General features: G+C 36.9%; 1 non-coding gene across 1 annotated transcript; it reads left to right on the top strand.

Annotated features, from left to right (window-relative positions):
• Nucleotides 1–50,565: 50,565 nt before the first annotated feature.
• On the top strand, nucleotides 50,566–50,753 carry LOC115418721 (U2 spliceosomal RNA). Its single transcript, XR_003935346.1, has one exon. It is a non-coding gene; the product is annotated as a U2 spliceosomal RNA (small nuclear RNA).
• The last annotated feature ends 21,336 nt before the right edge of the window (nucleotides 50,754–72,089 follow it).

Genomic DNA, 72,089 nt, shown 5'->3' with positions numbered 1-72,089 from the left:
AGGAATGTCACAGAAACATGAAACAAATGCCAAAATGTTGGTCTGATTGAGCCCCACAAATCATACACTGACACTCATGAGCTAACTCCAACAGGAAGTTGGCAATCTGCCTTTGAAAGTTACTCTACGTTTCTGCAATTACTGCTTATTCATTTCACACTTTAAAAAAAAAAATTATACCTCATTAAATTCCCACAAGTCTGCAGAATCCAAAAGTGAAAGAATTTTTCAGATACGACCTACGGTTATGGAATTATGGCGATTTTTTAAAGACTAAGTTTAGTTTCACTTTTCACAATGGCAAAATCCCTATAAAACTCTTGCAGGTGCATTTTTAACATGTCTCTCTGTAGTGCAGTGGTTCATGTAGCTGACTGTGGAGCAGAAGGACCCTAGTTCAAGTCCCAGGCAATCCAAAATTTTTTTTTTTTTTTTTTTTTTTTAAAACAGGTTTTATTGCATTGTATTGTGGATATTGGAAATTTTGCACACATTCAAAAGTACACGGAGTACATTTTTTCAAAATAAAACCCCAATTAAGAATAATACAAAATGTCTATTGCATAACTTCTTTTTATTTTTATGACCAAACGCTCAACTGTTTGTACAATGTTTCTTCATTCAAAAGTACTCTTTCTCACAGACACACATGCTCACACAATAGGGTTTTTCCAAAATAAATGCCTTAAATGTGATAAATCATCACTTTTATACTCACTTATTCATACAACTTCAATTCATTTTTCAAACTGATTCTTTCTCTCACATACAAAACAAATGCACATACACACAGTAGGGTTTCCAAAATAAAAGTCTCATTTTAAAGGTGATGGTGGCTTCAGCAGAGGGTCGCTGGTGTTCTGTACAGATGTAAGGAGGATAGACACTAAAGGATGGGAACTGGTATGGGGACGGAGAGGTGTGAGTGGAGCTGAGGTGTGGAGGGTCACGGGAGGCGGATCGCAGGGGAGGCGGATCACGCGGGGGGGCGGATCGCGTGGGAGGCGGATCGCCCGGTGCGAGGTCCCGCCCAATGCTGCTTGCAGCTTTAATTATTATTAGGGACCGAGCCGAAAGGTAAGGCCCTCTCACGCAGTGAGAGGCCTTGCCTGCAAGCAAGGCCCTATTGTTTTTCGTTCGTTTTTATATTATTAGGGACCGAGCCGAAAGGTAAGGCCCTCTCACGCAGTGAGAGGCCTTGCCTGCAAGCAAGGCCCTATTGTTTTTCGTTCGTTTTTATATTATTATTATTATTATTCACACACCACTTTGACCTGGATTTTGACCCCCTGAACATGCACGAAAACTCACCAAATTTGGCACACATGTCAGGCCTGGCGAAAAATTTGATAAAATGAAAAAATTAACCCCATAGGTGCCAAAATGGGCTCTCTAGCGCCACCTATGTGAAAAAAACGGCAACTGCCCTAGTGGCCAGTAGGAATGTCGTACAGACATGAAACCAGTGCCAAAATTTTTGTTGGATCATGCTCTACAAATCATCCACTGACACTCATGACCTATCTGCAACAGGAACTTCGCAATATGCCTTTCAAAATAAATTTCTAAAACTAACTCCGATGACACCGTTGTGGTATTGACTTCTAAATAGCGCCAAAAGATAGAGTGAACCCTCCTTAATACAACGATTTCACACCTTTTCCATAACTGTCTTAGTTTCTTTTTTACAAGCCCGCAAACTTGCGATGTTTGGAACTCATTTTTCACTTTGGAGTTTTTCCCCACATGTGACATATCTACGCGTTCCCGGGACTCAGCACAACTCTCACATCCAAAAATTTTTGAGATAGGATGTACGGTTATTGATTTATGAAAATTTGTTTCTTTTCATACTTTTTCCTCTTTAGACTGCCATTTGACCCTCTTAACATGCTCCAAAACTCACCAAATTTGCCAAGTATGTCATGACTGGTGAACACTTTCATACAATATCAAAATTAACCCCTTGTGTGCCAAAATGGACTCTGTAGCACCACCTATGTACTAAAAAACACACAAAATCTGCCCTAGCAGCCAGTAGGAATGTTGTAGAAACATGAAACAAATGGCAAAATGTTGGTCTGATTGAGCCGACAAATCATACACTGACACTCATGAGCTAACTCCAACAGGAAGTTGGCAATCTGCCTTTGAAAGTTACTCTACGTTTCTGCAATTACTGCTTATTCATTTCAGACTTTTGAATAAAAAGTTATACCTCAATAAATTCCCACAAGTCTGCAGAATCCAAAAGTGAAAGAATTTTTCAGATACGACCTACGGTTATGGAATAATGGCGATTTTTTGAAGACTATGTTTACTTTCACTTTTAACAATGACAAAGTCCCTATAAAACTCTTTCTGGTGCAGATGTATGTGTCTGTCCTTAGTGCAGTGGTTCATGTAGCTGCCAATGGAACAAGAGGACCTGGGTTCAAGTCCCAGACAATCCAAATTTTTTTTTTTTTTTCTCCATTTTAAAACAGGTTTTACTGCATTGTATTTTGGATATTGGAAATTTTGCACACATTCAAAAGTACACGGAGTACATTTTTTCTAAATAAAACCCTAATTACCAATAATACAAAATTTCTATTACATAACTTCTTTTCATTTTTATGACCAAACACTCAACTGTTTGTGCAATGTTTCTTCATTCAAAAATACTCTTTCTCACAGACACACATGCTCACACAATAGGGTTTTTTCAAAATAAAAGCCTTAAATGTGAGAAATCATCACTTTAATGCTCAATTATTTATACAATTTCAATTCATTTTTCAAACTGATTCTTTCTCTCACATACAAAACAAATGCACATACACACAGTAGGGTTTCCAAAATAAAAGTGTCATTTTAAAGGTGATGGTGGTTTCAGCAGAGGGTCGCTGGTGTTCTGTACAGATGTAAGGAGGACGGACACTAAAGGGTGGGAACTGGTATGGGGACGGAGAGGTGTGAGTGGAGCTGAGGTGTGGACGTTCCCGGGACGCGGATCGCGGGGGAGGCGGAACGCCCGGTGCGAGGTCCCGCCCAATGCTGCTTGCAGCTTTAATTATTATTATTATTCACACACCACTTTGACCTGGATTTTGACCCCCTGAACATGCACGAAAACTCACCAAATTTGGCACACATGTCAGGCCTGGCGAAAAATTTGATAAAATGAAAAAATTAACCCCATAGGTGCCAAAATGGGCTCTCTAGCGCCACCTATGTGAAAAAAACGGCAACTGCCCTAGTGGCCAGTAGGAATGTCGTACAGACATGAAACCAGTGCCAAAATTTTTGTTGGATCATGCTCTACAAATCATCCAATGACACTCATGACCTATCTGCAACAGGAACTTCGCAATATGCCTTTCAAAATAAAATTTCTAAAACTAACTCCGATGACACCGTTTGTGGTATTGACTTCTAAATAGCGCCAAAAGATAGAGTGAACCCTCCTTAATACAACGATTTCACACCTTTTCCATAACTGTCTTAGTTTCTTTTTTACAAGCCTGCAAAGTTGCGATGTTTGGAACTCATTTTTCACTTTGGAGTTTTTCCCCACATGTGACATATCTACGCGTTCACGGGACTAAGCACAACTCTCACATCCAAAAATTTTTGAGATAGGATGTACGGTTATTGATTTATAACAATTTGTTTCTTTTCATACTTTTTCCACTTTAGACTGCCATTTGACCCCCTTAACATGCTCCAAAACTCACCAAATTTGCCATGTATGTCATGGCTGGTGAACACTTTCATACAATATCAAAATTAACCCCTTGCATGCTAAAATGGACTCTGTAGCGCCACCTATGTACTAAAAAACACACAAAATCGGCCCTAGCGGCCAGTAGGAATGTCACAGAAACATGAAACAAATGCCAAAATGTTGGTCTGATTGAGCCGACAAATCCTACACTGACACTCATGAGCTAACTCCAACAGGAAGTTGGCAATCTGCCTTTGAAAGTTACTCTACGTTTCTGCAATTAGTAATCAGTCATTCCAGACTTTTGAATAAAAAGTTATACCTCACTCAATTCCCACAAGTCTGCAGAATCCAAAAGTGAAAGAATTTTTAAGATACGACCTACGGTTATGGAATTATGGCGATTTTTTTGAAGACTATGTTTACTTTCACTTTTAACAATGACAAAGTCCCTATAAAATTCTTCTTGGTGGGCAGCTGTGTATGGCTGTCCTTAGTGAAGTGGTTCATGTAGCTACCTATGGAGCAAGAGGACCTGGGTTCAAGTCCCAGACAATCCAAACTTTTTTTTTTTTTTTTTTTTCTCCATCTTAAAACAGGTTTTACTGCATTGTATTTTGGATACTGGAAATTTTGCACACATTCAAAAGTACACGGAGTACATTTTTTCAAAATAAAACCCCAAATACCAATAATACAAAATTTCTATTACATAACTTCTTTTCATTTTATGATCAAACGCTCAACTGTTTGTACAATGTTTCTTCATTCAAAAGTACTCTTTCTCACAGACACACATGCTCACACAATAGGGTTTTTCCAAAATAAAAGCCTTAAATGTGAGACATCATCACTTTTATGCTCAATTATTCATACAATTTCAATTCATTTTTCAAACTGATTCTTTCTCTCACATACAAAACAAATGCACATACACACAGTAGGTTTTCCAAAATAAAAGTGTCATTTTAAAGGTGATGGTGGTTTCAGCAGAGGGTCGCTGGTGTTCTGTACAGATGTAAGGAGGACGGACACTAAAGGGTGGGAACTGGTATGGGGACGGAGAGGTGTGAGTGGAGCTGAGGTGTGGACGGTCACGGGAGGCGGATCGCGGGGGAGGCGGAACGCCCGGTGCGAGGTCCCGCCCAATGCTGCTTGCAGCTTTAATTATTATTATTATTCACACACCACTTTGACCTGGATTTTGACCCCCTGAACATGCACGAAAACTCACCAAATTTGGCACACATGTCAGGCCTGGCGAAAAATTTGATAAAATGAAAAAATTAACCCCATAGGTGCCAAAATGGGCTCTCTAGCGCCACCTATGTGAAAAAAACGGCAACTGCCCTAGTGGCCAGTAGGAATGTCGTACAGACATGAAACCAGTGCCAAAATTTTTGTTGGATCATGCTCTACAAATCATCCACTGACACTCATGACCTATCTGCAACAGGAACTTCACAATATGCCTTTCAAAATAAAATTTCTAAAACTAACTCTGATGACACCGTTTGTGGTATTGACTTCTAAATAGCGCCAAAAGATAGAGTGATCCCTCCTTAATACAACGATTTCACACCTTTTCCATAACTGTCTTAGTTTCTTTTTTACAAGCCAGCAAAGTTGCGATGTTTGAAACTCATTTTTCATTTTGCAGTTTTTCCCCACATGTGACATATCTACACATTCACAGGACTCACCACAATGCTCACATGCAAAACATTTTGAGATAGGATGTATGGTTATTGATTTATAACAATTTGTTTATTTTCATAATTTTTCGGCTTTAGACTGCCATTTGACCCCCTTAACATGCTCCAAAACTCACCAAATTTGCCATGTATGTCATGGCTGGTGAACACTTTCATACAATATCAAAATTAACCCCTTGGGTGCCAAAATGAACTCTGTAGCGCCACCTATGTACTAAAAAACTCTCAAAATCTGCCCTAGCGGCCAGTAGGAATGTTGTAGAAACATGAAACAAATGCCAAAATGTTGGTCTGATTGAGCCCGACAAATCATACACTGACACTCATGAGCTAACTCCAACAGGAAGTTGGCAATCTGCCTTTGAAAGTTACTATACGTTTCTGCAATTACTGCTTAGTCATTTCAGACCTTTGAATAAAAAGTTATACCTCATTAAATTCCCACAAGTCTGCAGAATCCAAAAGTGAAAGAATTTTTCAGATCCGACCTACGGTTATGGAATAATGGCGATTTTTTTGAAGACTATGTTTACTTTCACTTTTAACAATGACAAAGTCCCTATAAAACTCTTCCTGGTGCACAGCTGTATGTGTCTGTCCTTAGTGCAGTGGTTCATGTAGCTGTCTATGAAACAAGAGGACCCAGGTTCAAATCCCAGACAATCCAAATTTTTTTTTTTTTTTTTTTTTTCTTCTTTCTCCATTTTAAAACAGGTTTTACTGGATTGTATTTTGGATATTGGAAATTTTGCACACATTCAAAAGTACACTGAGTACATTTTTTCTAAATAAAACCCTAATTACCAATAATACAAAATTTCTATTACATAACTTCTTTTCATTTTTATGACCAAACGCTCAACTGTTTGTACAATGTTTCTTCATTCAAAAGTACTCTTTCTCACAGACACACATGCTCACACAATAGGGTTTTTCCAAAATAAAAGCCTTAAATGTGAGAAATCATCACTTTAATGCTCAATTATTTATACAATTTCAATTCATTTTTCAAACTGATTCTTTCTCCCACATACAAAACAAATGCACATGCACACAGTAGGGTTTCCAAAATAAAAGTGTCATTTTAAAGGTGATGGTGGTTTCAGCAGAGGGTCGCTGGTGTTCTGTACAGATGTAAGGAGGACAGACACTAAAGGGTGGGAACTGGTATGGGGACGGAGAGGTGTGAGTGGAGCTGAGGTGTGGACATTCCCGGGACGCAGATCGCGGGGGAGGCGGAACGCCCGGTGCGAGGTCCCGCCCAATGCTGCTTGCAGCTTTAATTCTGTCTGGTTTTGATGAAGAAAAACAAAAAATAGAAAAAAGATATAAATAAGTAAAATTGATTCCAACAATTATCATGAAAATACTTGTGTATTCATGGAACTGAGCCACTTCTCCCTTAGGATCCATTAGAAACAGAACAGACTCTGGTGTCCTTTCAAATACCCAAAGGCATAGTTACATCTACAGATTGGAATTTTTGCATCTTTAGGCAAAAAACACTGGCTGTAAGTGATAGTACATATCAAAATACTGTTGTTGTGTTGTTAACATTAATGTAGTTTTTGGTTTTTCAGATGCTGTGGTCTATCCATCGAAATAGCGGCGACTTTAGCATTTGCTACGATATTTCTGGAGATGTGTTGTCCCTGTACTTGCTCCCTATAGCAGCTACCATGACCCTTAGCCCATAAAGACCCAAACATCTACTGATTTAAACTGTTGAATACCTGTTGATCCACTAATCCTATCAATCCATGTAAATAATTGGTGTAAATGCAGTTGGTCATCTCTTCACGGTCATCAGATATGACCCATTTGGACAATCAGAGGCTGCATAGTTACTGTGGAAACACCGTCATCTTCTACAACATTGATTCACCAGTAAAACTCATAGAGTTGGATCAATGACAGTGGATGGAGACACATGGTTTATGTTCAGTTAATTCTGTATTTTACTGTAAAAGTCACTTTTTCTTTAGTTTTCTCTGCTTTTGACAGAATAACCCTCACCTTAAATCTGAGCTTTTATGAACATCTACATGATCAGTGAATTAAATATAGGAAAATACCTTGTTTTCCCTTAAAAATGCAAAATACTGACCATAATATTATAATAAACAGTGATAAATCACTTAAAGGCTAAGTATAAAGAAAAATTATTTACAAAAGTAGCACTGGGTCTTTATGGGTTAAACTATCATAAAAGCTGAGGAATTAGTACTCAACAGCCTTATCTCAGCAAATCATTTTTAGATGTACATTATATGAATCTATGTAACAGCGCAAGGAGATTTAAAATACACATCACAAGTCCCACTATCTTCTTGAGTTTGATCATAGTGAGATTTGGAAATGATGGTGACAAGAGCGGTCATGTTAGAAAAGTTAAACTTCTATAGTTTCATCTTGAACAGTTAAAAAAAATAATAATAAAAAAATACAATGCACTCAAGGCATTTTTGCACGAAGGACGTTGAGCGCTGTCAACATTGGATTTCATAGGATTTTATGGAAAGTAGAGTCTGCCAAAAACAAAAACTGTAGCCCGAGGACACACACCCTAACGCAACTACAGTATAGTTAAGGTCAAGAAAAATCAATGCTATGGAAAATCAACTGCATTTAAAGTCAGACAACTAAAATATTTGGTTACAAGCTGAGAGAAGACCTCTAAATAATAAATATAATTGAATAAAAAACATAACCTTGGCCTTGTTTGTTTTTCTAGGAGGACTGAGATGTGTTCATTGTATTATTACCTCCGCCAAGGAGGTTATGTTTTTGCCAGGGTTTGTTTGTTTGTCTGTTTGTTTGTTTGTCTGTCCGTTAGTGTGCAACATAACTCAAAAAGTTATGGACAGATTTGGATGAAATTTTCAGGGTTTGTTGGAAATGGGATAAGGAAGAAATGATTAAATTTTGGTGGTGATCGGGGGTGGGGGGGCCGACGGGGGGGCCACTGATCAGCCTTGGCGGAGGTCTGCGCTCTCCGAGTGCTTCTAGTTATAATAGTGGTGATTTAAAGTAGTAAAATACTTACAACAGCATAAGGTAGTTAAAACCATTTTTACTTATGAACCTCACGCATGCACATATGTATAAATAAATATCAGAGGTCAAAGAAAATGCTATCAGAACCATGGGTTTCTTTCTGATAACTAACACAAGCACCAGCAGAAACTAAAGGAGCACTGGAAAAAATCAAAATCTTACCATGTGAATTTTTCTCATTTCGAGTCAAAATATCTCATCGCACTTAAAATAAGACATAATCTCCTAAAGAGTAACTTTTCAGTGAAATATAAGAACTTATTTTGAGACAACAGATCTTGAAAATTGTATTTCAAAAAATCTTACAAAGATAATTTTCACTTGTTCCATTGGCAGATTTTTTTTTTTTTTTTGCTTGATTCAAGATGTTTTTTGCTTAATTCAAGCAAAAAAAAAAATGCCAATAGAACAAGTAAAAATTGTCTTGGTAAGACTACTTGAAATAAAATTTTCAAGATCTATAGTCTAAAAATAAGTTCTTATATTTCACTGAAAAGTTACTCTTTAGGTGATTATGTCTTATTTTAAGTGTGATGAGATATTTTGACTAGAAATGAGAAAAATACACTTAATAAGATTTTGATTTTTTCCAGTGAGCTTCCTGTTTCACTGTTCTGTTCAAATGGAAGCTTTTGGTACAAAAACCAAATGTTTGCAATCATATTTCTAACACAATGGACTAACTAATGTTATGATTATTCAGGACTGGTTTATAACCTATCTAGGTGCTGTCCTACTTTATCTGCTCTGTGGTTGCTGAAGAACGAATGAGGACAACGATCGATGTTGATACCTGCTGAACCGCTGCATTACTGGGAGGAGGGGTCATCTATGTGCCGGTGGAGTCAAAAAATCTAATTTAAGAAGCTTTGCTACCTTTGTAGAGATTTTATTGAAGTCAAGTTGATAAGGTATCTAATTACAACACACCGTAATCACTAGATGGTTGATATAGCCTATTTAATTTGTTAATTACCACTCATGTTATTGTGAGTGTGTTACTTACATTTGTAGTACATTGAGTCAGAATTAGAATAAAAATAATACTTTATCCTAATCTTAATATGCAATGTTGCAGATACTCCTAGAACAGCAGAAATTAGTAGAAAAAAGTACAAATATATCCTCTTGAAACCCAGAAAAAAAAAATACCGGACACTGTGAAGGACATTCCGTAAAAAAATGAATAAATAAATATGTATCTGGATAGAGCTGCACAATGTATCGTTTGAGCATCGACATTGCGATGTACGTGTGCGCAATAGTCACACCACAAGGTCCTGCAATGTAGGAGGCAAATGAACGCAACATGTTCCCATCTAATTTCAAGGGTATGTGACACACACTGCACGCAGCAATCCACCAATCATAATCATTCTTAATCAGTTTGGAGTGAGTCGCTGGTAACAATATTGAAAAATGAGCAACGAACAAGAGAAAATCCCCGTAAATGAAGACTTGGTGCCAAAAAAAAAGCAATGTCAGTTATTTGGAATTATTTTGGCTACAGGAAGGATGATATTGAAACGCATGTTCCGTGTTGATAGTGCCTTGCACCTGTGCTACAACAAGACGTACACAACTCATTTGTTTGACCATTTACGTCGGCACCACACAGCTATTATATCCTCCTGAGTATATTTTTCATATCGCGATATATATTGCAGGGTTTTAAAAAAATCGCAATGTCATGTTTTTTAACCCTTTCATGCATGAATAATGCGAACTTTAATAAAGATATTTTTTTCCAGAGTGTTTTTATTCCTCTAAAGGCATGAAAAAAAAAAGAAAAAAAATTATGAACCTATTTTTCATGGAGTTACAAAAATGTCCACTCAGCTAAAGAAGCAAAGAAACATGTATTTACTAATATGCTGTGTAAAAACTATTAAATAAAAACATGTTTAATGCTGCTAATCTGATGTTTTCTCACATTTTAACATACCAGCATGGAGATAATGTGCAAAAAAACCCAAAAAATGAAAAACCCTTTTTGTTAAAAAAAAAAAAAAAAAAAAAAAAAAAAAAAACAGTTAATTGCAGTCCAATAGCAAATAGCATTTTGTTTTACATTTAAACATGTTAGTGCAGATCAGGTTTATCTAGAACAGCAAATTTACAGTAATGGTATGAATTACAGTGTATGGGATGATGCATAAGTGTATCCACTGTATTGGCTGATATGGAACTAAACCAACAAAATCCATAAATATACAAGAGAACAACACCTTTGAACAGCTGTCCACTGTAGTTACCACTATGCATGAAAGGGTTAAAATATCATGTAGCCCTATATCTGGAAAAAAACAAAACAAAAACTGTTGTACTAGGCTGTTTCCAATCAGTTTCACAGTTATTTAATGTAAAAAAGCCAAAACTTTTACTCCCCTGGGTCTCAGGACGATATGTATAAAAGAAAAGAATAAGGTAAAGACAAGAAAGAAAATATGTCAAAAATACACAAGTATACATAAAAAGAAAAATTAAACAGGCTTAAAAATGTATAGTTTTGACTGTGCAAGTGCTAAATTTACAGACCTCATATTCCGCAGTATATGGGATTATTGCAGACTGAGATGAGTAAAATGTAGTCCAGGTCAGACTATCGACTCAATAATTGCCTGATATTCTAAGGTACAGGTGATACAATCCCTATGCCACAGGCAGGAATGGTCCCCTGTGATGCCCCATGATGCATTTTGGTAGAAGTTTTCACTCCAGTGCTGGACCACCACGTCATGGAGTGGGTGGGAGACATTATCCAAGACGGCCCAGGCCTTTGGACAGTTAAGTCCAGTTCTAAACAAACAACATCTCCAGGCTTTTGTATTAACTTATGGAGTCTGTTTATCTGTCGATGGCCTTCAACCTGCAACACAACAGTACTTGAAGGTGACATAGGCCCCCACAGACTCACAGAACACCTTCATTATCCTCCTATACACACTGAAGGACTTTGCCTCCTCAATAGAGGCAGCTTTGGCCCTTCTATAACCCTTTATCCAGCAAGTGACCATTTTTGGTCATTTCCACAAACATCAAAATATGGGGCCAATTCCGTGCCTCAGTGAGGTCAAGAAGCATGTTGGTTTTTATAACATTCTATAGTGATTCAGAGAGATTTTATAGACAGTTTGAAGCTGTAAATAGTGAATATGAGTGATTTTTATCTGTTTAGGACCTTATAACAGTTGTTTTATTGTATGTATGTACTTTTTACCAAGTGCTGCTCGGTTGTTTTATTTCAAGAGGGAGATGACTATGTCCAATAACATACAAAAGTTGAAATTTTAGTATTCTAATGAGTGCCCTATAAAGGGTTAAGATGATTCAGTGTTCCTATCCCAGTCCAGTGTATCATGTAGGAACACTTTCAGATATTTATATTCATCTGCAGTGATAAAATCTCTAGTGGTAACAGTTTTGTCACTTTAAACTTGAAATCAGTTCCTTTTCCTGTCGCTCTGAAAATTTTATTGAAATGTAGTACTGATGCTTCACACGGGGTTCTTAAAAGTCTTGAATTTACAAATCTTATGTCAAATTTTATGTCAGCACAAATTTGACCAGGAACCAAAGGTCCCTAATTGCTTAGTTGCGAACAGGAATCCTTCCCTTGGCCGTAGAAACTGGGAGATTCACCCAAACCCCAGAAGAAAACAGACTTTGTGGACTGTGTGATTTGGGAGAAGTGGAAAATGAATCACATTTTCTTTTGTATTGTCCTCTGTATGATGAACTGAGAGCCCCTTTGTTTGATGATATGTTTATCCGAAATCCTGATTTGTTCTGGAGCACTGATGATGACAAGATGAAATGGTTGTTTAGTTTTAATGTATATAAATTAGCATTATTTGTTTGTAAAGCCTGGAAAAAGCAGCAAATGTGTTTGTTTAAATAGGTCAGTATTTTGTTTTGTTCATATCTATTGTGCCTATTGTCTGGTGTTTGATTTTTGGTGTGTATTTTTAGTGTCTTATAAGCCCATGCAAGGGCTGGGCATATTTTTTATGCAAGACACAATAATAAAAACATTCATTCATTCATTCATTCATTCATTCTGTATTTAATACCTTAAAAAAGCCTTTAAAAGGTATTTCATTTGATATGTTGGGTCTTAAGTTATGTCGTCATAAACATGTTCTCTGTATTGTTTTTAAACGTGTCTGGGAAATGTCCAGCCTGCAAAGAAAGTAACAGCTGACTCAGTTCCATCCATTCTAACCCTGCAATTTATGTTGAAATTAAGAACCAGTTGTTGCTAATTTTGCAGACAATTCAGCCCAAAACACGTGCAGCTGTTAGGCACGTGTACATCGCCAGAGAAAGCTGAGTTTGGGAACTTTAAGGGACGCAAGCGAAAATAAGCAGGAGAAGTGCAAATGTAAGAATAGAATAGAATAGAATAGAATAGAATAGAATAGAATAGAACTTTATTGTCACTGTCACAGGAACAATGAAAATCAGTTTTGCAAACTCAGTTGTATTTAGGAGCAAAAAGAACTGTACTTAAAATATCACACACAATGCTAAGGAAATTTAGGCATGTGCAAAGGCTTCAGAATAAAATATTAAATACACATGCTACTAAAGTAATGCCTGTTTGGAGAAAAGATCATTCTCCACCTGGTTGACCTAACTGGAGGGGAACTTGTTTGAAGTTTGCTGCAAGAAATCAATTCAACTCAGAATGATGGGAATCAAGGTGTTGGAGTAAATAAATGTATTTTCCTAAATTCTAGGAGTCTCAATTTTTTTACCAGTATGGCTGTGAAATGGGCATTAAATTCAGTTGTAAGTCGTTTCAAAAAGTCTTAAATTTAACTTGTAGGAACCCTGTTGGCACTTGTGACACTTCACCCATTTACTCATTTTTCTCTTCTCTTTTCTTGCAGTCTTTCAGAAAAGCATGACTCTATCTACAGTACTGTATTTTCTCATCAGTAATATCAACATACATATTACAGTTTTTATAGCCTATATGAAAATGAGCATGACTGCTATGACTGTCTCAGTCAAAGAGAGTGAAAGAACAAGAGAGGGAACTAAACACCGTGACAGAGATGGGTTCACAGCAAATGGCAGCATGTTTAATTTAGCAAGTTCTTCTTTGAACACAGGCCTATGTTTGAGGTGAACCCCAATCACACTGGCGCTAGGCCTGTACTGTGTGCATGTACGTCGACGAAAGCATGAAAGGATAACAAAATGGGCACAACATCCAGGAGATTGTCACTAACTGTTGGAGGAAAAAAAAAATACGGTTGGCATATTTGATATGAACAATAATGAAATGGCACGACTTTGCTTGTAAAAATCCAGTGAGTGTTGACTGTAATCCCCAAGGTGATTTTCAGAGTTAGCACCACGTGGTAAATGTTATTCTACATTCCATGCTAATTAATTCTGATTGTTCTTGTAGGTTGAGCCGGCGTTATGTAATATTTTGTATCCAGTCGAGTGGTGTCATTTAAGACTGTGGTCTGCAGAACCATTAAATCTCTTTGGGGAATATCCCTTTGATGTGTTAACCTTTCAAGGAGAGCCACTTTAGCTCAGAAATTGGCTCCACATCCTCAGTAAGCCCTTCACCACCTGTAAGTCAAACCCTCTGCGGAATAAATGTGGAAAAAAAAACCAGAAAGTGTGATGGGGCTCGGTGGAGGAGTGAAGGGGCTTGGGTGATGAAAATAGGAATGCTAATGTGTAATGTCTAATTGCTAGTTGCTTAAATTGGCTGACATGAGCACCCATCTGCTGAAGGTGTGCAATGTTGCAAAGTGCTGCTAATTAAAATACTAGAAAGATAATTCGGGGAATTGAAAATTATTTAATGCTCATTTATGTAATTCCACTGCATTAGCAATAACAGGAGGAGAGCATGTTGTGTGCTATTATTGGCTGCTATTGTGCATGTAGGAGAGAAGGTAACAGGAAGTCGGTGGAGGAAAATGCACAATATTTATGAAGCTCTGTCAGGTTAATGTCATGCAACATTTATTGATGCAGTAATGTTTAATTTAGCATACGCTACTGTAATAAGCCATTAGGTGTTGTGCTGTGATTCAGAGTTTGATGGTGCTGTAATGACAATCAGATGCCCTTGAATATCTCACTAACATTGTGTCCGCTGCATTTAGAGGCAGAAAATAAAAATAAATCACACTCAAAACGTGTTTATGCCGGCTAAAGACACGGCGCAGTTGTGCTATCGATAACACAAGGATCTGTCTTTTGAGAGGTGGCTGTAAAATATTCAAAATTTCAGACAGGAGCATGATTGGATTAGCTTTGATAATGGATGTCATAAAAGCAGGCAGTGCCATTTTAATAAATCTGTCACATTGCCAAAGGGTAGAAATTATAGAAGCATATCGTACGACGGCGACAAAATCTTTTCTGGCCAACACAACCTAAAAATACACACAAAGAAATCGCCGTTCCAAACTCTACAGCTGGATTTGTGAAGAGCGGAGACCGAATCAGGCAAGTTTACAACCTATCACAGCCTTTACAGAAACAAAATAAGCAATGTCAGATGAAGGAGGGCTGCTGACCTTGGAGATAAACCAGCAGACTCTCCACTGCTCCCTGTGATTGTGTGACACCGTGGAAATGACCAAGTGTCCTTTTGTCCTTTGTGATTAATGCCTGTAATTTGCTTGTAGCCTACCTGATGTATTGTGTGTTTCTGTTGTCTCCAGAGCATTTCTTTTGACATCAGAATGGGAGGGAGTGATTTACTTTGGGATTAAAGAACAGATTATCATATCAGATGCAGAGATGGATCAGCGAAGTAACTCGAAGAAAACAGAACTGGATCAGCTGGATATCATAGCGTGCTATGCATATGGATGCCCCCTTTGTTGTCGGCAGTGCGGGGCACGCAACAATGCTTTCAGTATGTGTGGCAAAGTTGACCTAAAGCTATTTTTAGAAGGACTTTAAAGTTTGTTTCGATCATTATTTCCAACTCCTGTCATCTCCGTGACTCAATCACTGTATAAGAAGAGGATTTCAGAAGCGTGGGGTCACTTTGTTATCATTGATTTCCTCACCAATGACATGACAATAAATGGGCAGTGACAAAGACACCAAGATCACATCTCTGTGCAGTGAAACCACCAGTATTTTTTATGGTAGTTTTTAATTTTTCTCGTCTGTGATTCATCCACAAAAGGCTATTGTTTTTGTTTCCGAGAAGCACAGTGTCTTTTGATGTCGTCTCCCAGTAATGAAAATCCAGAATTTATCTTTATAATGGATCATTATACATCTGCCACAGTGTAATAGCAGCAGGATAACAAATAATGTTCCTTGATTTAACTCTCTGGTATACTCCATTACATTTTAGTCTGGCAAATTAGCACAGAGGAGAAATCAGGAATTGCAAAACAGGCGAGCTGTGAGATTGAGAACATGCGCACTGTAAAATTGCCCCATTATACAAAGTTGCATCAGAGGACCCTTATAAACAACCCCTGCCATGGGATTTATTAGCGCTGAGCAAAACCTTAGAGGGTTGTAGCAGGCACAATGTCCAATGTTCCACTCTTCCAAAAAGCCATTAGAGCAGTACTCTAAGCAGATATAAGAACGCGCAGAGCCCATGCAGGGAAGGAAAAAAAAAAAAAAAAAAAAAAGCAGATGGGAGAAGCTGACACATAAATGATTGCAAAGGGAATTGAATAAAAGAAAATTATGCTCTGAACTTTCAAAATGAACTTTAAAAATGTCACATATGTTACACAAGGGTTCACTTCCAATTTTGCTTAATAAATTACAGTGTTGGATTGGGTGGTTTTCAGTGCTGTTTTTATTTATTTATTTTTTTTAATATAGAATTTTTCTGACAAAACACCGACTCTTTAATCTATACTGATATCCCCAAACAAATGGTACCAAATAAATACTATGTCCTCTATTACTCCCAAATAATAAAGCCTGACTCTAAAACAATTCTATAAACCCTGAAACAAGTCCCTTGGATATTGCCACAGAGAATACAACAAACTACTCTTCTTTCTGATATTCACATCCTCACAAATATCTACCAGTTTGTAGTTTTTTTACAGGTCACTACAAAAATAATACTTGGTCTTTAAGGGTAAAGTGTGGTCCTTTCTAACTTTTACTGAGACAGTAACTTTTGGCAAACCCATACCTTTTGGAAATATAGGGAATAAAATGTACATCTGCTCAGTTCAACAGGTCAGAAGAGAATTAAGTACAACAGCCTGATTTTCTAGTTAGGTCCAGAACCTCATGTGGGCTAATGTAAGGCAGGGTTAGTCGGGTCAGTATATAATTGAGGGATTTTTGAAGTCCATAGGATATATCTTGCATACTTGCAAACTAATGTTTTTTATGTTCATTATGATCATGTCTTTAAAAATTCCATAATTATTTAATTACGGAAACAACCACATATTTATACATGATTAATACAGGGTGGGGAAGCAAAATTTACAATATTTTGAGGCAGGGATTGAAAGACAGTGTATGACCAATTAGTTTATTGAAAGTCATGAGAATTTATTTGCCACAAGAAAATGTACATAATAGAAAATGTTTTTATTCTATGTGTCCTCCTTCTTTCTCAATAACTGCCTTCACACGCTTCCTGAAACTTGCGCAAGTGTTCCTCAAATATTCGGGTGACAACTTCTCCCATTCTTCTTTAATAGTATCTTCCAGACTTTCTCCTAATAGTTTTGCTCATAGTCATTCTCTTCTTTCCATTATAAACAGTCTTTATGGACACTCCAACTATTTTTGAAATCTCCTTTGGTGTGACGAGTGCATTCAGCAAATCACACACTCTTTGACGTTTGCTTTCCTGATTACTCATATGGGCAAAAGTTTCTGAAAAGGTATGGATAATAGTGTTAGGTATGATTATGACATCAATATATGTTTGGTTTCAAAACAATTGACGTAGTGCCTGCTGAGAAAAAAAACAACTAAATGTTCATTGTAAATTTTGCTTCCCCACCCTGTAAATATTTAATAAATGACTAGACATACTAAAATGTCAATTAAATAACAGTTCGAATTTAATAACAACCACCTTCTAATGTGATAAACGATGATAAAATGAGCTTATTCAAAAATTGTTTTGATTGTATTCTTTTAATTAAGTTGAGATAATTGTTGAGATGTGTGCTCCTGGAGGATTCTGTTGGGTTTCTGTAAACTGGCTTGAGAGTCTGGTTTCGACCAGCTCGATATGTAAAGTGTCATGAGATAACTTTTGTTACAATTTGGTGCTATATAAATAAAATTTGATTGATAATCATGAGATATTTCTTTTTTGTCAATATATCAAATTTTATATGGAAAGAAACAAATTGTATCTGTGTCCCAGAAATCGCTTTCAACTAAGTTACCCATTACAAAAGCATGTCTCAAGGAAGTGTGTTAATTCAAATCACATGACCTACTCCACATGATGTCATTTCCTCCTGAAGAAAAGACTGGCAAGACTCCAACATATGTTCTTTCTCCTCTTTTTTAGTTATTTAATATAAAGTTCTGTGTGTGAGTCAAGTGTGTATTTATCACACTCTTATGTCAACAGTGTTACTACAATATCTATAAATAATTTTCATTTTCAATTTTACTCAATTGTATGTATGATATTTAGTAGAATCTTTATGTAAAAATACCATGTGGTGTTATGGTTATTTTGATTTTAGGCCTGAAAACTGCAAAAAATTTAACTATACCTGCCAACTATGGTACCCTGTAAAGGGGAACACAAAAAGTCCCTCAGTTATATATTGACCCAGTCAATGACTGTGCAGCTGAGGTTCTTCAAAGTTCAGGGTACTCTGCAGGAGTAGAACTATTTCAGTCACTCAGGGATAGGATTGGCATTCTTTCCCCATCTGCTATCTGTGTGTTATCATCTTGAAAGTCCCCTTCACTACATGAAATAACATTCTCCAAGTAGAAACTACATAGTGAAAATGGTAAGTTTCAACAAAGGCACATCTTTTTATGCACGGTTTTCTTTTGTTAGGATTTACTGTAGTCATTTTAACACCACAGCTCTCTTCTTCATTTGCACATTTGACAACAACGACTCCTTTATGAACACTATTTTGCTGTGCCACCTAAGATGAGTGTGATTCGCTTAAAGAACTAGAGAAATCAGAGAGCTTTTTTTCCCTATAGAGGGTATGCACATATGTCACTTCCCCCCTGGGCCACGCCCCTCTAAGTCAGACTGAGTGGCAAAAACCAACCTGCTCAACATGACAGAGTATAGCAGTAAACACACTGAGGCCGGGAAAATGTGAAATATGAAATTTAAATTAAGGACAATTGGACTGGACATGGATCTGTACGAACTACCAAAGAACAAGTGGTCCATGAACATTGCTATGTGGACAGAAATGGAGTATCCTGACATCCAGGGTGTAGGGGATCAGTGCTATTTTTACCTGAAACAAATATACATGGTTTCAACATCACTGACAACCAGGGTCCAAAACTAGGGCCCAGAACCAGCTGATCCAAAGTGCATTTACAGTCGACCATGGACTGACCCCAATGAATTTTTTGACAAATTTCACCCTGATAATGTAACAATCCAGTGGATTTATGTGACCACTAGAGGGTGTAGTGGTCACTCTGCAGGTCTCCCATGGTGAGGGAAACTAACTCCACAGGGCCTTTGACTAAAGCGCAGGTGTCAAACATGCGGGCTGGGGGCCAAATCTGGCCCGCCAAAGGGTCCAGTCCGGCCCTTGGGATGAATTTGTGAAATGCAAAATTTACACTCAGATATTAACAATCCTTTTAGTTCAGGTTTCACATTCAGACCAATTCAATCTCAAGTGGGTGGGACCAGTAAAATATGATCATAATAACATATAAATAATGACAACTCCACATTTTTCTCTTTGTAAATGTAAATATTTTCATGTATTTACACTAAAACAATGTATAATTTAGCAAGAAAATGTGAATAACCTGAACAAATATGAACAACCTGAAATGTCTTAAGAGAAGTAAGTGCATTTTTAACAATATTCTGTCTGTTATTAAATGTTTTTTGTATTTGTAGATCCACTGTGATCTGTAAGTTATAATGTACATGTGTAAATGATAAACTGAGGCAGAATATTGTTAAAATTGCACTTATTTTTTTCAGTTTGTTCATGTTATTCACATTGTTTGAAAGGATAGTTTGTAGATGCAAACCTTTTGATAATGTAAATTGCCTTTTTTTGCTTTAAAACACAGAGAAAAGTTTGGAGTTGACATTATTTATATATTATTATGTTATATCGTTACATAGGGTATATTATTTTACTGGTTCGGCCCACTGCAGATCAAATTTACCTGAATGTGACCCCTGAACTAAAATGAGTTTGACACCCCTGGACTAAAGTGTCAGAAAATGATGAAATGGGTTGAGAAGCTCAAAGAAGGAACTTGCTCTTATCACTTTATTGTTTTCACCTCTGGATACAGCTCTAAATGAAAGAATGAAGTCTGATGCTTAAATCACAGCATTTCTTCTCTACGGATGAGTTTGATTATGAGACTTATGAAGGTATAAATGTATTACATTTGTTGCCATTTGATAATCCACATTTCAGAGTAAACTATTACAGTTCTGACCCTGTTTGTTTGATTCCAAACAGATCTTTAATGCAGCTACTGACAACACAAACTATGCCAAAACAAAGGTGATTTGTGGTTTTAGTGTGACTGTCTAGAGCTAAGCTAACAGAGCTATAATGTAAACTATCAGCTGATGCAGCACATGGAGATTATAAAACACAATGTTATTTTAAGTGACTATCAAAATAACAATAGTAGGAGTTTTTGAAGGAGAAAACTTGATGATACCATAATACAGATGTGTGCAAACAATGAGCTTAATACTTGCCAAATTTTCCGGACTATAAGCTGCTACTTTTTCTCACGCTTTGAACCCTGCGGCTTATACAACGATGCGGCTCAAGTATAGATTTTTACGGGCTAACGGCCTCCAGGGGGCGCTCTAGCAGGAAACGCAAAAGCGAGACAGACAGGTGGAAGAGGTGATGTGAAGAGGAGAAGTTTTAAGCTTAACTTTTAACAATCATTTTGTGTGTCATGCACAAACCCTCATCATGGAAAACACATGAAGAAATGCATATGTTGTAGCTTTTAAGTTAAAAGCAATCGATCTGTCTGTCCAAGAAGGAAATAGAGCTGCTGCATGAAAGTGCCATTGAGAGCGACAACAAAAGAGAGACTGAGAAGGTGTGTGACGGAGTCTTTCTGAGGCTGTTCAACTCTGACACTGAAGAAGACGACTTCAGTGGTTTCAGTGCGCAGAAGGAAGATGAAGATAGCGATCAGTGACTTTTCTGGGTTTTTTAACCAGCCGTGTTCCTGCCGTTTTACTGCCGTGGTACAGGCACTGTTTGGAAAAAAGCAGTTCAGGTATGGAAATAAATATTTAAATAATCTTCCTGTTTACCATCTTTCTGTGTAAATATCTCATGTTACAACATGGACACCTGCAGCTTATAGTAAGGTGCGGCCTATATACAGGGTGGGGAAGCAAAATTTGTAATATTTTGAGGCAGGGATTGAAAGACAATGTATGACCAATTAGTTTATTGAAAGTCATGAGAATTTATTTGCCACAAGAAAATGTACATAATAGAAAATGTTTTTATTCTATGTGTCCTCCTTCTTTCTCAATAACTGCCTTCACACGCTTCCTGAAACTTGCGCAAGTGTTCCTCAAATATTCAGGTGACAACTTCTCCCATTCTTCTTTAATAGTATCTTCCAGACTTTCTCGTAATAGTTTTGCTCATAGTCATTCTCTTCTTTCCATTATAAACAGTCTTTATGGACACTCCAACTATTTTTGAAATCACCTTTGGTGTGACGAGTGCATTCAGCAAATCACACACTCTTTGACGTTTGCTTTCCTGATTACTCATATGGACAAAAGTTTCTGAAAAGGTATAGATAATAGTGTTAGGTATGATTATGACATCAGTATATGTTTGGTTTCAAAACAACTGACGTAGTGCCTGCTGAGAAAAAACAACTAAATATTCATTGTAAATTTTGCTTCCCCACCCTGTATGTACACATATTTTTTTTTTCTTTTAAAATTTGGTGGGTGCAGCTTATATTCAGCAGCGCTCTATAGTCCGGAAAATACAGTAATTTGGTGAGTGATCCAGTCTGTGGATACTGTGGTTTTGATAGTCCTCAGTGGGTTCAGGTGTGTGACTTCCCCCTGATGTTGAGCGTTTGGAATATCAGTCCTTCATAGAACCTATTTAAGACCATCAAAATGATAAAGAAATCTGTTCTGAGTTACTGAAGAAACACAGCGGTGTGGAGGCAATCCCACTTCCTCTGAAATATAAATGGCTCCTTCTAAGGCAACAAAAACACAATGGTTGTTATTTTCAGGTGATTATATGCTATTAAAACTTATTTATAAATGTTACACACTAAACTTTGACTCCAATTTGTAAAAAAAATATCAGTTGTTTTGTCACCAAGATAAAAAGCAAGTAAACACATAAATGTGTCCTTCTCAAACATGAAACTTTTGCTAATGTATGTCTCTTTTCAGTTTTAAGGTTACTGTTGACTGGACCAGATCTCTAGACTGTCTAAGCCTACATCACCGGCTGTAGGGGTAAATAATTAACTTCAAAAGCATGAATTTCAAAAGTAAGTAAGTCATGAATTTTAACAGTGCTTTCTCTGTATAAATAGAATACATTTCAAAGAATGTTCCCTTTTTCATAACTCCTCCGAATTTTTTACTTGGGCTTTTTTTTTTTTTTTTTAAGTTGTGATTTTTTTTATTTTTTTTTTTTTGTCTGTTTTCATGGTTCTCTTGCTGAACTGGTTTTGGCAAAATAAATTTTACTTTCAAAGAAATAAAATCAATTGAATGCAGATGTAACTGAATATAAGGCAAGGTTTTCTAGTGTGTGAAAGATTTGTATTTATATTTATATATTAGAAGACGTACTTTGCTCCACTTAACCCTTTATAGGGCCTTCATTGAAATACTCTGAAATTCTAAATTTAAATTTTTTCTGTGTTATTGGACAACAGTCTCTCTCTTGCCATAAAACATCCAAACAGCACTTGCTAAAAAGTAAACACATGCAATAAAACAACTGTTATGTCATAAACTGACAAAAATCACTTGTATTCACTATTTACAGCTTCAAAAATTCTATGAAGTCTCTCTGAATCACCGTATAGTGTTATAAAAACTAACATGCTTCTGGACCTCACTGAGGCACGGGACTGGCCCCATATTTAACCCTTTCATGTATACTGGTCACTACAGTGGACACCCATTCTACAGCTCTTCTCTAGTATATTCATGGATTTTGTTGTTTTGTTTTTTTGCACATATCTTTATTAAAGTTTTAACACATTACATATGTTTTCTGACATGAATTGGTAACCCCTTGAGCGTAAGAGTTATAGTTTTCACGCAATTTATCAGTAAATACATGTTTCTTTGCTTCAAAAATTAAACACATGGTGTCCAGCTGAGTGGATGTTTTTGCAACTTCATGAAAAATAGGCTCATAAGAATTTTTTAAAAAATTATTATTACTATTTTTTTTTAAATGTATTTCTTTACTTTTTAAAATTTTATTTATTTTTCATAAGAAAATTTTCAATCGCATTGCTTTTTTCATGCCTAAAGAGGAATAAAAACACAAACACAAATCTTGATTAAGGTTCTCATAATTGGTGCATGAAAGGGTTAAAGGAGTGATATTTTGCTTTTTTAAATGGAATTATGCGTTTTAAAACATTTCCCTGTGGTCTACATAAACTGTAAATGCTATGCTTGGGTCTGAATTCTTCATTAATTCAACTCCACAGGTCCATCTTCAACCCTATTTCTGAGTAATGACACCTGAAAGGTCGTTTTGAGCGCTGGCCCTTTAAATGTAAATGAGTCATTTCATGCCCCGCCCCCTCCAGGATGTTGACTGTGCTGCTCTGTCCCATTCAGCCACTTGTGTTCGTTAATACAACCAACAACTGAACATTTTAGGTAATCCCCTCAAAGTTTGGACATATTTTCAGTATGGACTACAACTGCTGCTGCTGACAAACAGTTCTGTCGTACTCAGAGAAATGTTCGTCGGAAGTCTTGACCTTATATGTGCAAATGTCGTGATATAACTAGTTATAGACCAATTAAGCAGGAGTTAAAAATTTTTTTGCCAACATTAATATAAAGATCGTTTTGCAGCCCCTGAAGAGTTCAAATTCAAACTTTTTGAACTATTAGGGTCCAAATACAAAAATAAATGTACCAAAGACTGATAAAAGTGGGTTTACAGGGTCATTAAAAAGCATTAAAAGTCATTAAATAGATTTTGTGAAAATTAAGACCTTAAATGCCCTTAAAAAGCACTAAATTTGATCTCCGGAGGCATTAGAAAATTAAATGCACTTGATGGAAAAAAGCATTGTCATTAACTCTTTATTCTGATTATATAAACATTTAATAATTTTGATTGGAAATATAGTGTGATGATTGACAGGCGGAACCCTTTAATTGGCTATTGTTTATGGCCGATACGCAAAGTCACAACACCGGATGCTTGGAATGTAACGTGCTGTGAGCGTGCTCAGGCTGTGGCGAAAGAGCGGAGGGAATATTAGCATATTTCAGAAAAACGGGAAAATGCAAGTTTCAGCAGAAGTGGTTGGAGGAGGAACTATTCAGAACCTGGTTAAAGCCTGTTAACAGTAAACCATCATAAAACTATACAGGGTGGGGAAGCAAAATTTACAATATTTTGAGGCAGGGATTGAAAGACAGTGTATGACCAGTTAGTTTATTGAAAGTCATGAGAATTTATTTGCCACAAGAAAATTGACATCATAGAAAATATTTTTATTCCTTCTTTCTCAATAACTGCCTTCACACGCTTCCTGAAACTTGCGCAAATGTTCCTCAAATATTCGGGTGACAACTTCTCCCATTCTTCTTTAATAGTATCTTCCAGACTTTCTCGTAATAGTTTTGCTCATAGTCATTCTCTTCTTTCCATTATAAACAGTCTTTATGGACACTCCAACTATTTTTGAAACCTCCTTTGGTGTGATGAGTGCATTCAGCAAATCACACACTCTTGGATGTTTGCTTTCCTGATTACTCATATGGGCAAAAGTTTCTGAAAAGGTATGGATAATAGTGTTAGGTATGATTATGACATCAATATATGTTTGGTTTCAAAACAATTGACGTAGTGCCTGCTGAGAAAAAACAACTAAATGTTCATTGTAAATTTTGCTTCCTCACCCTGTATATAAAACTGTATCTGCAGTTGTACATGGGCATTAAATTTGTTTAAAGTGGCATTAAAAAGCATTAAATTAGATTTGCTGATACCTGCAGAAACCCCGGTTTAGCAAAATATGACCCCTTTAATGTTTGTGGAAATGACCAAAAAATGGAGTTAAATTGAAGGAGAAAAAAATGCAAATCTAAGTTTTATGCATGTAAACACACCTCATGATAATGTTTGCCAAGGAATTCTAATGAATCTTAATAAGATAACTAACATTGTTGCCTGGCTCATTGTATCTTAATGTATGATTCATAATGTCCTTAAGAGACTTGGAACCTCGATCTTCTCTGACAGCTAAGAAGGCAGCTGTGGCATATCCTAAGGAAAGACAATGACCCTGGTAACTCCTACACAGATTGGCAGCACACTCTTCCCAAGGTCGACAGAGCACTAAAGCAACAGCAAAGGTTATTTCATTGCATTTAGCCGCTGACTACATTGCGTTTCACACAAGCCCTAGGCTGCTTTCAGCAATCCCGTCTGCCTGAATTCTTTTGAACTGTTTTCCGAGCACAATCTGACATTTGTTATTTTCCCTGGGAATTTAACGCTGTTTCCTTTTTCAGTCGCAAGTGCATCGTGTAGATTAGGAAAAAAAAAAAAAAAAAAAAAAAGTAAGGGCTCACAAAACCTAGAAGCCACTCAAGTCCAAAATGTAAGGGCGAACTCCTCATCACTTCAAACCATTGCGCTGTCACTTTGACAGGCCATAATACTTATTAAGCTGACAATGCCATGATGACTTGAGCCTCAAAGAGAAAAACATTTCACAAGGATACGGGCCGGAGCTGTGGCATTGGTCAAAGCAGTCATGGAGATAGTGAGAGTGAGCCTCTTTTGACCTTGTAAGGGGTTTTATGAGTGGAAGAGGTGATAGTTTTTGTCAGCATAAACTTATTGTGCTTGCTGCTGTAACAGGATGATTTCCTGACTCTGCACTGTCTGGAATATACACCCTCCCCCGGTAAATTTCATCTCTTTATCCCATGGAGTGGCAGCGCAAGCATCCCAGAGTGCACTCCCTATGGACGTTATAAGGGGGGGCGAGGACGGGGGGGGGGGGGGGGGGGTTTCACCTTATGCGCAGCTGTATCGTGGGAAGTTGCCTTCTTATGTTTATAGACTGAGACAATTTGTCTAAAAGTATGACCTCTTCCTTTTTGGCAGTTACTTTCCATCAAAGTGGATAGCACTGACGGAGTGATGGATTCCAAAATGTGCTTTGTAGGAGAAGCCATCGACTGACACTGAGCAGCAAAACAAGAACATTGCATCATCTCCTCTATCACTCAAAAGCATTTGAAGCTCTTAAATCATGTGGCAGTGTACCAAATTGGACTGACAACCACAAGAAAAACTGAGGTTGAGTTTTAAATGGATTAACAAGTGTAAGAATTACTCTTTTCCTACAACTTTTGGCAAAGCCTTAACAATCAGAATAATTGGTTTCCGTGTTAAAGGGGATCCAACTAAGAAAGTAAAATGTCATCTCTTTATTTTTAAGTCTGACTTATGCCATCGCTTTTTTTAGATATTAAAACTAAAACACTCTTGGTTTGGATACGATGTTTTAATGGCGGTCTGATTCATCGACATGGCAACGTTAAGCAATTCTAAATGACAGTGCCAGTACATTATAATGTGAGATGTATTTGACTTTATTGAAACATTGATAACCTTGGTCATCAGTGAGTGGTGGGAACACACATTAACTCCTACACTCAAAATAGCACTCCATTATTTCCATTACTGGTCGAGGCATTTGGCCACCCATTCTGACCCTGAGATTTTTTTTTTTTCTTCCTGCTGTCACCAAGTACTTGCTCAAGAAAGATGTATTGGGTTTTTTGCAATAATACAGTAGCGTCTTGACATTAGTACGTAAACTGAGATGAAATAGCTAAACTCTGCTCAACACTGGAAAAAAAACAAAATTTTACCAAGTGTATTTTTCTCATTTCTAGTCAAAATATCTCATCACGCTTGAAATACGACATAATCACCTAAAGAGTAACTGTTCAGTGAGATATAAGAAGTTATTTTTAGACAATAGAGCTTGAAAATCTTATTTCAAGTAATCTTACCAAGATCATTTTCACTTGTTCCATTGGCAGATTTTTTTTTGATTGAATTAAGCAAAAAAATCAATCAATCAATCAATCTTGAATTAAGCAAAAAAAAAAAAAAAAATTGCCAATGGAGGAAGTGAAAATTGCCTTGGTAAGATTTTTTGAAATAAGATTTTTAAGATCTTATGTCTAAAAATAAGTTCTTATATCTCACTGAAAAGTTACTCTTCAGGTGATTGTCTTATTTTAAGTGTGATGAGATATTTTGACTAGAAATGAGAAAAATACATTTGGTAAGATTTAGATTTTTTTCCAGTGAACAGACTTTAACCAACAAAAATGCTAAATAACTAAGGTAATAATTATTTTAAAAGTATCAACCTTGCCTTGTTTGTTTTTTCAGCACAACCTCACCTGTTTGACTGTACATTTATTTTGTATTTTAATTTTTATATTTCATCTGATATGCTTTATTAACACTCTGAACCTAAAATCACACAACATGAAATCTGAGTAGGAAAAAGTGTGATTGGTGTTTTTCACCAAAAACTTGTTGAACAAACCAATTTTATAACTTAGAATGAACATATAAGTAGAAAATAAAAAAAATAAAAAAAATTGAGCAAATAACAAAATTATATACAACTATTTACATGAAAATGCTGTCAATGCTTCTGACATTTTGTTTAGGAAAACTATATACAATTATTTACAAAACAATCAAGTATCACAAGATGTCACACATCTGACTGGTTGATGTAGAGCACAGGTGTCAAACATGTGGCCCGGGGGCCAAATCCGGCCCGCCAAAGGATCCAATCTGGCCCGTGGGATGAATTTGTGAAATGCAAAAATTACACTGAAAATATTAACAACTAGAAGCACTCGGAGAGCGCAGACCTCCGCCAAGGCTGATCAGTGGCCCCCCCCCGTGGGCCCCCCCACCCCCGATCACCACCAAAATTCAATCATTTCTTCCTTATCCCATTTCCAACAAACCCTGAAAATTTCATCCAAATCTGTCCTTAACTTTTTGAGTTATGTTGCACACTAACGATCAGTGGCCCCCCGTGGGCCCCCCCACCCCCGATCACCACCAAAATTTAATTATTTCTTCCTTATCCCATTTCCAACAAACCCTGAAAATTTCATCCAAGTCTGTCCATAACTTTTTGAGTTATGTTGCACACTAACGGACAGACAAACAAACAAACAAACAAACCCTGGCAAAAACATAACCTCCTTGGTGGAGGTAATCAATAGTGTCAAAAACATTTTAATTCAGGTTTCACATACAGACACATACAGTCCAATTATATTTCAAGTGGGTCAGACCAGTAAAATATTATCATAATAACCTATAAATAATGACAACCCCAAATGTTCTCTGTGTTTTTGGTGTAAAAAAGTAAAATTACATGAAAATGTTTACATTACCAAACGATACTTTTACAAAAAATGTGAATAACCTGAACAAATATGAACAAACGGAAATGTCTTAAGAAAGTAAATGCAATTTTACCAATATTCTGCCTGTTACTAAATGTTTTGTGCGATTGTAATGCACATGTGTAAATGATAAACTGATAAACCGAGGCAGAATATTGCTAAAATTGCACTTGTTTTTCTTAAGACAATTCAAGTTGTTCATGTTATTCAGATTTTTAAGGAAACTTTGTAGATGTAAACCTGATCATAATATAATTTTACTTGTTTCACGGTTATTATTTTACTGGTCCGGCCCACTGGAGATCAAATCAGACTGAATGTGGCCCCTGAACTAAAATGAGTTTGATACCCCTGATGTAGAGCAATTTTGCATGAGGTTTTTTTTTTTTGTTTTTTTTTTTAAATTCAAGCTCTTCCTACAGAACACATACCAAACATAATGACAATTGCTGAAAATTCAGTTTTTATTGTGTATCATAAGTTAAGTCTGTTTTTACTTGGCCTTTCAACACATTTGACTTTGACATTTGCACTTCCCACACAAGTTGAAAGTGAGACTCAGCAAGGCTTCGTTTTGCTGCTATGTCACCTTAAATATAATTTGGATGTGTGGGCGCATCCATGGACTCTTGAGGGTTAAAGTAATTGATTTAACATGGTATTTTACAATTTTTTTAATGAAAAATGTTAGTGTTCTGTAATTTCTATGTTATGTGATATGCTAATTCAGGAGTAACGTCAACAGGAATGCGTCGGCCAGTTCAATCAGTCACTGTTTTTGTTCACTTTTAGAGCAACAAAGAATGAACAAAGAGAGGAAAAAAACCAAAAGGTGTTTGTGTTTGATATTCAGATATGGTGCAAACACTGAACTTAGGCCAAATGCTACTGGTCTGATGTGAATTTGACTATCATCAGATCCTACTCAGTCTATTTTTGCCCTGAGCTTCTTACCTCAAGCGTGAAAAATAGGTGTCACTTCTATTCTCTGAATGACCTCTGCTGCAGTGGGGCTTGAATGGCCTCACACATTCTGCGTGGACGCCCTAATCTGTTAACATGGGCATCGAAATACAAACTGACGGGTAAAGTGACACTGTGTGGAGGCGATGCGGGCAGTGAGTTCCAGGTGTTTAGAGTCACAAAGCCACATGAACAAACACACACCTTCAAGTACACAGTTGTGTTAATAGACTTCCCCCGATAAACACAAAAATAAAGTGTAGGACCTGTAATCTTAGAAGTCTGCAGCAGTGTTGAGTCAGCAGCTCCACTAGTAATAATAATAATAATAATAATAATAATAATAATAATAATAATAATAATAATAATAAAAATTAAAGCTGCAAGCAGCATTGGGCGGGACCTCGCACCGGGCGTTCCACCTCCCCCACGATCCGCCTGCCTTGACCGTCGACACCTCAGCTCCACTCACACCTCTCCGTCCCCATACCAGTTCCCACCCTTTAGTGTCCGTCCTCCTTACATCTGTACAGAACACCAGTGACCCTCTGCTGAAACCACCATCACCTTTAAAATGAGACTTTTATTTTGGAAACCCTACTGTGTGTATGTGCATTTGTTTTGTATGTGAGAGAAAGAATCAGTTTGAAAAATGAATTGAAATTGTATGAATAAGTGTGTATAAAAGTGATGATTTATCACATTTAAGGCTATTATTTTGGAAAAACCCTATTGTGTGAGCATGTGTGTCTGTGAGAAAGAGTACTTTTGAATGAAGAAACATTGTACAAACAGTTGAGCGTTTGGTCATAAAAATGAAAAGAAGTTATGTAATAGAAATTTTGTATTATTCTTAATTGGGGTTTTATTTTGAAAAAATGTACTCCATGTACTTTTGAATGTGTGCAAAATTTCCAGTATCCACAATACAAAGCAGCAAAACCTGTTTTAAAATTTAAAAAAAGCAAACAAACCTTAGTTTGCCTGGGACTTGAACCAGGGTCCTCTTATTCAGTAGGCAACAACACTAACCACTGCACTATAGACAGACAATTACAAGAGTGCACCAGGAAGAGTTTTATAGGGACTTTGTCATTGTGAAAAGTGAAACTAAACATAGTCTTCAAAAAATCGCCATTATTTAATAACCGTAGGTCGTATCTGAAAAATTCTTTCACTTTTGGATTCTGCAGACTTGTGGGAATTTAATGAGGTATAACTTTTTTGTCAAAAGTCTGAAATGAATAAGCAGTAATTGCAGAAACGTAGAGTAACTTTCAAAGGCAGATTGCCAACTTCCTGTTGGAGTTAGCTCATGAGTGTCAGTGTATGATTTGTCGGGCTCAATCAGACCAACATTTTGGCATTTGTTTCATGTTTCTGTGACATTCCTACTGGCCGCTAGGGCAGATTTTGTATGTTTTTTAGTACAAAGGTGGCGCTACAGAGTCCATTTTGGCACCCAAGGGGTTAATTTTGATATTGAATCAAAGTGTTCACCAGCCATGACATACATGGCAAATTTGGTGAGTTTTGGAGCATGTTAAGGGGGTCAAATGGCAGTGTAAAGTAGAAAAAGTATGAAAATAAACAAATTGCTATAAACCAATAACCATACATCCTATCTCAAAAATTGTTGATATGTCACATGTGGGGAAAAACTCCAAAGTGAAAAATGAGTTCCAAACATCGCAACTTTGCGGGCTTGTAAAAAAAAAAAAAAACCTAAGACAGTTATGGAAAAAGTGCAAAGTAACTTTTTTGAGGAGGGTTCACTCTATCTTTTGGTGCTATTTAGAAGTCAATACGACAAACGGTGTAATCAGAGTTAGTTTTAAAAATTTTATTTTGAAAGGCATATTGCAAACTTCCTGTTGGAGATAGCTCATAGGTGTCAGCACGTGATTTGTTGGGCTCGATTAAACGAAGGTTTTGGCGTTGGTTTCGTGTGTCTACGACATTCCTACTGGAAGTGTGCAATTTGAGCATTTTATTTTGAAAGGCAAATTCTGAACTTCCTGTTGGAGTTAGGTCATGAGTACCCGCACGTGATTTGTCGGGCTCGATGAGACTTTTGGCATTCGTTTCATGTTTCTACGACATTCCTACTGGCCGCTAGGGCCGTTTTTGTGTTTCTAGGAGGCGCTGGATAGCTGATTTTGGCACCTATGGGGTTAATTTTTTACATTTTATCAAATTTTTCGCCAGACCTGACATGTGTGCCAAATTTGGTGAGTTTTCGAGCATGTTTAGGGGGTCAAAATCCAGGTCAAAGTGGTGTGTGAATAATAATATAAAAACGAACGAATAACAATAGGACCTTGCTTGCAGGCAAGGCCTCTCACTGTGTGAGAGGGCCTTACCTTTCGGCTCATTCCCTAATAATAATAATACTGGTCTACAAGGAAAATGCTTCCAGAATAAAAGTAATGACATTTTATCACATGAGAGTCACTGATAAAGAAAAATCAAGTAAAAAATGCTGGTTGGCTGAACTTTCCAAGATACAGCCTTGGGTCAAAATGTGAAATTCAAGAATTAACGAGAGAATGGGTTTGACTCAAAAGGAATATTTGTCTCAGAGCCACAAGATCTACTTCAAAACACTGTCTGCACATTAGAATACATTCACTTTACAGGTTCTATTTAGTGGAAGATTTATAAAACTATTATATAAATATACATAAACCAATATATATGTGTAATAACACTTAATCATATACCTTGAAAACATCAGCGAACCGGCACTTTTGTCATTTATTTTCCAATTAATCTTATTAAAGTACGTAACATTTAGCACATTTAATCTCTGAAGCAAATCATGTCTAAAAAATTGTAGACCAGTGTAATTTTATACTATAAAAGGGACGTGGACTCTGCCTGTGTGTATCAGGCATCACGCAAAATCAATAAAAGAGCTGACTGCTGCAGTTTGGCATACTTATGTAGTTTTGGTGAAGGAATAGTCTAGAAAAAACAGCAAGTTGATAGAACCAACATTTTGGGAGATATTAGTAATTTTGGAATCCAATGGCTAATCACGTTGCTATGCCCAGAATCATCACTGAAGTGGGTTACCTAGCAACAGGTAAACAACAGGGCCACATTGCCATGGTGTCAAATTTCGTTAACACATTGATTAAAAGGTTGTTCAACTGAAAATGCCGGTGGAATTTACCAAGAAAGTAAAGGAATGAACTGTATCAGAGGATCTAGAACCCGTAGTTTCCCATGGGTCAACGCGCTAGTATATTTTATTTATGGGTGCCTTTCTTTACACTCAAGGTCATCGTACAAATAAAAGCAGAAATACAAAGAAGTACAATAAAAGACAAAATAAGTTATAATAATACAGTAAACATGGACTATAGATTTCAACAGTGATGACAAACTGTAGGTCAGTTAAAAATACCATAAAGTTAGTAAAATCAGCTTTTAACTTTTTAACCTTTAACATTTTTTGTGCATCTGCCAAAGCAAAAACTGTAGTCCTTGTTTAACTATAACAGTCTTGTTTAGAAACGATGGTATTCACAGACATGTTTGAAGGATTTTAACTTCTTAACACTTTATAGGGCACTCACTGAAATACTCTGAAATTCTAAATTTCAACCTTACTGTGTTATCGTCATCTACCTTCTCATCAGTTGGCATGATAGTCTTCTTCCTCTTGCCATAAAACATCTGAGCATCTCTTGCTAAAAGGTAAACACATGCAAAAAAACAACTTATAAGGTCATAAACTGACAACAATCACTCATAATCACTATTTAAAGCTTCAAAACTTCTATAAAACCTCTCTGAATCACTGTACAGGGTGAGTCAGAAAAAACGCTCTTTTCATTTAAAGAAATTGTACCACTGAAATGGAAATGCTTATTTTTCTTTTGATTATACAGTCATATTGATGTGGTTATTGAGCATGTCTGGCGATTGAATCACTGATTTATGGCATAGCATAACAGAGGGAATGTCCATTGTTTATTGTGCACCGAAATATCTGCCAACACAGTTTATGCCACCGTGAATGAAATTGAAATTGTCAACCATTACACCATGTTTACTCACCATCAAAATGTTTTGTCTCAACGAAGTCGTCCGGCATGACCTTCAACCTGGCTACCATTCAGATTGATGCAAATCTGTGCTCGTTGTCGCATCTCTAACACAGCTCTTCTCGCCATTCGTGTTCGTCGTAGGGCTTGGATTTCAGACGTGATGCGATTTCGGAGTTCCTGAAGAGTTTGTGGAACAGTCTGATACACACGGTTTTTAAGATACCCCCCACAAGAAAAAATCAAGGGGGGTCAAGTCTGGGGATCTAGGTGGCCATTCTCTCTCCTGACCCAAACAGACAACTCGATGAGGAAATAATACCTGCAATCGCTGTGGTCTTGCCATGATGAAAACTCCCTGGGCACTGTCATGTAGGCCTATGTCCTGAGTGTGAAAGCAAAGCCCCGACTCCTGTAATTGTTGTCAATTTCAAGTTTGTTCACTGTGGCATACATTGTGTTGGCAGGTATTTCAGTGCCCAATAAACAATGGACCTTCTCTCTCTTATGTAATGCAATAAATCTATGACCACATCACCAGACATGCTCAATAACCACATCAATATGACTGTATGGTCAAAAGAAAAATCAGTGTTTCCGTTTTAGCAGTACAATTTCTTTAAATGGAAAGAGCGTTTTTTCTGACTCACCCTGTATAGTGTTATAAAAACCAACATGCTTCTTGACTTCACTGAGGCATTGGATTGGCCCCATACGTACAGGGTGGGGAGCAAATGTACAATATTTTGAGGCAGGGATTGAAAGACAGTGTATGACCAATTAGTTTATTGAAAGTCATGAGAATTTATTTGCCACAAGAAAATTGACATAATAGAAAATGTTTTTATTCTATGTGTCCTCCTTCTTTCTCAATAACTGCCTTCACACGCTTCCTGAAACTTGCGCAAGTGTTCCTCAAATATTCAGGTGACAACTTCTCCCATTCTTCTTTAATAGTATCTTCCAGACTTTCTGGTAATAGTTTTGCTCATAGTCATTCTCTTCTTTACATTATAAACAGTCTTTATGGACACTCCAACTATTTTTGAAATCTCCTTTGGTGTGACAAGTGCATTCAGCAAATCACACACTCTTTGACGTTTGCTTTCCTGATTACTCATATGGGCAAAAGTTTCTGAAAAGGTATGGATAATAGTGTTAGGTATGATTATGACATCAATATATGTTTGGTTTCAAAACAACTGACATAGTGCCTGCTGAGAAAAAACAACTAAATGTTCATTGTAAATTTTGCTTCCCCACCCTGTAATGTTTGTGGAAATGACCAAAAATAATCACTTGCCCTTAAAGGGTTAAGGTCACCTCAAATGTTGTTTATGCTAATGATGAAAGTTTATCAGGGTGAATAGTTTTGTGCAACTTTTTTATTTCTTAACCTAGGTGCAGAAAAATCCTCCACAGACTTCCAGGGGATCCAGATATTCAGTCATGCAATAAACATGTCAAATAAACCAAGTTTTATAAAGATTGATGCAGCCATTGGTGAATTTGAGTGAATTTTAACACATGGAAACTCAAACTGATGAACGCTGACGAGCAGGGTAATGAAGAAATTCATTCATTCATTCATTTTCCAGAACTGCTTAATCCTCTGGGGGAGGGAAGGGGGCTGGTACTGATCTGCACCGACATCAGGTGAAGGCAGCGTACAGGGATGAGTGTGTGTGTGTGTGTGTGTTTGGGAGGGGCGGGGGGGGGGACAAATGGTAATTTGTTCGTATTGGCTATTGCATGAAATGTTTTAAGTTTTAAGTGTCAGCGTCAGGACTGGTGCATCTGTGAACACAAGTGTCACTTAGACTACATTCAGACAGCAGGTCTTGATGCACAATTCAGATTTTTTGGTGAAATCCAATTTTTTTTGTGTGCTCGTTCATATTACACATTAAATGCAACTTCTATCAGTTTTGAGTATGAACTGAATGCAACCCTGAAGTGACCCGTATACGCAAAAGAGGTCCTGACAGAATATCTGACCATGCAGGAAGTTTATAGAAGTAAAAATGGAGGGATGCAGAATCGTGATGTTTGTCGCACTTCAATGACGCAAAGGTCGGATAAATGCGACCTGGCCGTTCAGACTGAAGTTGCATTGCAAAATATCAGATGTAGGACCCTATATGAAAGTGGCCTGGGTTGGATTTGTGCTGTTCAAACTGTCTTTAACAAATCGGATACAGGTCACATAGGGGCAAAAAAATTCTATTTGGGCCACATTTGCCTGCAGTCTGAATGTAGTCTTAGATAACCATCAAACTGATTAAGATAAGATAAGACGTTATTTATCCCAGCGTGGGGAAATTTCTCAGCAACAGCAAACGAGTAAAAAAAATATATATATATACAGGGTGGGGAAGCAAAATTTACAATGAAAATCTAGTTGTTTTTTCTCAGCAGGCACTACGTCAATTGTTTTGAAACCAAACTTATATTGATGTCATAATCATACCTAACACTATTATCCATACCTTTTCAGAAACTTTTGCCCACATGAGTAATCAGGAAAGCAAACGTCAAAGAGTGTGTGATTTGCTGAATGCACTCGTCACACCAAAGGAGATTCCAAAAATAGTTGGAGTGTCCATAAAGACTGTTTATAATGTAAAGAAGAGAATGACTATGAGCAAAACTATTACCAGAAAGTCTGGAAGATACTATTAAAGAAGAATGGGAGAAGTTGTCACCCGAATATTTGAGGAACACTTGCACAAGTTTCAGGAAGCGTGTGAAGGCAGTTATTGAGAAAGGAGGAGGACACATAGAATAAAAACATTTTCTATTATGGAAATTTTCTTGTGGCAAATAAATTCTCATGACTTTTAATAAACTAATTGGTCATACACTGTCTTTCAATCCCTGCCTCAAAATATTGTAAATTTTGCTTCCCCACCCTGTGTGTGTGTATATATATATATATATATATATATATATATATATATATATATATATATATATATATATATATATATATATATGTATTGGTCAAGGCAGACAGCCATCCTCCAGGAGTCTGGGTCTGCTCAAGGTTTCTGCTGTTAAAGGGAAGTTTTTCCTCGCCACTGTCACCAGTCACAAGTGTTTGCTCCTGGAGGATTCTGTTGGGTTTCTGTAAATTGACTTAGAGTCTGGTTTTGACCAACTCTATATATAAAATGTCAAGAGATAACTTTTATTGTGATCTGGCGGTATATAAATAAAATGTGATTGATTGAGTGATTTAATTGGTTTTCCCCTGTAAGTCGCTTTGGAAAAAAGCGTCTGCCAAATGCGTAAACATAAAACATAAACATATATATATATGTAAAGAGGAAAATAAGAAATTTGGTATTTATATAAATACTTATGTAAATAAAGAATTAAAATTCAAAATTAAATTAAATATTATTCACATATTCATAATGGACGAGTGACTCAAAGTAAAGGTGAGGTCAAGTTAAGGTAAAGTAAAATATATAAACAAATTACCCTCTCAATTTTTATGAACTGCTTGTCTTTAATCTTCATGTGTTCTCTGCTAATCCTACGGAGATAAGCAGTAAATAAAGATCACAGGAGCCTTGGTTTATTTATTTTCCTTTCCATCCCTTTACTTTGAGTCATTAAGTCCAAGGAGAGTGCAGTCACTGAAAATGTTAATATTTAAACTTAAGTGGCATGATCCTAAGTCTATATGGTCCTTAAATACACAACGTACACTTTCTGTGGCTAGAAGTATCTCTATTTAAACAATAAATACAGACTAAATACAGCCACAAATCACAAGGTCATGTGAGTTGGTACTTATATTACCATTGCTGTTGAAAATCTGTCTGTCGTGACCCTGAAATCATACTTGCAGATGAGGAAATGCATTTGAGTTCAACTCCTATTTACATTCAATCATGTAAGGTCAGTGTACGCTATATGAACTTAATGAAAATACCACAGGAGCCTTATAAACAAGCAACAGCATATCTAAAAAAAAGTAGATACTCCAAAGACCTTTACAGCAATATCCATTCATTCATTTTCCAAACCATCGTGGGGTTTCTTACAATAACAACCCTTCTCAATCATCACTTCTTATACTGTGTCAGTATGTGGTGGTGCATCATACCAGCAGAGAGCCTGCCCTCTGCCTGGATTTTCCATTTTCCTCTTGTCTTCTTGTGTTAGGTATGTTTATGGGCGTTGACCTTCAGGCATTGAGTTCATACCTCCAGCCCATAAAAAAAGGAGCATTCAGCGTGAGAGGAAAGGACAGTATAAAAATGAAGGGGCACCAGTTGTACAGTTCTTTGTTTTTGTTTTTTAAATCCTCTTACTTATTGTGCAGTTCTGTCTGAGAGACAAAACACTGGGCAAAGCATGCACATATGCTGCACTTATATACACAACCTTTTCAGCCTGAGCCTTTTTCTCTGTACTCCCTCATTTGTTGCTCAAGTGGAATGTACTACATTCATGTCTTTGGATATGAACAGTAGAAGTATTTTAGGATTGTTGGAAACACTTGAGTTAATGCAAGTACACGAGTGAGCAACGTGAAGTAGATTTAACCCATAAAGACCCAGTGAATTTTTCTCTCCATTTCACCTTACTTAAGGGATTTTTCACCATTTACCATATATATATATATATATATATATATATATATATATATATATATATATATATATATATATATGTATATATATATATATACATATATATATATATATATATATATATATATATATATATATACAGGGTGACACAAAAAAATGGGAACTTTTAAACAATCCAATAAAACCAAGAGTGATGGAAGAAAAATATTTTATTCATAGTATTTGAAACCTTAAAACATGCCATTTAAGAAACAATGATGGAATTTTCATTTTTTTTTAAATTACTTCCTGTAGATGGCGTCCTCCTGTACGAATGCATTCTTGAAATCTGCTGTTGAGATTCCTCATTGACCGCTGTAACATCTCAGCTGGGATACTGTGAATTTCATCCTGAATTCTCTGTTTTAACTCATCCAGAGTTCTTGGTCGAGTCGTGTACACTTTACTCTTGAGATAGCCCCACAAGAAAAACTCACAAACGGACAAATCTGGCGATCTAGGGGGCCAGGGAACGTTACCAAATCTTGAGATCACACGGTTACCGAACAATTCTCGCACAGCCGCCAGTGGTTACTAAAATGGGGGTGTGTTTACTTGCTCAAGGTCACTGTCTCGCAGTGCTGCCACTTGCTCATGTCTGCCAATACGCACTTCAAAAATTCCTGTTTTTTTGGGTCACCCTATAATTTTTAAAAAATGAAAATTCCATCATTGTTTCTTAAATGGCATGTTTAAGGTTTTAATTACTATGAATAAAATATTTTTCTTCCATCACTCTTGGTTTTATTGGATTGTTAAAAAGTTCCCGTTTTTTTGTGTCACCCTGTATATATATAGTTACATTTTGCATTTTTCTGTGTAAATCATATGTTATTCTCTATATTTAATTTACTGATCAGGTAGATGTTCGTAAAAGCTCAGAGAAAATTCAAAGGTTATTATATCAAAAAAGAGAAAAATTATGAAAAAGTGACTTTCAACAAAATAGATCATTAATTTATCATAAACCAAGTGTGTCTATCCACTGTCATTGATCCAACTCCATGGGTTTTACTGGTGAATCAGTGTTGTAGGAGATGATGGGGTTTCCACATTCACTACAGAGCCTCTGAACATCCAAATGGGCCATGAAAACATGACAAACTGCATTTTACACCAATTATTTAGATGGATTGATAGGATTCGTGCTGTGGTTCTCAAACTTTTTACAGTGGAGTACCCCCTGAAATATATGCTTTTAACCAAGAACCCCCAACTCTCACCTCAGCAATTTCGATTGAAAAAATAAGGCAATATTACTTCCCGTGACAAAGGTGTCTGTTTTTATTTTCAAAACTTTGTAAACAAACAATATATATCTAACTTTAATACATTAAAAATAACAAATCTTTATGAGCAAATTTTATGCAATATATAAACTGAAGTGTCCTTTTTCATTGCAAAGAAAAATAAATGAAATGGTCATGAATGCATAAATTAACCTTTCATCAACAAAAAATAATGACTTAATTACTCAGATAAACACATCTTGAATAATAGAAAATAGAAATGTTGTTTAAATGTTACCAAAGCTTACACAAGATGACAGACAACAGTAATAATATAAAAAAAAAATATTCAAATGAAATAAGGTCAGGAGTTTCAGTTTTATTATATAAATGTATTTATTGGGTTTTATATTTCAGCTTTAATTCTCATTATCTATTTTGTATTCGGTACATGATGACTTATTTAATGTATTTTTCCCAAAAATTTTCAAGTACCCCCGGGGCTTGTTCTAAGTACCCCTGGGGGTACATGTACCCTACTTTGGGAACCCCTGCATTAGTGGATCAGCAGGGATCAGTACATGGTTTTGGTCGATGGTGGCTGTGTGGGTGTTTATGGGTTAAGTAGGTGTTTTTTTTATATATTTAATTTGAAAATGCAGCATATCATTTTTAACCCTTTCATGCACACTGGTCACTACAGTGGACAGCTGTTCTACAGCTGTTCTCTTGTATATTCATGGATTTTGTTTTTCTTTTCATTGTTGTTGTTGTTTTTTTACACATATCTTTATTAAAGTTTTAAGACACTACATATCTTTTCTGGCATGAATTGGTAACATTATGTAGATCTCTCCTGGGCATAAAGCCCCAGAATCACAAGCCCTCCACATAGTTTTCACACAATTTATCAGTAAATACATATTTCTGTGCGTCAAAAATTAAACATGTGGTGTCCAGCTGAGTGGACATTTTTGCAACTTCATGAAAAATAGTTTTGTTTTGTTTTTTTCATTATTATTTTTTAATGTTTTTTTTTTTATTTTTTATTTTTTTATTGTTATTTGTTAAATTATAATTTATTTTTCAGAAGAAATTTTTTAATTGCATTGTTCTTTTGTTTTGTTTTGTTTTTTTCATGCCTAAAGAGTAAGTAAGTAAGTAAGTAAATTTTATTTATAGAGCACTTTTCACAGACAGAGTCACAAAGTGCTTTATCAATTCAAATCAGAATCAAATCAAGTTTACAGAGACCCAACAGAATCCTCCAGGAGCAAACACTTGAAAGAGGAATAAAGAGGAGAGCAATTCCAAAGAGGAATAAAAACACTCAGGAAAAAATTTTGATTAAGGTTCTCATAATTCGTGCATGAAAGGGTTAACTGCAAATGATTAAAAATGCGTTGTGACCAAGCCCAGATCACTGTAATTAGATGTTGTTTCCATGTTGTCTGTTCCCTTCACCCCAGATTGTAAATAGACCTTGTGAGGAATATGCACATTTCTGAGTAATTCATTCTCCCTTGAGGTGGGTGGATAATGTGTCAGCGCTCCCCACCCACTGCTCTTTGACCCCTGTGGACAGGTTTAAAGGCTGTACACTCGAGGTCACATTCAGCTGCATGGCGTGACTTCAGCGCCCCAGTAGATGAGACTTCTCATGTCAGCTGCGACGGCCCAAAGCACCGCATGGCTCCTCAACATACAGCATTTCCCTTCGCTCTCTCCTACCGCACTGTGTAGCATGGAGCTCCAAATGAGATGCGCTCTTGTAAACACACCTGCCACTACTGACGTTCGGTATGGAAGAAAATGAGCATATTTATCTTAAGAGCTGAACTGATCTTATATGTGTGCTATCTTCAATTTCAGTGTGCCTCTTTTCCTTCAGAGTGACAAATGAGATGGAAAATTCTCACGTCACATACATGCTTGCTGAATGCTCCCATGCTGCTTTTCCTCCACAGTGATGTCAGAACTGAGCGGAAAAGCAGGAAGAGATGCTATATCAAAACGTGGGGTGTTTAAGTTGTCATAGAATGGTGACATTTTATGTTGAATGTCATTATGATGATGAACTTTTTTTTTCTCTGTCACCAGCACCTTTTGGACAGCCTTTGCTTTATTGTACTTCTGTGAAGGTAACACTCTTTGACAGTCTTATTTATTGCATGGCATCACAGGGTTATTTCTGGAAGTCACTTGAAAAAAAATCTGCTTCAGAGAATATGTATCTGTGAAAATCTATATCAAAGCAGCTTACCACAATGTATCATTGGATGTTCTGGGAAATAAACCCTGTTGAAAGTAATAACATCTACCAGTTTTCTCATGGTTAGGAATGTTTGTTGGATATAATATGTATGTATGATTGGTTTCTGATGGACTGAGCGATGTTGAATCTTTAAATAAAAAAAATTAAAAGCATAAGAAGTATGCAATTGTGCATGACATCTAAAAATGAACTGAACAGCTTCTTAAATCTAGCATGAAATAAAGTATTCATTCCTTGATTGCATATCTTCTCATACTTGAGTGATTGGGGCACCACTGCACCTTAACAACCCTGTAATGACCCAAAACCACTGCAGTCTTATGGCACTGATGCATGACAATATTATCATTTAAAAAGCCTGTTGAGCCCCTGTGCACTCGTCTTAGCCAAGAACAAATGATATCTATTCTTATCTCTAGAGGTATAAGAATTCATAGAATTCGCACTTTGAGACTTTTAACAAAAGCGGCTATGCTGTACCCAGACCTGATGCAATTACAAATTCTTTCATGGGAAATGATTAAATTACTTTCATTTATCGTGGTTTTAAAACTTCAGTGTATGTGCAAATCTGCCCTCCACTGAGACTGGCTCAGTAAAAGCTTTCCTCTGTTCCTCTGGTTTGCAAGTTGTTCCCAAAACACATTAACACCTGCAGATACACACGGGTAATACACATGCATACACTGCATCGACTGCATCCATGAACTTACTATCTATCACTTACTTAAAAGCGTACAGAAGTCACAACAAACACTTAAGTATGCTCCTTTCCTTGATCACTTTAATGATGGCACTGCGTTACACACACATTTTTGAAAAGGTACACAGGTTTTCATCAAGTTTTGGCGTGTATATAATAGATAAACTAATAATTTATCCAGCAAACCTACTTGCTTGTTCAATGTCGCTGCTATTTTTCTGGTACTCGTCGACAAAAAAAAAAAAAAAAAAAAAAGTCCTCTCGTGCTGCACAGATGCAATCTAGAATGCTGGGCTGAAAAAAAAACCAAAAAAAAAGCAGGCACTACACTGAATGGCCAAGTTTTGATTTCTTCACCTTAAGAGCATCAGTGTTGTTAAAGTCTAGCCGGGGCTGAAAAATGAGAGTTCTGAGAGATGGTGTCAGAGACTGCACCTGCACACTGAGCCTGAATAATGCACTCACACCGCAAGGACACCTGCTGTAGCCCGTACATCTGCAGCATCACAAGCACACACACACACACATATACACACATATACACACAGGTATGCATGAAAACATATGTGTAAATACAAAGCGGTGATACAGATACAGCTTAAACACAGATGTGCGGTCATATGCATTGGAACATACACATAAACACTTTATTAGCCAAATGTAATTGCTGTTAATCGGCGCTTAGAGGTGAAATGCGACACCTATTGTGTTTCACTGCCACGACTGGGATCAGGGACACTGAGACGGCAGAGTTTATTTGAGTAGATATTTGGCCAGTCTCCATAACGATGCATCCAGTATTATACTATATTAGTGCTGTCAAATGTTTAAATTTTTTCTCAGAATAATCACAGGGTTGCTGGGATTAGTTTTGATTAATCACAATTAAATATCATTGATTTTTAATCTATATTAATCGTGTTTCATTTTGCAAGAGCAAATAGACTCAAGAAAGAAGGGAATATATATGCACTTAAAGTGTTTGTCCCAAGCTGGGCGACGCGTTAGCTGAAGTGCTAGCAGAATCCCCGACTAATGTATGCTTTGTGTTAATGTGGTATTTTAAGGTGGAAGTGCTTTGGTGAAAAGAAAACTCTTTCCTGCAAAGTGTGTATAAAAGACACACCAACCCGACTGCCAGTCGTCACCAGAAAAGGTAGCCTGACTATGAGTCGGCTCCCATCTCCCCATTGTGGTCAAAAAAGTGTGAAGAACATACCAAATTGACTACCGACTTCAGCATACGTTCTGCGCTTGCCCGAGACATTCAACTGGAACATCTCTCTAAACCAAAACACAGAGCTCGCTGTTGTCAGTCATGTTGTTGGCAGAGAGTGTTGAGTTGTCAAGAAGGGTTGTTGTTGTTGTACTCATTGAACGGATGGCTAGTAATAAGAAGATACTGGTGTTTGTCAGCTCTTGGCTTCTTCTTGTGGAAGAAGAAAGATGTCGCAGGTGAAAACCAAAGAGAAATCGCAGTATGCTAACAATGCTAACAGTGTTCACTTCATGGAATGAATGAAGTCCACAGGCAACACTGACTGACACTCATTCAGATACGATATGAGCGGTGAATGGACTATTATAGAAGACACTAATAGTGTGAAGTACCTTTGAATAGCTGGATTTGCATGGAAACTTCTCCTTCACTGATTCACTAGTCAAGGGATATCCCTCCACCAATCAGATTGGTCCAAGTGAACGACGGGTAGTGGCCAATTACACGTGTTTAAATGGCTGAAAAGACTGGCGACGGCATTAACGACGGCCAGTCACACAGAAGACACCAACCAGACTCATGTCACTGACCTTCCCAGACTGCCAGATGATGTCCAACTGCCAAAAATTGTGTTGGTGTGCCTTAATACTTTATGTTGGTCGACTGTTCCGTCTTGTTTTTTTACTCATATTTCCATCCAGATGGCCAACGTGCTGTTTAGCGTCTTCCATCTTCATGGGTTGGTTCTGCTGCCTGTCACTACTGGATCAACTGCCCATTTGCACATGCACAACATTAACTCTAACTTGGACAAACTGCCCCAAATGTGTTGGCAGAGACGTTCAGAGTCATTCTGCGCTGCAGATGGGTTGATTGCATTAAAATTTTTTAATCAGATTAATCATGATGATGGATTAATCCACATTAGAGTGTTAATTATGACAGCCCTATACTATATACATTGTTCCACTGTGATGGTGTTGTGTGAAACAAGTGAAAATAAATGTATTTTACTCTTCTTGCCAAGTGCTGGTTAAAAAAGGACCAAAAAAAAATCATGTCATGTCAGCTCCAGCGAACACCACCCCAAACGATCACAGCTTCAATTATTGATAGCTTTCACTGTTGAGCCATCATCAGTTGATTTTCATTCAGGCTTTACAGCCTGTTTGGGAGAAAGGAAAGAAGGGAGGTCCTTTCATGCTTTCTGTGCTGACAATTTGATACCAATTACATGCAAGGAAGCTTTGGTAGAAAAGTGACTGACAGAGAATGTGAAAAAAAACACCTGCTTCCTACTATACCTTTCTTGGGAGGATACTTATGCAAACCATATTTCAAGGTTACAACAAAGGAAAAAGAAGCTGAGTGAAAGAAATTGAAGACGAGATAGAGAACAAGAACGGAGCAGATAAAGTATACAGGCATACTGTGAGCTACTTTTGCATATTTCTTCACTTCAGGGTTCTGGCGTCCTGCACGGGAGCAGCAGAGACCAGCTCATCAATACTGGATGAGAGTTATGTCTCTGCACAATGCTGGAGCTGTCAGTCTGAACATGTCTCTACTGCCAACAGACAAGGCACTCACCTTTACTGTATCACCTGTTTCTTGCTGTTCTTCCATTAACTCAATATCCGTCAGTCAAATGAAATGTGATGTGTCATGTTGTAGTGAGGGACGTAGTGACATTTTGCACTTCAGGATAAAAAAAAAAAAAGAGATAAAACAGTATGTAAAAATGATACCGATCTGATTATGAAAAAGGAAAAGGAAACGGATAATTTTGTGGCAGAACATGTGGATTTTTCTTTACAAACTTAAACAAAAGGCTCAGTACGTTCATTTACACATGCTTTTGTACTTTTGTGTGTCATTTTTTTGATTCCAGCTAATTCCATTTCTATGCAATGCTATTGTTTCATGCTGTTTCTGCCTTAGAAGAGCAGAACAGAGGCACGCAGGAACTAAAAAACACAGAGAATACATAGAAATCAGTGTAGAGCCTGTTGTCATGGATGCAGGTAACTTGAACGGTTGTTAGCGTGGAAATGGAGTTATCTAATGTCAACAAACTGCCAGCTCCAGCACAACACAGACTCCTACACATTCTTCATCTCAGCAGACAGAAATATGCAAATTTTACATACTGAACATTTAATTACAGATGAAAGCATCCTGTTTTTGGGGGGTTTTCCATTGAGTATGCGTTGCAGTTTGTTTACTTGGCTTGTGTGTTGTGTGTTGAAACAGGCCAGTGAACACGACTTTGGAAAAAGGCTCATTTTAGTTACATGTGAGGCCAATCACCCACATTCTCTGCATTCACTTCAATCCCATACTGAGGCTACAAGGTAACCAATTGAATAAATGAATAAAGCCAACCCACCGACGGTGCAGAGGTCCCATCATGCACAGCTGCCCCGCGAGGACGCCATTTCAGGTTGGCTAAGCTGATGAGTTTCAGTCCGACACCCCGTTCCCCTGCAGGTCAACTGCCCTGGGAAAGCAGGTGTCTCTCTTTGAGCGTAGAGCAACGCTATGTGTGTGTGTGTGTGTAGGTTTGTGTGTTTGTGTGTCAGGGAGAGAGAAAGCATGTGTGTACATATATATGTGGACCTGGGCATGAGCAATGTGCATGGTTCCAGCCCCAGGAGGGTGTTAGGAACACAACCCAGGATTTGGTGCGACACCTGGAACCAGGCTTTGTCGGCCCCATTTTTGGTGCAGCCCCTTCTGATTGGTCAACATCCACCGCATTTTTGATGTAGATGTTAAAGTGCAAATGGTTTTACACGGAGTATAGCGTATGCTCGGCACAATTAGCCTCAGATTATTTAGAGTATTCTCAAGGTGTTCAGCTTTGCCCTGAGTTTTGATCTAGATTTCTCATCAGTTTAATTCAACTCAGAATAGATATTTGAAGTATCAAAGGCCTTATTTGCAATAAAATAGAGCAGGGGCGTCAAACTCATTTTCTTCCGGGGGCCACATTCAGCCCAATTTAATCGAAGTGGGCCGGACCAGTAAAATAATAGCATGATAACAATAAATAATGTCAACTCCAAATTGTTTTAGTGCAAAAAAATGACATTCAATTATAGCAATATTTACATTTACAAACTATCCAATAAAAAGGATGTGAATAAACTGAAAAAAAATTAAATTTGTGAAGAAATATAAGTACAATTTTATCAATATTATGCCTCGACTTATCATTTATACATGTGCATTACAGATCATATCTACAAAGGCACAAAACACTTAGTAACAGGCTGAATATTGTTAAAATTGCACTTAATATTCTTTAGACATTTCAGATTGTTCATATTTGTTCAGGTTATTCACATTTTATTGTTAAAGGATAGTTTGTTAATGTAAACATTTTCATAATTTAATGTTTTTTGCACTAAATCAAAGAGAAAAAAATTGGTGTTGTCATTATTTATAGGTTATTAGAATATTATTTTTGAGTTTGATACCCTAATTTGCACTTTGGAAATTCATCCCGTGGGCCAGATTGGGACCTTTGGCGGGCCGGTTTTGGCCCCCGGGCCGCATGTTTGACACCTTTGAAATAGAGTATAAAAATTGTAAAAGCCAATTCAGTAAAAAACACTTTAAGAATAAGCCCAGTCATTACAATATAAAATAAATGAATCATCTAAAACAAGAACTGACCCTAGTAAAATGTGAAGATTTTAAATGTCCCAAGGATGAAACTGAAATCAGTTTTTTATTATTATTATTATTCGACAATATGTTGCAGGTGCACTTTAACTACACAGTAACTGAAAATAGACCACACCTCCTCCTGTAAAAGAGCCAACATTAACAGACAACAAAGGGTGAAATACGGGGATTTAAAAACACAATGAAGGACTACCCTACACTCAACATACAACTATGTCATATAGAGGAATATTAGTCAGAATCTTCTGTCTTTTTGTTTTCGCAGTGGGACTAATGTCATTTTATTTATGTTTTATGATCTAAATTTGGAACATTCATGCATTTGAACATTTCAATTAAACCTAGAAAATATGCCGAGGAGAAACCACATTTCCTCTACAGCCAAGTGACAGAAACACAATCAAAGACGATGTAGTATAATAAGAAAACCTTACTGCAGCTACTACAAAATAAATGAATTAGCTAGAACAAGAACAGCTGGAGGAAAAATGTCACTAATGATAAAATCGAAAGGAAAACTGAATCTAAAACCAGACAGAACCCGTAACGTAATAAGGCCATTGGAGCGTGCATGATGACGTAAAGATAGTAATGAGGATATATCTATGGTGTTAAACCCTCATAAATTAATAACTTACAGTGCTTTATTATGTCTGATAGATGTAGAACCACCCGTCCTCAGCTTCCGGCTCTGTCTTCGACAAATGTTACAAAGACGTAGCAGCAGAAGCAGAGGCAGTGACAAGGTTTATGACAAAAGAGGACAGAGCACAACGAAAGATAGAGGCTCGTCTTCTGAGAGAAAAACTGGACAACCAACAGAAAGAGACAGAAGTCCCACCGGCAGCATCTTTCTATTTTTGCACACAAGGGGACAGACAGATGTTTGACTGAGCACGGGCCAAAACCAACATGGCAACACACAATTAAGGCCTTAATAAATTAGGACACAGTTAACAGCGACAGCATGTCAACACGGCCCAGGATGGGGCCTGCGAGCGACATATCGAGGATACTGTGGCTACGTGTTGGAAACAGACTAATGGGAAGCGATTTGGGGTTGGCCCAAGATATAATTACCGTCCCCACCTCTCCTGTTCAATGAGGCCTGAGGACTCCTGGGAGACGCCTATTTCAGTCAGGTAATGGAGAGCCCATGCCCAGGAGCGGATGATCAAATTGTCTGCAGCAATCTGCTTTTTTGCTCTCCTGATTGTCCCCAAAGACATAAAGAGCTGACCCAAGGATTTTTTCTCTTCTATTACAGCCAAGCCAGCTTTAGAAGCAAAGCTCTCCCTCGCCATTATAGTTGTTGTATGGTGGCGGTGGTATGTGTGTGTTTGTGTGTGTGTGTGTGTTTTTATGCATGAGTGTTTGTGTTAGGGATGCTAGCTGAAGTTCACTGTGATTTATGTGTTGTCACACTAACAGGAGCATAATGAAGTTGTTCTTGCAAACACATGTTTGGGCTCTGAGGGGCAAGTCTACTGCTGGGAGAGGAGAGTGTGCATGCATAACCAAGGTTGACCAGGAAAGAGGCACAGAGAGACAGAGCCCAAATACATACGATAATCATCAGATGAATGTGGCCCTTCTTCATGGAGGACATGCTGCCTAAAGGCGCTACTCAATTACATCATGTCGGCTTGTCCAAGTGTCGTTACTCTGCGTCTGTGTTAACACCATAGACACAACTTAAACAACACTGACACACAGGGCATCCATTTACCACCATAACCTTTGCACTAGTTATTAGAGTTAGTTACAGCTAGTGGTATAGATAAATGGTAACGAACAATCAAACCACCGGAGCAGCTTCTTTTAAATCACGTCTTAAAACCCAGAACCATTTTTGTAGCAACTTCCCATGTTATTGTTTTGCATTGTTCATTGGGTGAAAACAAGGTATAATCCTATTTTTGATTTATTCATCATGTCATGTCTGGTGACAATGAAAAGCTGAGAATCTCCATTTTACTTTATGATGTATTGATAGGATTAGTGGTTCTAAATATATTATAATGTTTAGATAATCAACAGCTAATTGGGTCATTTAAGGTAAAAATGCATTTTACAGGCTTGCTTATTTTTATTTTTTTCATTTCATTTACAGTTTTTTTAATACATACTGTATATTTTCCTTTTATGACTGTTTTTTTCCTTATTTCATTGTATTACTCTTATTCATGTAACATTGCTTTATTTCTGGGTTTTTTTGCATTCATTTATTGCTATTGACCGTTTTCTCTTCTCACATTTATTCTCTTGAATCTTTCTGTTTCAACATTGTTTTCCAGCTTATTATTATTATTATTATTATTATTATTATTATTATTATTATTATTATTCCAGAATTTAAGCACTTTATATACATTTGTACTACATAAATTTGCTAAACTCCAAAATATAACAAGGCTATTTTCAGCAATGTTCAGGATTTCTTATGACTTGTGTTTTTGTCTAAATTGAGACAGAAGTATGTCTAAGAAAAATGTTTTGCTTCAAAAAAAAAAGACAGACAGACAGACAGACAGACAGACAGACAGACAGACTAGATAGATAGATAGATAGATAGATAGATAGATAGATAGATAGATAGATAGATAGATAGATAGATAGGAATCTTTTATGTTAATGTAAATATTTTTCAAGAAAAGCTTTTGATTTGGAATGGTTAGGTGTTAACTGTGTAGTGTAATAGTAACTTTAACAGGGTAATAGCAGATCAAAACAATGCTTAGTCTGAACATATAACCAATTCTTCTAAGACAGAAATAGAAATAAATGCCTGAATTTAATGCAAATCTGCTTCAAATAAAGGCACGTTACCTTCTGTATTTCAGGTAATAGACCCTTGCAAATATCTGAGAGTTGTGTGTTTTAATACTTTCTTTGTCAATCAGCACTAATTAATTAACAGAAAACAATGTTGAGCTGAGTACTCCTTTTGAGAATTTCACATACAGAAAAACAAAGATGAAGCAGTAAAAGATGACATATCTCAACTCTAAGTCTCCACAGGCCTGTGAGTTCATAAATTCTCTATCCTAAATTCCCCATAATGCTACAAATCCTTCTGGGAGGGCAAATGCTTCCATTCTTTAGCACAGGCTTTCATCTATGAATGTGCCAACTCTAAGCCTATAGGCACAGATAACTTTGATGACATCATTTGTCCGAGTTGACAAAACTAACCCCTTAATACACATTACATAAGTGTTTTCACAGACTGTTGCTCCACATGACTCGTTCCCTCTGTAACTTTTACAGTACGTACTTTATATCAGTTATTAGCCTTTTGCTTTTAATTCAATTTAAAATTTATCATAATATTTTTACAAAAAATATTTTAACAAATTAGTCTTAGATAAATAAAATTACCAAAGTATTTAAACAGATAATTCATCACATCTCTGCCTTTTGGCTGTGATTAAGTGTAGTATCTGTTCTCATCAGTTTAGTATCTGATACGTTTCCTACCTGGGGACCATTTATTAAACTGATTTTTGAAACAGGGAGATGAAATAAGTGTGTACTCCATCCAATCCATGCATTGACCTGGGATTACAGCCCCTCTTACACTGCTGATGAAGATCTGGAGTTTTTACCTGAGCACCATCTTTAGCAGCTCGCTGTTTCTAATGTGTGCTATGGGCTAATGCTAATGCTAGGTAAAGTGTGTGTTTGTATTAGGTTGGATAAGATACTGAAACAGAATTTCCCTAAAGCAAGTTAATCTTAACCTCAAGTATATAATTTCATATATGTACTCATACTCTGCAATATCTATGAAAAGGTGTAATGAGAGTGTAGCTTTGCACTGACAGTGACTACGGAGCTGGGCCGTTTCTGTAGAAGATCCGTTTCATGGAGCAGTATCTGTTTTGGCCCAATGTGCGTTTGGACACTGGAACGGATCCGCCAAGTGGTTTCAGGCTGAGTCAGTCAGCAATTATGTTCCAGATCCATCCCAGTATCTCTTTGCTGTCTGGAAAGTTTAGAACATGAGCAAAATATCTTCATAGAAAATAGTGTTTAATAGGCCTGTAACGGTACACGTACCGAACCGAACCGTTCCGGTACGCACCTGTTTGGTTCGGTACACAGCTGTACCAAAACGGCACAGTATGATGAGAAAAAGAAATAGGAATGAAAGGCGTTGTTCGATGCGGAACTTTAAATCCGCGCAAGTTCCACACGGACATATGGAACTAGCGCACAATGACCCGAAATATTAAATAGCTGCTGCCATAAGGTTAAAAAAAAACAACAAATATGATGTCAACCTGAAGGGAAGAGACTGAAGACCCTCCACCATCATTACAGTCCAGTTTGGGATCACTACGGGTTCAGGTGAAAGACAACAACGGGGAAAGAGAAGACGAACGTTGTTTGCCGCCTGTGAACTATGGTAGTTCTAAGACACTAACACTAGCTCTGTCTCTCTCTCTCTCTCTCTCTCTCTCTCTCTCTCACACACACACTCTCTCACACACACACACACACGCTGTATAACAGAGGAATAAAACCTGGGAGTTGGAAGTTGTAAAGGAGTTGCAAGGATGTAAAGTTTCACTTTCGTTTCACGCCAGCGTTCGTTACGTTAGTTATGGACCGAACCCCCACGTACCCCCCCCCCCCCCCGCGCGCATCTCACAAAAAAAAAAAAAAAAAAAAAACCTCTGTGTTTTGGACAAGTCGCACCCTTCGCGCATGCACGCACACACACACACAAGTACACAAAGTGTCCTAAACAGTTTTTTCACTGTCCAAAAATAAATAATTAGGTTAATTTGTCAATGTTGCTCTTCAGTTTGTTAAAAGAGAATACCAGTTTGCCCTCTTCTTAATGTTGCACTTCATATGGAATTTTTGTTATTATTTTTATGCAGAATGTGAACTGACAGAACTGTGATTTGATTTTTGTTGTTTGTTCAAAACTACCTTTCAGAGAAAAGTGCAATACTAATGTTTAAAATGCATTTAGTAATATTTTCTATTTGATTTATAGCAGCAGAATTATATTATTCCTGTTTTTCTATATTCTATTGTCTCCAAAAATTTGTGGAAGAATGTTCAAAAATTCATAAATGCATTAATGATATTTTGAGGGGTTTTCTTTCTTCCCGTACTGAACCGAAAAAAAACGAACCGTGGCATTCAAAACCAAAAACGTACCGAACCAAAAATTTTGTGTACCGTTACAGGCCTACTGTTTAATCTCTACTTTATCCATGAGATTAAAAATCTGTTTTCCAAGAGTGACCCGGCCAAGACAACATCATAGACATTGTAGGAGCCATTCTTTATGTTAGTTTGTTTGTTTTGTGTCTAGTTAATTGTGGATTTCCGGTTTGAGTTAGGGGGGGATGAACGGAAATCTTTTTAAGGGGTAGATAACTAGGTCACTGGGAAGGGACGGGGAGATCATACGGTTTTTACCGCTATCAGAAGTCAGCATCATTTAGTAGTCATATTTGTATTTTAATCTTCATGAGACACTGATGTGATCATCTAAGAAGCTCACCGAAGGATTCTGTTTGGACATTAGTTGTTTGGAAGTGCGTCAAAAACGAGGTCTCCACCCGCACCCGGCAGTGACAGGTCCGTCACTACAGACACTGTTACAACAACATACAAGGACAAACCAAGCAACTTTTATTTACATCAAATAAATAACTACATAAAATGATAGCTTAACCCTCAAAGACCTAAACAGTTGATGACCAAATGGATCTACTCCTATAAAATGTTAGCTAACTTTTGAGCCAGTAACCCTTAGGTAATACTTGGTAAAATGCAGTTTCTCAGTTTTTCACCGTCATCAGATGTGACCCATTTGGACGATCAGAGGTTCTTTAGTGAACACAGAAACCATCATCTTCCACAACATTCACCTCTGTATTTTGCTAAATGGCAGTGGTTATATACACTCATTTTTATGTTTAGTTAATGATAGATTTTGCGGAAAAAAAACACTTTTTCTCATATTTTCCTTTGAAGCGATGTAATTTCTTTAGAATTTTTGATATCAGTAAATTAAATCAAGGAAAATATTTGATTTTCACAGCCGAATTGAAAATACAGTGAGTAATATTATAATAAATGGGGATAAATCACTAAGGAGAGGTTTATGGTAAAGATCAATTCATCTGACAGTCACCATTACAATAGTTCTATTTCTTTAAAAGTTAATAAGGACAGATACAACAATGATTTCAGTGCAAATTTACTTCAGTTCAATTTTATTTGTGGAGCCCTTTATCACAATAAGATTGCCTCACAGTGCTTTACAGAAGTAGTTGGATATGAAAACAAACAACAGTCAAATAAACAGTAAAAGGAGGAAATGGATTAATGTCCCGGGCATCCCTCGTCCTTAGACCCTCCTTCTCGGCAAGGAAAAACTCCAAAAACCCAGTGGGAAAAAAGAAGCCTCAGGGAGAACCAGAGTGAAGGAGAGATCCACTCTCATGGACGAACAGACTGTAGAAACCAGGACTGATGGACGTCCATTTGTGGATGTAGTTCCAGTCTTCCAGTCAAGTTCACCTACAGTGTTATGTTCTTAATCCTTAAATATAAACTTAAATTCCTCCCAAATCATGAGTTCTGGAAGCTTCTTTGTTAGTGCATCCAGTTGTGAGAAATTTTCATATCTTTGTTTTTCTTGGTCAGGGAAAGGAGCATCCTTTTGAATCTGAAATGAAGCTTCAGAGGAAATGTAATTTTTATTTTCAGAAAACCACCACTAAGAGGGATCTCATTTTTCTTGGGGGGTTTGCAAAAATCAAGGCTACTAGACAAGACAAGGTATCTGTTTCCTTCTGATTTTGTGAGAGATAACAAAAACAAGCTATGTCTGTCCCGCCCTCACACACAGCGCTACATGGTTGAAAGCATTTTACCAGAAAAACAGGATAATACGATGTGGATAAATCCATGCCACACAACTCTCACATTGTTTGCTATAATTAAACCCAGCCTTCCCTGGTGAACTTTTCTACATTGTGAAAGAGACTCCAGTCTGTGAAAGCATGTCACAAGCTCCCAGTGGGTTGTTTGTATTGTCTGTGATGGTTTATCAATACGTAGGATCTTAATCTTTCGTTCTAGGGTACTCTGGGGTCCTCTGGCCTTTCAGCATCGACCTTTAGCAACTGGCATTACAACTTGAGTGAATGACTACTGCGGTGGAGAGATTGTCTTTAAATCCCCATGGAAATTAACCTCAGTGCCAATGTTTTGCTTCCTATATCTGCTTTAATGGCTTTTTAATGAAACCGTAAAAGGAACCCTTGAAATTTAGCAATCACCCATAAAACTTTAATGTTTACACAATGACTGATTTGATGCCATTTTTAGGAAAATCTAGGGGCGTGAGTTCGCCATTAATTTAAAGGTCTCGTTATGATACATGATATAAAATGAGCATGTGGAAGATATAAGGCCTGTAGGCATTAAAGCCGAAAGTGTTGTACGTTGAAAAATAAGTGACCACAAACTGTGTCAATCAAGTTTAAGCACCGATATTTTATCCTTCATTAAGTTTTAATTAAAGGTTTGATTTTCTGCATTTTTTCTCACATCTGTCAAAGGCCTTTGGAGACTAATAGGAAAAAATTTATGAAAGACAGTACACCTTTATGTGCATTGTTTCACAGTGTAATCAGTGGGTTTTATAGTGAACATCAATGGGTCTGGCCTTTTACTGAAACTGAACAACACAAAAGACTTAAATATCACTTCATATGTCCACTATATGGTAGTCATGACAACACCCACTAGTTACACATTAGTCACGTTTCCGTTGAACATATGCGCAAAATTTTACTGGTATTTACTAAATGTCGAAAAAACAGAAGTGCGTCATGTCAGTTTTTCCATTAAATCACAAATGCGATGATTTGTTTATTGTAAGATGACACAAGAAGTCATTCCATAAACATTGCGACAAATGTACTGTAAATATCATGTTGATTTACAGATATATTCATTATTATTATATATTACTCCTCTATCATGTCGGTTTCCTGGTGTTTCCACACATATCTTGCCATGTTTCTTTTAAAACACTTCTTCGCTTGTAATATCGTCTGTCAACATTTGTTGTTTTTTTATTCATGTGACTCTAGTTGCAGACAAAAGTCTTCCCATTGCAGTTTTGCATGATATACCAATTGCACTACACCCAAAACACCACCTCTTGCCACTGCAAAAACATTTCATTGAAAAACAAGAATTTTGGCGAAATTGTCGTTTTTCCATTAGGTAAATTTTTATGTGCAAGTTATATTTGCACAATTTGAGGGTCAATTGAAAAGCGACTACTGTGTTGTTGTGTATCATTTTCAGGACACTTCACGTAAGATGGACCTAATGTTGCCAGTTGGTTAGAGATATGACTGTATCTCAAAAATAACATGACGATGTGTTCCTGTCAGGACTCTCAAGCATGTGAAATTTGAGGCAGATTGGATACATGGTACATCAGAGCTCCAACAACTTACCGTTTCATAGTGAAACATCAAAATTGGCTGCTTTGCAACTTTTCATTGCAAAGGTTTTTAGACAACTCTGACTAAATTTAAAGTTCCTTGGGGTATGTATCTAGGGGGAGTTTGTTTCTTACACAGACTGGAAATTGCGAGAAAAAAGTATATTCAAGACAAATGTGCTGCTTTCCTGTTTGATATCAGTCTAAGGCTTTTTGTAAATGAGGGTCTGATTCATGTATACTACCCAAGGGGAGGAAAAAGTCACACACAATATCTTGTCGGACTGCCTTTAGCTTTCATTATGTGATGCATTCTCCACGACATTGTTTGTAACACGCAAGGTTTATGCATTTATTTGCCTCCAGAGTTGCATTAATTGTTTACCAAGATCTTGTCTTGATGTTAAATTCTGACCGTGACGTAAAGCCTACTCCAACACATCCCAAAGAATCTGAATGTGGTTCAGGTCTGGAATCAGTGAGGTCCAATGCATGGGTGTAAATGATGTCTCATGCTTCATGAACCACCCTTTCACAATTTGATCTTGAATCCAAGTATTGTCATATTGGAATATGTCTGCGTCATCAGCAAAGAAAAAATCCACTGATTTTCAAAACTGGCCATTCAGTATATTTAAGTCGTCAAATGACACCATTTTATCACCACCACCAGAGTGTGAATGTGAGAGCGAATGAATAATGGGTCAATAATGTAAAGCACTTTGGGTGTCTAGAAAAGTGCTATATATATAAATCCAATCCATTATTATTATTATTATTATTATTATTATTATTATTTTTATTATTTTATGGACACAAAACATTACTGAACCTAGACCTGACCAGTGTTGTGCAAATTACTTCCAAACTGTAATCCATTACAGATTACTGTTATTTAAAAGTAATTCCTTACCTTTTAATAATGTTACTGTCACAGAATTGTAATGTGTTACATGACTCCTGTATTACTTTTGAGTGACATACAGACTCTCATCATAAATGCATAGTAGAACGCAACACCCCCCCCCCCCCCCCCCCCCAATACAAGAGATAGGCGAGCCTTGGGACGCATAAATTCGCACCCCGAAGTACATGTGGACGGATAGCTCGGTAAGTAACGCTACGGTCAATGATGTTCGAATCCCAGCAGCAACGCTTGCATTTTTTTCAACATTTTCCATCTTCAAACAGGGGGTGCGGTGCTGAGGACACTGGTAGATAAATCCGCAATTGATAAATAGTTCTAACTAGTCATAGAAACGTTATCTTACCTTGTCATTGCTGATCACAGGGATCATGCTAACTAGCTTCTGTAAAGCAGGGTTAGGGTTAGTAATGAGCATACGTCCATGTGGACAATGGACTGTCTTCTGCCGTCTTCACCCATTGGCTGAACACCAACAGGAAATAGAACTTTCCTGTCGCATTTTTGATTCCTTAGGGTCTTGTTGTGTTTTGGGTTTTTTTTTTTCATTTAAGCAATTAAATTATGGTTGAAAAGTGTGTTTTAACGCAAGCGCTATTGAACATGTCCCGAGTAAAATATTGTTGAAAATTGATTAGTAATGCCTTACACTACGGTGTTACAGCAAAAACTAATCCGTTACTGTAATGCATTACTTTTGAAATGTGTCCCAACACTGGATCTGACCAACTGAAACAACCCTAGATCATAATATTGCCCTCATAGGTCTATCGTAGGCACTAAGCATGATGGGTAATCACTTCATCTGCCTTTCCTCTCACTCTGATGCTCCATATCACTCTGGAACAGGGTCAGTCTTGACTTATTAGACCGCATGCTGGTTTTCATTGATCTACAGTCCAATCTTTATGCTGTCTGAGGTTAAATAACTTGTTTACAGCTGCCACGTATCCATGGAAGGCTCTTACCCATTTTAAGAGTCCTTACCAAATCTTTAAACTTCTCTACGGGGTGCTACTAAGCTAGTTTTCCCACACTCATATTCAATACGTATTTTATGTGGAGTACGTTTTTGCCACTTCTGAAGTGTGTGCCAAATTTTCTGTGTTTTTTTTAGTATGTTAAGCCAGTGGTTCTCAAATGGGGGTACGCGTACCCCTGGGGGTATGTGAAGGCACTACAGGGGGTACGTGAGATTTTAAAATATATTTAAAAAGTAGCATCCATGCAAAAATCCTTTAAAAATAAAGAGCTTGATCACAGCAGTTGCCTCCCTGCCACTAAGAATGAAAAAGATCCTCAGCAAAGCACAAGCCCAAGTGTCTCACCAAAATGTCTGACTAAATGCAAAAATACTCAGTTCAGTGCAAATATGCAATATTCAGTGTTGACAGTTGGTAATGTTGTCAGTCTTCTTTTTAATTATTAAACAGATATTTCAAGATGATTTTTGTTTAAATTATTTTTTAGCAGTTTCTGCTTTTATTTAAAATTAAGTTAATGATTTATTTTTGAGAATAGATCTTTACTATGATCCCAAAAGAGGACACTTTATGTTGATAATTATTTTTATGTAGACAAATCTTTATTTATAATTAAGTTAATGATTTCTTTTTGAGAGCAGATCTTTACTATGATCCCAAAGGAGGACACTTAATGTTGATAATCATTTTTATGTGCACAAATCTTCATTTATAATTAAGTTAATTCTTTCTTTCTTTTTTTAGTTATATCTTTTTATTTCTTAATAGTTCAAGAGAGACCACTACAAATGGAGTTCCAAAGTTTAATAAATCAGACATTGATGGCACAGCACTCTGTTATAAGTAATTTTTTTCAACCAAAAATGTTTTGCGCTGGTTAGGGGGTACTTGGCTGAAAAAATATTTCACAGGGGGTACATCACTGAAAAAAGGTTGAGAACTACTGTGTTAAGCCACTCAGAGGAAGAGAAGAAGATCCTTATTGTCTCATTAAAATTAAAGGTGGAATGATGGGAGGAGTAAAGACTGTGTTGCCTCTTTGTTTAGTTGGTGCATGTACAATCACGATGCACTTCTAGATCTGCTGGGATCCCCTACACAGCCTTGAAATACAAATACTCTCAGATTTGGCAGAAAGGTTTCATCATCTGACTGATCATGGGACAACTATTGACCATGAGGTCACATGTAGCTTGCAGCACTTTGAGACTGTGTCCTGAATATATACTACAAACAAAAAGTTAAGGATATTTCTTTTTTTTTTTTTTTTTTTAGTCTTTTTTTTGCCATTTGTAAATAAAGCTATTAGTGATGTGACGTTCACGAACAAATCGAATCTTTTGAATGGCTCTTTGAAATGAATGATGGGAGCCGAGTCTTTGTAAAGAGCCGTTCATTTTTTTTTTTTTTTTTAAGGACGGAGAAAAGTTTGAGTGAGTGAGTGACCAACAGTGAGTAATGACCCAAAGAAAAATGTTATTTCATAAGAAAATGTTAATTTTCTTCTTCATTTTTAGGCTACAGACTAGTCCACATAATATACCGTGATGTTTTTTGTCAAATTCCAGCATTTGCCTAATGTCACCTCTCATGTCATATATTTAGCCCACATATTTGAACTATTCTTTTTTACGGTAAGATAATATTTACTGCCGCGCCAATTAAACACCTTTAAAATGTAATGTCAATCATCACATGTAGCCTAGCCTAGGCATTAAAACATTGGTGTTTCAAAATAATGCAAAAAACATAAAAGAGCCAGTCTTTTGAACGGCTCTTTTCAGTGAACGGCTCCCTTCAAAGAGTCAAAAGTCCCATAACTAAAAACTATGTATGGCCATTAAAAAAAATGTGCTTCAATTCAATTCACACACAAAAAAATAAAAAGCGCTGTAGAAGAATCCCAACTGAAAAAAAATATCCCAAAAATTAAAAATATCCTTAACTTTTTGTTTGTAGTGTATGTACATCCAGTCAAAATGACTCCTTTCACATTTTGATTAAACTGAAGTGCGGAGTGAGACGACCACAAATCATCCTCACTGCTGGACTCCATTTTGTCTTTTATTGTGAATTTTTGCAACAAATAGAAATTTCAAATGTAAGGTGTGTACACATAATAGTTTTCCTTAGTGTGGATGAAAAATACAGACTTGAGCTCAGGTTGTGTGTACGATAGAGCCCCATCGCTTATTGTTTATTACATGCTGGTGTTATGATGGTCTGCCTTGTTTCCTCAAAGACCAAAGTAATCACATGTTCTTATCTGTAAGTGAATCTTAGGACTACTATCATCATATTTTCAACCTCTCTGTCAGAAAATGACAGGTAGTTACAGTCTTCACTCTCAGAATTTATTTTTACTATCTGTACCAAAGGTCATTTCAGAAATATATATTTAAAAAAAAAAAGGAGGGGGATTTAAGTTGTTGCTCACTCTGCTCAGAGCCAATTACAAAATGCCCTGAAACTCAAGGTCTCATTAGATGCATTCAGAGTGTTTTTAGAAGACTCGAAGGAAGGTCCATCTGGCTGTACATGTTTCCCTTAATTTATTCATGCACTGGTATTGATTCCGTCTACATTTGACATTTTGTGATGCTGTAGTTTGTTAGTTTATTTATAAAGTCATGTAAGTTACATGATGTTTGTGTATATGTACTATAGGTATACATATATCCATGGGTCCAATCTTGTATAAATTTTTAACTGACCTCATGCCTGTCTTGATCGGGAACGATTTTTTTTTTTTAAATTTCAATGACTCTTTGCTGGTTAACTTTCAAAGAACTAAACAGCTGCTGCCGACCCAAAAAAAACAAAAACAAAAAAAAAACTGCTGAACTAAGCCGTTTAATAAGTTTTGAGATGCTACTGGAATCAATGTATTTAAATAATGCAGGTAAAATACAGATTTTCATTTTTTTCAGCAGCATCAGATGTGATTTTTGGATGTTCAGAGGCTTCACAGTAAACATGGAAACACCTTTATTTTCTGCAGCATGTAATTTGAGAAATGACATTGGTTCTAGACACTTGTTTTTATGTCCAGTTAATGACATAGTTTTCATTTTTTTCTTCTGTTTTTTTTTTTTTTTGTTTTTCTTCTATCTATATTATTTTATCTATATTATAAAAGCCAAGTGACCTGTGTGTGTGCGTCTCAGGATTCACACAACATTCGTAAAGAGCTGACTGCTGCAGTTTGACATACTTTTGCATTTTTGACTAAGGAACAGACTAGCGAAATCAGCAAGTTGATAGAACCAATATTTTAGGAGATATTAGTAATTTTGGAATACAAAAGCCTTACACTCACATTGCTATACCCAGAATGCTTTGGCGGTGACTACTGGACAAACGCGGTATGGCAGGCATAAATGCACAACAGCATAAAAACGACCTTATCTAGACCCGTAGATCCCCACGGGTCAACGCGCTAGTGGTGCTATAACCTCTGGATTTAGTCCAAGCTATAATGAACTTATACAGAATCATTAAATTAAACATATTAAAAGTACATGATTTCCACTGAAAAAATGCAGATAATGATATTATAAGAAATGGTGAATAATCACATATCAAAGGTTAAATGCAGAGAAAAAGTCATGGTCTAGTTCAAGGTCTTTAAACCCTTTCATGCACAAATTATGAGAACCTTAATCAAATTTTTTCCTGAGTGTTTTTATTCCTCTTTACATATGAAAACAACAATGCGATTGAAAAATTTCTTCTGAAAATAAATAAACATAATAAAAATAAAATAAAAAATAATTCAAAAAAATTCAAAAATACATAAAAAAATAATAATGAAAAACAAAAATTCTTATGAACCTATTTTTCATTAAGTTGCAAAAATGTCCACTCAGCTGGATACCAGACAATTAATTTTTGATGCACAGAAACATGAATTTAGTGATAAATTGTGTGAAAACTATGGGGAGGGCTTGTGATTCTGGGGGTTTATGCTCAGGGGAGATCTACAAATTGTTACCAATTCATGTCAGAAAAGACATGTAGTGTCGTAAGACTTTAATAAAGATATGTGTAAAAAAAAAAAAAAAAGAACAAAATCCATGAATATACAAGAGAACAGCTAAAGAATAGCTGTCCACTGTAGTGACCAGTATGCATGAAAGGGTTAAAGGTTAAATTTTAAGGATTTTCTTTGTTTTATTTAGATAGAAAAAGCCTGTTAATCATTTATCCTTGTGAATATCAGACTGTAAAGGAGTATTTGTGCGTCTTAAAGTGTAATAATACGGCACCCATATTGGAAAAGAGAAGCCATTTGGAGACATTTCATCAAAATCATAAACTCTCTCCCTCAGGTTGGGCCCCCACTTCTTCATAGGCCTTGACACCAGAGGTTAGTGAGAGGTGAGTGTCTCTCTATCTTCAGTGCAGAAGAATAGACTCCCATGTGTCCCTGCTGGCCCTGAAGGCTATCAGGTTCAGGCATCTATACCTTGAAAATGCTCCCTGTCCGCTGTCCCCTTTCATTCATCATCGCCCTTATAATGTCTGGGAGAAATATGCTGCTGTAAGTATCATCTTTCATGGGTGTCACAGGTTGAGTTCCCCATTTGTTCTGGAGCCATAAAGTTCCAGTAATTCTTTCGGGTTGGCCCTGCAGGCCTACGACGCTGGCAGTTAGGTCTGTTTAAACAAAAAGACAACTGGGCTTTGGCAGTTTGGGAAATAGAGAGGGAGGGAGATTTTTTTATTTTTATTCAGTAACAGGAAATAATCTGACCACCACAGCAATTAATAATTCATATATGAGAAATTAAATAGCAATTATACACAAACTTTCATATTAAGACACGATCTGCACGACTGACTAATATATTCAAGGCTGTTTTATAATACCAATAGGTTAGTGGAAAGGAAGTCGAAGACTAAGGATGACCTGCAACAGCAGATCCTATGTAACCCATTACATAATAATGGTGCAATATATAATAATTTTTTAATTTTTCCACCTCATTATGCAATTACACCGCATTTTGTAATAAAATTCTTGACCAAATTTTGTGATAAACTTTGGTGTAGCACTTTTTTTTAAGAAAATGTAATAATTTGGTGCACTATGTAGTAAACTGAAATATTATTTTAACCCTTTCATGCACGGATTATGAGAACCTTAATCAACATTTATTTCCTGAGTGTTTTTATTCCTCTTTAGGCATGAAAAAAACAATGTGACTGAACATTTTCTTATGAACCTATTTTTCATGGAGTTAAAAAAAATGTGAGCTTGACACCATGTGTTCAATTTTGGAAGCAAAGAAGCATGGATTTACTGATATATCATGTGAAAACTATGAAATAAAAACCTTTTTAATGCTGCTAATCTGCTGTTTTCTCACATTTTAAGATACTCTAATACTAGGCATTACTCACTTCATGGAAATAATATGCAAAAAAAAAAAACTTTTTTGTTAAAAACAAAAAAAAAAAAAAAAAACAGTTAATTGCTGTTTAGTAGCAATAACAAGCATTTTATTTTTATTTTGTTTTGTTTTTTTAGTTTAGTTTATTTTGAATATGCAACAAGACAAAGTAATCTTACTTAGTCCTTGGGAAAAAAAACAGGTAGTAAGAGGTCATGGAAGAAAACAAAAAAACAAAAACAAAACTTATACATATACATAACTTCATTTGCACATTCTAAAAGGAGTAGAGGAAGTATAATTTATTTAATCCCACCCCTTCAACACTCAAACATGTTAGTGCAGATCAGGTTTATCAAGAACAGCAAAGTTACAGTAATGGTATGAATGTCAGTATATGGGGTGATGTATAAGTGTCCACTGTGTTGACTGATATGGAACTAAAACAATAAAATCCATGAATATACAAGAGAACAGCTGGAGAAGAACTGTCCACTGTAGTGACCAGTATACATGAAAGGGTTAATTTAGATAGCTGAATTCTTAAGTTTAATCACATAGTTGGTATTAGTTAGGATTCTTTTGTGTCACTAGATTTCTTTGTTTCACTTGTTAGTGGTAAAGTTCTTAGGATAGTATGGGTCACATCTTAGTCAACATACCAAACTGACAAATTTATGAACACAGGACTTAGGTTTTACCTTAGGCACACTTTTAAATACACATGCCCACATCCCAGCCAGCATGTCCATGTGGGCCCCAGAAGGGTTACATTTGGGCTGCATATAAGGGTCCCATGTGGGTTTGTCCACAGTTTCCATGGTGGCCCCATATGTGTTTGCCCATATCAGAATCAGAATCAGAGATCTGAATCTCTCATATTATTTATTCTTCACACTATTTATCCCATGGTATTTATCTTTCATGTCATTTGCACTTCTTCTCATGTTATTTGCACTACTTAAATTCTATGTTTTACAAATATCTTAGTTTGCAATACTTGTTATTTTTTAATGTAAATAACTGTGCCTTTTACTGATATGTGTTGTCGTTTTACTGATATTTGTTGTCTGTCTGTAAATTCTTGCACTGAACCGGAGAGCTTTACCTCAGTTTCGTTGTACTTGGTACATTGACAATACAGAGATTCAGATCTCTGATTCTGATTCTGATATGGACAAACACATGTGGGGCCACCATAGAAACTGCGGACAAACCCACATGGGACCCTTAAATGCAGCCCAAATGTAACCCTTCTGAGGCCCACATGGACATGCTGGCTGGGATAGGATCGTAAACCACAGGAGATAAGATGTAAACACACTGTCAATATTGGGTTTTACATAGAGTTGAGGTATCACATCTGCTTGACTTTAGAGTCAGATGACACCAGTCCATTTTCTGTGACCCAAACCACCTAGCACAAGGAGTCAGCCCATAGTTTGAAGATCAGGTTACAAGGATTATAAAAGGGATGTACACTGAAATATCTGGATCCATTTCCTGCTTGGTGTGGATCCTCAGCGTTGAGTCATAATTTGTACTTTGTTTGTGGTCAGATAAGCCAAATTACATTTATAAAAATGAGACCTAAAAGAACCCGGACTTATTCTTGGAGCTTCCAACAAAAGAACACGTTAACAAATCCATCGAAAAACCATTGAAATTGATGCCTTAGTTGGAAAAACCATCGTACCTGCAGAACAACATTAAGCATTCCAGCTTAATTAGAACTCATTTTAAAAAACTATTAAGATGTTTCATTGGTCAAACTTAAATAAAATGTAACTGATTTCATTATATTGGAGAATGTATTTGCAAGCTAGAGACAAAATTGAAACTAATTAAGTATTTCTGATAAAATGCAGCAAAGTTTATAACAAAATCCACTCAAGACGTCATTCTGGAATAAGGACGAAATATTTCCATAACAGAAGTGTTGTGTAAAATGAGCTGCTGATTCACTGGTAAAACATTTGTGCTTTGACAAATGACAGAGGTTGGAGACACTTATATAATATAAGCTATTCGGTAAGCTTTGAAATTATTCTAAGCTGTTATAAACCTCTACGTGATCAGTAAATGAAATATAGGAAAATAGCTGATTATCACTGAAAAGTGCAAAATGCAGAGGGATAGAGGTGTAATAAAAGATAAGAAAAAGAATTTGGACTTTGCTACAAAATAGGTGTAAGTCTTTAAGGGTGTATAATTACTTGTGAGCAGCCTCTTAATTTGAGGTTCCCCACAAACTGCTAAAATAAAAAAATTAAAAGGGATACGTGTGGTATAATCTCAGTGTATTTTGTCGTTTAATGATTCACTACTTGCCTTTCCTCAGTGAGTGGAATGTTATTGGGGTCAATGTTGAATATGCAAAATCCATTCAAGACTTTGCCAACAAAGGGTGGAATTTGCATCCTGATGCTGTAGACATGTAGGTTTTAGCATTACAAAAAGCTTGTAAGAGGGTTTAAACATTACTGAATACATGGTGACTCATCTTTGTGGACTTCTTCTATATTAAACCAAGGCCCGGTACCTTTACTTATCCATGTCCGAGTGTTTCATCGCCTGAACCTAACCATAAAACTCTTTAATTACACAAACATTTCAGAGAAACACAATAAGAAACACCATCTGCAACACAGACATATGTAGAAATGTAGATAATAATGCTTTTGGTTTGGAATTCATACAAGACATGGTGGTATGAAATGTACTTTTGCTCTGGAAATGTTGAGATTATGCATTACCGGGGGTTTGCAGAAACGTACAATAGCAACATTTCATTCTGGCGCCTGGGCCGACACAACACTTCTTTTGTTGAAATGTTGGCAACCCTGAAAAGCCCAAGGAAGTGTTCAGGAGACAAAAACCTCAGGTGCTATTCAACCTAACAAACACTTGAAGATTTCGCAAGAGAAATGCAGCATCTAGTCTGTTGACAGCATGACCAAAACACGCTCTGTCTCAACCATATCAATCAAAGACCAAAGCTGTATGTCACAGAAGCAATTCCCCGACTAGAAGACAAAAGGGTCAACAGAAATGAACATAATAAATACAAGGACAACAAAAAAGAGACGAAAAAATCAAGTTTACCAAATCAGCCCCTTACAAAATGCTTCTTCTGTTCCTGATCGTCTCTTGTAACACCATCTGACATGTAGAGGCTGTCTGAGAAGTGATTAATCCTTGAACCGCTAATTATCCAGAAGACTGAACCTGTGACGTCTTTTCGTAGTACATACATCATATGAAGAGGCTGTGCTGTTAGCTTCATCACCTCCAGATGCTGCGTCTCAAGTAATGAGTGCTACGTTGGTGGAAATTGACAGATGTGATAATTAGCTCAGCATCTTCAAACTACAGGCATGATGGTTGATCAAACTGTCTCCCAGTTGACTGGCCAAAGGTTCTCTAAGAATAGGACCAAAATATCACCCCAGATGTGTCAGATAATAAATTAGCAACATCGCCTGCCTCCCCCTAATCTGTTGACATGACAAGAGTTCCAGTTGCTCATCTTCATTTGTCTTTCAGTGTAATCTGCAACACTATTCACTTCATGTATTTAATCATCATCTGTCAGTGCACATAAAATCACAACATTTCCATTGTTAGACCGACGTGACTTCATCAAACACAGTTTCTACCGTATTTTTCGACTGATGGATGAATGACTCAACATCCGAGTTCAGACTTTGTATGTGGAAAGAAAATCATCTTCCCCTATTTGACAGTGTCATCTTTTTTAATCCTTTAGGTACATTAGAGGCCTTGGTCCCCTTCAGCTGCATCTTACTTGTTGTTTGTCTTTATCTATTCAGCCTCGCTTTTTGGTTCTTTTTTTCTGTCTGTTTAAGTATCTCCTTAGTCAAAATTTACAGAGTGAAGATAGGACAAATAGTCAGAAGTTGCTTACCTTAGCTTTAAAGCGGCTTGTTGCTGTGTGTTATACAGGTATAATTGATGTTTTCTATTGCATTGGCCAGCCTCTATGCAGTACAATGTTATTTTTCCTGTTCTTCATGCAACTTTAATACGAAATGTGTCTGTGTGAGGTAGTTGATGGCAGTCACATTAACTTGACACATATTTGGAAGGCGAAACGCAACTTTCTTTGTTGTGAAATGACTTGAAACAATGGTAGTTAGAAACTTTAGTACAAAAAACTGCTTTCCTTGTAACTCTCCACTGGAATTCACCTCAAACTAGTGATGTCCGATAATATCGGCCCACCGATATTATCGGGCCGATATTGGCATAAAAATGTAATATTGTTATCATTTTTTTGCCTATTATTAAAACTGATAAAATAATGCCTTGATTTCGCTGGCATTTACCGACATGTAAATGAAGCATTGTTTGTAGCTGAAAGAAATGTGCAGTTTTCAAAATTGTACAGTAGAGTTGCCACACTGTAATAGACTCATGGAGGGAGGGAGAGAAAATAAATAAATATGGCATTTTTTCCACAACTTAAGTTGAAGTATGCATTCTTTGCACAGACAGAGTTTATATTTTGAAAGCCTTGTTGCATTTGAGAATGCATCCAGTGGGGCATCACAATAAAATTAGGCATGATGTGTTAATTCCATGACAGGAGATATGTGATGTTACCTAAAATTAGTTTAATATCCCACATATATCGGCATTGGACAATATCGGCATATCGGTTTTTGGCAAAAAAAGCCAATATCGGACATCCCTACCTTAAACTCATCACAAAAGTCATGATATGAATTAACTAAGCAAATAAGTGAGATCCATCTATTGTGTAATTATTGCAATAATCAATATATTTCAGCTGGAAACATGTTATTTAACCCATAAAGACCCAGTGTTGCTTTTCTGTCAGTTCCCAAATAAATTTTTCTCTTTATTTAACCTTCCTTAAGTGATTTATCACCTTTGATTATAATATTATCTTCTGTATTTTCTGTATTTCCAGTGAAAATCAGATATTTTCCTACATGTAATCTACTGGTCATGTACATGTTCATAAAAGATCAGATTACAGTTGAGGGTCATTGTATCAGAAACAGAGAAAACTGAAGAAAAGGTGACTTTTGCAGCCAAGATATCAATAACTGAATGTAATAATAAATGTCTCCATCCTCTGTCATTGATCCAACTCCATGGGTTTTGCTGATAAATCAATATTGTAGAAGATGATGGTGTTTCCACGGTCTCTACAGAGCCTCTGAACATCCAAATGGGTCATATCTAATTATAATTTACACCTGACAAACTGCATTTTACCTCAGTTATTTACATGTATTGATAGGATTAGTGGGTCAATAGATATTAAACAGTTTAGATTAGTAGATGCTTTTGGTCGCTGGTGGCTGTTTGGGTCTTTATAGCTTGATTAAAAAAAAGTGTCTGTGTGAGGTAGTTAATGGCAGTGAAATCAACTTGACACGTATTTGGAAGGCAAAATACAACTTTGTCTGTTGTGAAATGACTTGAAACAATGATAGTTAGAAACTTTAGTACAAAACAACTGCTTTCCTTATAACTCTCCACTGGAATTCACTTCAAGCACATCAAAAAAGTCACCGTATGAATTTAACTAAGCAAATGGGTGAGATCCATCTATTGCATAATTATTGCGGTAATCAGTATATTTAAGCTGGAAGCAAGTTATTTAACCCTTTACCTGATATAGTGAGTATGTTCTCATCCTGAAACCGCAAAAGTTTGATAGACATGATAAAGTTTGGACTGTGTTTCAATGGGAAAGGATCATGTGGTCTGATGAGTCCAGATTAACACTGTTCCAGAGTGATGGGCACATCAGGGTGAGAAGAGAGGTGAATGAAATGATTACCCATCATGCCTAGTGTCTATAGTTCAAGCTTGTGGGGGCTTCAGTTGATCAAGTCTAGGTTCAGCAATATTATGTGTCCAAAAAATTAGGCTACCTGAATGTACTGAATGACCAGGGATTTTTTTATTTTATTTTATTTTTTTAACCTTCACTGATGACACAGGCGTGTGTGTGTGTGTGTGTGTGTGTGTGTGTGTGTGTGTGTGTGTGTGAGAGACACTTTTTTTCATTTTTGGCTGAGCAGTATATGTTGTTCATCTATTGCTATATTAATATGTGGATAATTTCCAGTGACAAACACACATTCTTCAGGGACTATTTTTACAGAGGAGTATTGAATGCTAAAAAAAAAAAGGTTTATTTTCTCATATGAAGATTTGTCATAATTGGAATGATTTCTTGAGTAATGGTCCAAACTGTATTTATAGAAGTAACAGTGCACTTGAACAAACAAATTCTAATCGGTTCTAAATCTGAATGCGAACGAACTCAACCAAATTAGAACAAATTTTCACAGTGCATGCCTGAGATGTTGCACATTGTCACATCACTTAGCCTTTAGTGAAGTTATGCACATACAAAACACTTTTAGCCCAGTACAATTAAGTGTAATACGATTAAACCTGATAGTTTTTCATGTATATGAAGTCACCCAGATGGACCTCATTTGTGAAACACGCCAAGTAAAATGAAACTTGACTTGATGTGATTTTAGGACTCTGTTGTAAACCTGTTCGTCTGCAAAGTGAAAATTGCATCCACCACACAGGAGCTAAACTAATGTCTGTAAAACAGTTATATAAAGAAGGTGTGGTGATGCTGATGGCCCGCAGCACTAAAGGGCCTGCACTCCATGGTCTTAAATAATATCGGCGAGTTTGATCCTTTATCTTCTATGGGTTGTGTTAATGTTAGTGTCGTAACCTGACACTGCAAATACTGTAGCAATAAATGTACATGGACATTGATGATAACGCAGATGAGAGCTCCTACAGCTAGATTCCTTTTAAAAAAGATCAAATTTAGCCATGTTGTTGCTCTGTTTATTATCCTTATTATGGAAGATGTGCCTCTAAATCAGTGGTTCTCAACTGGTCCAGCTTCAGGACCCACTATCACCCCTCAATGACAAGCCACGACCCAAATTAATAATAGTTAAACTTCTCAAATATATTTAATAAAAAGATAGCGTGTTTTGAACCTGTGATAATACAGAATATCACAGTATGAAAACACAGAGGAAAAGTTTAAAGATAAACTATAAATGATGACCAGCAGGTGGCTGATACTAAATATTGAAATATTCCTTTTAACATTAAATTAGGTACATTTCAACTAAAATTAAAAAGTGCGCTCAGTTAAAAATTAAAAGCGCATTCAGTCACCTATTCAAGAGTTAAACACACTGAGGTTTTTGTCCTCAATGTAGGTAAAACCATATCTGATGTATTCGGTGTCATACCTGAGTTTTGTCATGAAATGTCTGCTGTTAATTAGCATTGCAGTGCGGTATTGCCACTTACTGTTGGGGAGAGTGAATCTCCAGTGCTTAGATCCATAAAAAATAAAGCACAGGTAGTAGGGGGTGGTAAATCCAAAGGTCAAAATTCAAAAACGTCCACTTGGGATATGATTAACACCTGTCATACAGATACATTGCCACCAAAATTAAGGCTGTATCTCTAGAAAAAAACCCCACCTCTTGCAAATGAAATACAGCCCCTAAATCGTGATTTCTGGGATTTTCGCGAGCGATATTGCGGATATGAATAAACTTTACAAACAGCCATTGATTTGATAAACTTCATTTATTTCGGTCAAATACTCAACAGATTGACACTAGACACATGTATCAGGGTCTACAGAGCGTCTTTAAGAAACTGACAGCTTGTCAAGACTTTGCTGGAACCTTTCAAACTCCAGTGTCGTTCTGTCACTTCTTTTACCCAAGTACGACATAAGGGCATCTCCAAACTCCTCTGCAGTTTTCATCCTCCTCTTTCCACTTGGCAGTGTCATCTGGATGCGAAAGATGGGATCTACCTTAGGAAGAAGTGTGGAACTCTCCCTGGCAAACTGTAGCTCCAACTTCATCCTCTGTTGCTTTGCGCTGTCGCTCAGAGTATCGTTTGCAAGATACTTTTCAACTTCCCCACTATCGGTGAAAGGACCACCACTGGCTTTGAGTTTATCCAGCATATCTAGCCTTTTCCGCTCATTCCTCTGAGCCATTTCCTGTTTCTGGTCTGCTCCCTTCTCAAACTTCTCCTTTGTGTAATTACTCCACTTCAGTTCAACCTCCCTTTTGGCTTCGACTGCTGCCTTGAAACCCCTGAACGAAGGTATCTGACCAGCTCTCAATTCCTGACTTTTCTGAAAGATGATGGACCTGCTTACTGCATTGAGCATGCCTAGTTTCTTCAGCCTATAGTCTACCTTCCCACACTGACGCTCCATGCCAATATTGTGGACAGGGGTTTCATCAATGTTCGTTGCCTGCTCACTCACTGGATAGTCCACCGGGAAGGTCTCCTCGTCGAGTCCATAGTCTCTCCTTTGCCTGGCTAGAACAGTTTGTAGATGAGGTAGCATCAGGTTGGTGAGTTTTCGCACTTCATCTGTGTGCTCATCAGCTATATCTGACACAGCCTTCAAGACTTGTTCTTTGTATGTCTTCTTGACACCGAGGAACAGTTCATTCGACACGACAGGATACTCTGGCTTTGTGAACATTGTATATTCCTCGCTGATTGGCTGACCCAGGCCGGCATGCAAACCTTTGTAGAACTCCTTGAGCTGGGAATGAGTGGCGTCTTTCTCGATCGTTCTCACATAGAATGGTTCCACCACATGTACACCCAGGCAGGCAAACGTAACGAGCACTACCTTGAGGTACGGGAGCTCCATCACCTCTCTTACTAAGCAGGCTAGTCTGTTGTTGATGTGAGGGTTCTGTCTTAGGAAATCTACAAGGTGATCATAGTTGTAGATCAGCACTGCTGCTGCCCTGGACAGGCATCCAAACCTGCTGTCCTTGTATGCAAATAGCACACTGGATACTTGTCTTTGTTGAGAAAAAGTAGGAATTGTTTGTAGCGGTTCCATGGCTTATGAGCATACTCAGGAGCGACTAACTTGAGACACATGTCAAGTGCTTGTCCAGCCAAGCTGTCATTCTTACTGTCCACCTCAAGATCCACCATGAAACCTTTCAAAACCTGTTCTATCAGCATTAAACTCTTTAGTTTCGGAGCAGGTTTTAGGCTTGGTAACGGGGTTGGGTTGACT

The sequence above is a fragment of the Sphaeramia orbicularis genome, chromosome 4, assembly GCF_902148855.1.
Source record: "Sphaeramia orbicularis chromosome 4, fSphaOr1.1, whole genome shotgun sequence".
NCBI classification, from domain to species: Eukaryota; Metazoa; Chordata; class Actinopteri; order Kurtiformes; family Apogonidae; genus Sphaeramia; species Sphaeramia orbicularis.
Note: the sequence above shows the minus strand (reverse complement) of the source record. Positions and strands in the feature narration are given on the sequence as shown.